The 71,779-nt window shown below is 41.5% G+C and overlaps 4 protein-coding genes and 2 pseudogenes across 6 annotated transcripts; 3 read left to right on the top strand and 3 right to left on the bottom strand.

Moving 5' to 3' along the window:
- The window catches only part of LOC135544382 (developmentally-regulated GTP-binding protein 1-like), an 18,274-nt pseudogene extending 9,654 nt beyond the window's left edge, over positions 1–8,620 (top strand).
- A 9,739-nt stretch (positions 8,621–18,359) lies between these two features.
- On the bottom strand, positions 18,360–33,330 carry LOC135544380 (stAR-related lipid transfer protein 7, mitochondrial-like). Its single transcript, XM_064971943.1, has 8 exons — positions 32,398–33,330; positions 27,108–27,277; positions 24,985–25,034; positions 23,762–23,872; positions 23,365–23,447; positions 21,745–21,844; positions 21,552–21,636; positions 18,360–21,025 (listed from the first exon to the last, which is right to left on the bottom strand). Exons 1-8 carry the CDS (start codon positions 32,850–32,852, stop codon positions 20,859–20,861), a joined length of 1,221 nt encoding a protein of 406 aa, XP_064828015.1. The 5' UTR covers positions 32,853–33,330; the 3' UTR covers positions 18,360–20,858.
- A 5,941-nt stretch (positions 33,331–39,271) lies between these two features.
- LOC135544378 (sodium-dependent phosphate transporter 1-B-like) lies at positions 39,272–55,317 on the top strand. Its single transcript, XM_064971939.1, is given in 12 exon segments — positions 39,272–39,541; positions 40,858–41,557; positions 41,701–41,841; positions 42,919–43,004; positions 43,294–43,390; positions 49,230–49,349; positions 51,383–51,493; positions 51,496–51,615; positions 51,776–52,319; positions 52,470–52,655; positions 52,818–52,902; positions 53,179–55,317. Coding segments are annotated over 11 exon segments (2,013 nt in total). The 5' UTR covers positions 39,272–39,541; positions 40,858–41,196; the 3' UTR covers positions 53,341–55,317.
- Positions 55,318–55,434: 117 nt separating this feature from the next.
- si:dkey-200l5.4 (uncharacterized protein LOC795026 homolog) lies at positions 55,435–59,076 on the bottom strand. Of its 3 annotated transcripts, none has more exons than XM_064971940.1 (11): positions 58,961–59,076; positions 58,490–58,543; positions 58,186–58,221; positions 57,971–58,003; positions 57,651–57,674; positions 57,513–57,545; positions 57,359–57,394; positions 57,160–57,186; positions 57,039–57,056; positions 56,878–56,925; positions 55,435–55,571 (listed from the first exon to the last, which is right to left on the bottom strand). In XM_064971940.1, the coding sequence occupies exons 1-11, from the start codon at positions 59,013–59,015 to the stop codon at positions 55,558–55,560; spliced, it is 378 nt and encodes a 125-aa protein (XP_064828012.1). In that variant the 5' UTR covers positions 59,016–59,076; the 3' UTR covers positions 55,435–55,557. The 3 variants fall into 3 exon arrangements, with proteins under 3 accessions (XP_064828012.1, XP_064828013.1, XP_064828014.1); XM_064971941.1 differs by having other exon boundaries at positions 57,359–57,391; XM_064971942.1 differs by having other exon boundaries at positions 58,499–58,543.
- A 2,121-nt stretch (positions 59,077–61,197) lies between these two features.
- LOC135543783 (prenylcysteine oxidase 1-like) lies at positions 61,198–69,049 on the bottom strand (annotated as a pseudogene).
- Positions 69,050–69,820: 771 nt separating this feature from the next.
- Positions 69,821–71,369, top strand: fam136a (family with sequence similarity 136 member A). The gene is made up of 3 exons (XM_064971937.1): positions 69,821–70,117; positions 70,319–70,459; positions 70,547–71,369. The coding sequence occupies exons 1-3, from the start codon at positions 70,031–70,033 to the stop codon at positions 70,733–70,735; spliced, it is 417 nt and encodes a 138-aa protein (XP_064828009.1). The 5' UTR covers positions 69,821–70,030; the 3' UTR covers positions 70,736–71,369.
- The last annotated feature ends 410 nt before the right edge of the window (positions 71,370–71,779 follow it).

Below are 71,779 nucleotides of genomic sequence, written 5' to 3'. Positions count from 1 at the left end.
TTTCTCCCTATTCATTACAATTTGCCTCATGCAGCGCAACACATCTCCTTCACATAGAGCTGATCAGGCTGATGTGGCCTGTGGAATGTTGTCCCACTCAACTTCAATGGCTGTGCGAAGTTTGTGGATATTGGCCGGAACTGGAACACGCTGTTGTGCAGAGCATCCCAAAACTTGCTCATTGCGTGACATGTCTGGTAATTATGCCGGCCATGGAAGAACTGGGACATTTTTAGCTTCCAGAAACTGTGTACAGATCCTTGCAAAATGGGGCCATGCATTTTTTAAACCTTTTATTTAACTAGGCAAGTCAGTTAAGAACAAATTCTTATTTTCAATGACAGCCTGGGCCTTGTTCAGGGGCAGAACGACAGATTTGTACCGTGTCAGCTCGGGGATTTGAACTTGCAACCTTTCGGTTACTTGCCCAACGCTCTAACCACTGGGCTCCCCTGCCGCCCAGCATTATCATGCTGAAACATGAGGTGATGGTGGTGGATGAATGGCACGACAATAGACCTCAGGATCTCGTCACACTATCTCTGTGTATTCAAATTGCCATCGATAAAATGCAATTGTGTTTGTTGTCCGTAGCCTATGCATGCCCATACCATAACCCCACTGCAACCATGTGGCACTCTGTTCACAGTGTTGACATTAGCAAACCGCTCGTCCACACACGACACCATCTGCCTGGTACAGTTGAAACTGGGATTAATCCGTGAAGAGCACACTTCTCCAGCGTGCCAGTGGCTATAGGAGGTGAGCATTTGCACACTGAAGTTGGTTACGATGCTGAACTGCAGTCAGGTCAAGAACATGGTGAGGACGATGAGCAAGCAGATGAGCTTCCCTGAGACGGTTTCTAACAGCTTGTGCAGAAATGATTTGGTTGTGCAAACCCATAGTTTCATAAGCTGTCCAGGTGGCTGGTCTCAGACAATCCTGCCGGTGAAACAGCCGGATGTTGACGTCCTGGGCTGGCGTAGTTCCACGTGGTCTACAGTTGTGAGTCCAGTTGGACTTACTAACGAGTTCTCTAAAATGAAGTTGGAGGTGGCTTATAGTAAAGAAATTAACATTAAATTCTCTGGCAAAAGCTCTCGTGGACATTCCTGCAGTCATTCTGCCAATTGCATGCTCCCTCAATTTAAGACATCTGTGGGTTGTGTGACACAACTTCACATTTTAGAGTGGTCTATTTAATCAGCTTCTTGATATGCCATACAGGTGGATGGATTATCGTGGCAAATGAGAAATGCTCACTAACAGGGATGTAAACAAATTTGTGCACAAAATTTGAGAGAAATAAGCTTTTTCTGCAAATGGAACATTTCTGGGATCTTTTATTTCAGCTCATTAAACATGGGACAAACACTTTAAATGTTGCCATTATATTTTTGTTCGGTATAATTTGGCAATAAATCTCATGAATGCAATTATTTATGTCAGATAAACAAAGAAAATGGTTAAACACTTCATTGTGAGGCTAAATATAGGGGCTGGAGAATGCATCTAAGTTAAAGTCAGATAAATGAAATACTGTAAAACTATTTGGTGGAATGTGCATTGTGGGTGCCCGAACGGGCAAGTGAAATGTTGTCTTGAAGACTACATACATTATTTGTACCTGTGCATTTGCGGGGCACAACAAAAAAGAAACCAAGCCAAACATCTCAGTTCTTCTCCCTAAATTCCCTTTCCCTTATAATTGGTTAGCCTTTAACTCCCCTAAACATAGCCAGGTTCCACACGGAAAATATGCAATAACATTTGTTTGATAAAGACAGAGCGTGTTTCCATCAGAATCATTAAGCCTAGGCCTACTCACCAAACAGATGTAGTGACCATAACTCATCACCTTGCAAGTGTTCAATGAAAATTCAAAAGAACAGGTAGAATAAACTACATTGAACGTATGTATGGCGAAAAGAAAACAGAATTTGTTTTGTAATCCTGAAAAAATTGTCTTTGTCAAATTGAGCCCCGTTTCAAATGAGAACTTTTTTTAAATAACTTCCTTTCGCCAGATGCGCATCACTTCGCAGTGGCAACTTTTTTAATTTGAAAAAATATTCTGTTATATTTTATTCTGTTATATTACATATGTGTTTACTATAAAATAGGTGTCTTGACTGTAAGGGCTCTGGAAATAAGAGTGTCTTGTCTGCTAAATTAAATAAGCAAGGCTACGCCATTACCAAAGCAGGGTAGTCTAGTGGTTAGAGCGTTGGACAAGGTACAAATCTGTCATTCTGCCCCTGAACAGGCAGTTATCCCACTGTTCCTAGGCCGTCATTGAAAATAAGAATGTGTTCTTAACTGACTTGCCTTAGTTAAATAAAGGTAAAATAAATATTTTTAAATCAGATCAAATTGTATTGGTCGCATACACATATTTGGCAGGTTATTGCGGTTGAAGCGAAATGCTTGTGTTCCATGCTCCAACAGTGCAGTAATATCTAACAATACACAGCAATACACATGACTCTAAAAAGTAAAAGAATGGAATTAAGAAAAATAAATATTAGGACGAAAGCGCCACTGCATAGGTTCCTGCCTTTTTGAAGATTGTGTTCCACGATTACAAAAAACCTAGTTGATATTATGGTTTCAATAAATTAATCTTAAATGGCACTTGTTTTTATATTGACTGAATATACACACTCCAGCCACGTGAGGACACACTCCAGCCACATGAGGTCTAGCATTGTCTTGCATTAGGAGGAACCCAGGGCCAACCACACCAGCATATGGTCTCACAAGGAGTCTGGGGATCTCATCTCGGTACCTAATGGCAGTCAGGCTACCTCTGGCGAGCACATGGAAGGCTGTGCGGCCACCCAAAGAAATGCCACCCCACACCATAACTGACCCACCGCCAAACCGGTCATGCTGGAGGATGTTGCAGGCAGCAGAACGTTCTCCACGGCATCTCCAGACTATCACGTCTGTCACATGTGCTCAGTGTGAACCTGCTTTCATCTGTGACGAGCACAGGGTGCCAGTGGTGAATTTGCCAATCTTGGTGTTCTCTGGAAAATGCCAAACGTCCTGCACGGTGTTGGGCTGTAAGCACAACCCCCACCTGTGGACGTCGGGCCCTCATACCACCCTCATGGAGTCTGTTTCTGATCGTTTGAACAGACACATGCACATGTGTGGCCTGCTGGAGGTCATTTTGCAGGGCTCTGGCAGTGCTCCTCCTGCTCCTCCTTGCACAAAGGTGGAGGTAGCGGTCCTGCTGCTGGGTTGTTGCCCTCCTACGGCCTCCTCCACGTCTCCTGATGGACTGGCCCGTCTCCTGGTAGCACCTCCATGCTCTGGACACTACGCTGACAGACACAGCAAACCACCTTGCCACAGCTCGCATTGATGTGCCATCCTGGATGAGCTGCACTACCTGAGCCACTTGTGTGGGTTGTAGACTCGGTCTCATGCTACCACTAGAGTGAAAGCACCGCCCGCATTCAAAAGTGACCAAAACATCAGCCAGGAAGCATAGGAACTGAGAAGTGGTCTGTGGTCACCACCTGCAGAACCACTCCTTTATTGGGGGTGTCTTGCTAATTGCCTATAATTTCCACCTGTTGTCTATTCCATTTGCACAACAGCATGTGACATATATTGTCAATCAGTGTTGCTTCCTAAGTGGACAGTTTGATTTCACAGAAGTGTGATTGACTTGGAATTACATTGTGTTGTTTAAGTGTTCCCTTTATTTTTTTGAGCAGTGTATTCTTTTTACATACACTTAGGTTAGAGTCATTATAACTCATTTTTCAACCGCTCCGCAACTTTCTTGTTAACAAACTATGGTTTTGGCAAGTCGGTTAGGACATCTACTTTGTGCATGACACAAGTAATTTTTCCAACAGTTGTTTACAGACAGATCATTTAATTTAGAATTCACTGTATCACAATTCCAGTGGGTCAGAAGTTTACATATACTAAGTTGGCTGTGCCTTTTAAACAGCATGGAAAATTGCAGAAAATGTCATGGCTTTAGAAGCTTCTGATTGGCTAATTGACATAATTTGAGTCAATTGGAGGTGTACCTGTGGATGTATTTCAAGGCCTACCTTCAAATTCAGTGCCTCTTTGCTTGACATCATGGGAAAATCAAAAGAAATCTGCCAAGACCTCAGAAAAAAAATTGTAGACATGTAGACAATTGTAGTCTGGTTCATCCTTGGGAGCAATTTCCATATGCCTGAAGGTACCAGGTTGATCTGTACAAACAATAGTACGCAAGTATAAACACTGTGGGACCACGCAGCCGTCATGCTGCTCAGGAAGGAGACACGTTCTGTCTCCTAGTGATGAACGTACTTTGGTGCGAAAAGTGCAAATAAATCCCAAAACAACAGCAAAGGACCTTGTGAAGATGCTGAAGGAAACCGGTACTAAAGTATCTATATCAACAGTAAAACAAGTCCTATATCAACATAACCTGAAAGGCCGCTCAGCAAGGAAGAAGCCACTGCTCCAAAACCACTATTTAAAAAAAGCAAGACTACGTTTTTTTTGTAGAAATGTCCTCTGGTCTGATGAAACAAAAATATAACTTTTTGGCCATAATGACCATTGTTATGTTTGGAGGAAAAAGGGGGAGGCTTGCAAGCCGAAGAACACTATCCCAACCATGAAGCACGGGGGTGGAAGCATCATGTTGTGGGGATGCTTTGCTGCAGGAGGGACTGGTGCACTTCACAAAATTGATGGCATCATGAAGAAGAAAAATTATGTGGATATATTGAAGCAACATCTCAAGACATCAGTCCGGAAGTTAAAACTTGGTCGCAAATGGGTCTTCCAAATGTACAATGACCCCAAGCATACTTCCAAAGTTGTGGCAAAATGGCTTAAGGAGAACACGGTCAAGCTATTGGAGTGGCCATCACAAAGCCCTGACCTCAATCATTTAGAAAATTTGTGGGCAGAACTGAAAAAGCATGTGCGAGCAAGGAGGCCTACAAACCTGACTCAGTTACACCGGCTCTGTCAGGAGAAATGGGCCAAAATTCACCCAACTTATTGTGGGAAGCTTGTGGAAGACTATCTGAAACGTTTGACCCAAGTTAAACAATTTAAAGGCAATACTACCAAATACTAATTGAGTGTGTAAACTTCTGACCACTGGGAATGTGATGAAAGAAATAAAAGCTGAAATAAAATCACTCTACTATTATTCTGACATTTCACATTCTTAAAATAAAGTGGTGATCCTAACTGATCTAAGACAGGGAATTTTAACTAGGATTAAATGTCAGGAATTGTGAAAAACTGAGTTTAAATGTATTTGGCTAAGGTGCATGCAAACTTCCGACTTCAACTGTATGCATCCCAGAGTCGTCTCTTCTCTTTTGACATTGAGACTGGTGTTTTGCGGGTACTCTTGAAGCTGCCAGTTGAGGACTTGTGAGGCGTATGTTTCTCAAACTAGACACTCGAATGTACTTGTCCTCTTGCTCAGTTGTGCACCGAGTAGTACACAGCGTGGTACGAGATCTTCAGCTTCTTGGCAATTTCTCGCATGGAAGTTCTTTGTTTCTGGCCATTTTGAGCCTGTAATCAAACCCACAAATGCTGATGCTCCAGATACTCAACTAGTCTAAAGAAGGCCAGTTTTATTGCTTCTTTAATCAGAACAAGAGTTTTCAGCTGTGCTAACATAATTGCAAAAGTGTTTTCTAATGATCAATTATCCTTTTAAAATTATAAACTTGGATTAGCTAACACAACGTGCCATTGGAACACAGGAGTGATGGTTGCTGATAATGGGCCCCTGTACGCCTATGTAGATATTCCATTTAAAAAATCCGCCGTTTCCAGCTAGAATAGTCATTTACAACATTAACAATGTCTACACTGTATTTCTGATACATTTTTTGTCCATTACAATAACATAAAATGCATTTACTTTTCTTTCAAAAACAAGGACATTTCAAAGTGACCCCAAACATTTGAACGGTTGTGTGTTTGTGTGTGTATCGCGCCGGCACCACGGTGTCTTTATGCAACCATGATTACGTTCCGACCTCAGTGCAGCTCAGTATAAACAAGTGTAATGGTAGTGTTGGTGTCATGATGACAATATGTTTTCTTTATTAGTGATCAGTCGAAATCCAGCCACCACACAACTTGGCTCTGAACAAGTAGGCCTAGCTAATATTCTAGTTCCGATTGTTGTATTGTGTAGAAAGTGAATGGATTAAAGCATCCTCTCTGTGTTGGGTAGATGGCTCGGACTCAGAAGAACAAAGCCACATCTAACCACTTGGGGCTGCTCAAAGCTCGCCTGGCCAAGATGAGGAGAGAACTTATCACACCAAAGGGAGGCAGTGGAGGAGGCACAGGGGAAGGTGAGTCCTGACTCCTGATCATCGTTCACTTTTAGAATGTGTCCCTTTGCTACACAACAGTGCAGTGGAGATGTAGCAAGTTGAGATTTACAAGCTCATGTCACATTGTAATGAATACTGATGTGTCACTCTGTTGTATAGGCTTTGATGTGGCAAAAACAGGTGACGCCCGTATCGGGTTTGTAGGCTTCCCCTCAGTGGGCAAGTCTACTTTAATAAGTAACCTGGCAGGGGTGTACTCAGAGGTGGCGGCCTATGAGTTTGCCACCCTCACCACAGTACCAGGAGTGATCCGCTACAAGGGTGCCAAAATACAGGTACTTTACATGCGTCTTGTACCTTTCACACGGCACCTTAAGGCCAACAGAGGCCAATCTGTAACAATTGTGTTTATTTTTCTATTTAAGATGTTTTAGTATTAGGATGTGTATTCTACTTTTGTGTCTCCAAGCTCCTGGATCTTCCAGGTATCATCGAGGGGGCCAAAGATGGCAAGGGCAGAGGACGACAGGTCATCGCAGGTGATAACCATCAGTGAAGCATCTGAACCATACACAAACTACATGTGATAGTTTAGAGCACGTATGTGCCACACTCACATACCTTGAAGGTAGTTTGTAACTGTGGTCTTTCTCTTCCCAGTGGCTCAGACCTGCAACCTGATCCTCATAGTGTTGGATGTTCTGAAAGCCTCTGGGCCACAAGAAGCTGATTGAACACCAGCTGGAGGGCTTCGGAATCCGTCTCAACAAGCAGCCGCCCAACATCGGCTTCAAGAAGGACAAAGGAGGCATCAACTTCACCGTCACAGTACGTTTGTTTAACACAAAGGTTTCACGTCCAGCTCAATCTGTCCCCATTTCTCTCTGTGTCTCTGTCTCTTTTTAGAGCTAGCTTACTCTGGTGTTATTCCTGTCTCTCCTTCTCTCCAGTGTCCACAGAGTGAGCTGGACGGTGACGCAGTGAAGAGCATCCTGGCTGAGTACAAGATCCACAACGCTGACATCACCCTGCGCAGCGACTCCACTGCCGATGACCTCATCGACGTGGTGGAGGGAAACCGGTAAGCAGCTGAGCACTTCTACAAACTCAGGGATGTAATCTTACTGATTAAGCAGGAATTAATGTTTTTCTGACATAATCCTCCATTCTTCTAGAATTGGGTCTGACCTATACCCCTTAGCCAAAAAGACTTCTATACCCCATTCCAAAGTATGGTCAACGTTCCCCTACAGACCTGCTGACATACATGCTCTGTTTAATCCCACCAGAGTGTACATCCCCTGTATTTATGTGCTCAACAAAATCGACCAGATCTCCATTGAAGAGCTGGACATCATCTACAAGGTACCCCACTGTGTGCCCATCTCTGCCCATTCCCGCTGGAACTTTGATGACCTACTGGAGAAGATGTAGGACTACCTGCACCTAGTGCGCATGTAAGGAGGCGCTCTCTCAACCTAACAGCCCCTAGAAGAGACATATAGGGTTATTGGAATCCATAGTACACTGCTTGGATAAATGTGTGGTTTGTGTCTAAATTAATAAATTATTTGAATGTGTTGTCCCCCAGATACACCAAACCCAAAGGCCAGCTTCCTGACTACACATCTCCAGTCGTTCTACCTACTGAACATACTGCAGTGGAGGACTTCTGTCTGAAGATTCATAAAAGCCTCCTCAAAGAATTAAAATAGTGAGTACTATACTATTAGCTAATGGCTTTTGTGCTTCTTGTTGATGTTTTGGAAAAGACTGAGGTATACCCACCCCAGTATTTAACCGATTAAAGCAACAATCCGTAAGAAATAATGTCCTTAAAACATTTAAAAATCACCAAATGCACTTAGCTGCCACTAGGTGTCCAATGATAACTGTAGAATTAACCTACAAGGGAGAGCACAGCACACAGACACATATGACACAATGTTGCACCTGCCTGGCATTTTTCTAACACTCTGTCTTCCTGTCCTTTCAGTGCTCTGCTATGGGGTTCTTCAGTGAAACACAACCCCCAGAAGGTGGGAAAAGACCATGTCATGGAAGATGAGGATGTAATCCAGCTGGTGAAAAAGTAAAAGTCTCCTGACTCTCTGCATTATGAACCCCCTCCCCCAAGCATATCCACGAGAACATCTGTCTTCGTTGTTCTCAATTTTATGTTGGAATTTTCAAACTGAAAATAAAAATGTATATGAATGTCAATGTTACATTTCCCTCCCTCATTTACACCCGTATGTGATTCATAACATCCATCGAAGAGGCCTTGAATCAAAAAATAATATCAAATAAACACCATAAAAATGACTGACCTTTTTAATATGGAGTCATCATCTTTTATTTTAGATCATTATAAAGGTCATTGGGTTTATGCCTGGAAAGATGCAGTGTTATTCATGTTGAACAAATCTGAATTAACATAACTTCATAACATTCACATTTTCCTTCATATGAAATACATCCAAATCCTGTCCAAGGGACATGGGTGTGTCCTGCTCCATCTGTCTATACTTTCACTGGAGAGACAGTTCATATGAAATACATCCAAATCCTGTCCAAGGGACATGGGTGTGTCCTGCTCCATCTGTCTATACTTTCACTGGAGAGACAGTTCATATGAAATACATCCAAATCCTGTCCAAGGGACATGGGTGTGTCCTGCTCCATCTGTCTATACTTTCACTGGAGAGACAGTTCATATGAAATACATCCAAATCCTGTCCAAGGGACATGGGTGTGTCCTGCTCCATCTGTCTATACTTTCACTGGAGAGACAGTTCATATGAAATACATCCTAAAACACAGTGGGTGTATTCTATCTCCATCTCCTCTGGAAGTCAAGCCATACCTCTTACCCAGACACCGTCTCACGGTGTCCAATACATCGGCTTTAAAGTCCTGTCGGCCACTGATTTATATAACATTGATGATACAGTCAGTCAGGCTGGCATCCAACCCCCTCTCCAGCACGGACAGTCTCTAAGGTTAATCAGTTCATTCACTCAGACGCAGTCTGGGGACATTTTACCCCAGCTGTTCAGAAACACCGATAACCCACAGTAGTGAATAGCGTTGCATCAGATCTTGAAGCACTTTGGTGTGTATGGATTATTTAATGCCGATGTGTAGCAACCCAGCTGTATGAGATTGATCAGCCATTTTGTGTCAGAAGTCGCCACGTTAGCATTTTGGGGGAGGGGAGGGGTTAGATGGATAGAATGATAGGGTCAGGTGGGAAATTTGCTCAGGACACTCAAAGTGCTGCCGTGTGTTAATGATCACAGAACGTTTCACAGGACAGGACACATCTGATCAAATTTGATTTCAAAATAGCTTTTTGTAACCTAATTTAGGCTACATGTCACGTTCTAGCATTTTATCTGAACCTATAAGCATACGATATCTGTCTATGAAGTAGGGTGGTATGGGCATGGTATAGCCTGCTCAGCAACCGGTAATTGTGAATTTTGAATTGATCACTGCCTTTTTTTAAATTTGGCCAGAGTAAAGTCATAACTGAACACCATTATTATCAAGGCATACATACATTATGACACACACCCTTATTGCTCACACAAAATATTTACTTTTTAAATTTGAAATGTTTCCACGTTTGATTATTGTTTAGTGTTTGTTTTTTTATAACAATGTGTTCACTCCACAGTAGCATTTCTAAAATGAAAGCAATCGATATATTGCTTTAACTGAATTTTTATAACAAGGGACTGAACACATCCAATGATAACAGATCTAACCAATAACACCTGCTTGATCAATGTTTTTGTGGAATTAGGGTGTATTTGCAAGAAAGTATTATTTTCAATTTGACTAATGTTCAGGTGAAGGACAAATCTGACACATAAAGGGAAACCTGGCATTTGCCCTCAACACTTCCTGCAACCACTCTAATGGCTTAAATATTACTTTATCTACAGTGTATTCGATGTTGGAGTCTCCAATCTTTTTTGAGACAGAATGGCCACTTTCTGCAAGAGGTTTAGACAGCAGTGGCTGGCTGGAGCGGCAGGAGCGCCGTTTCTCAGAACAACGCCCCTCCCCCACCCCATTCCTCCTTTAAATTATAGCAGCACTTTAGCTAATGAAAGAGTTGAAGACCGGGCACTAATAAAAGACATTAAGTGAATAAAGCACTTCCCCCTCAAACGAAATTAAAGAATCTGCCCCTTCGGAGAGGGGCGGACTCTGTATTAATATTTATGAAATGCGGAAACATGCCCCCCCCTCATACCACATCCAATCCCACCCTGCCCGGGTCCTCCTCGCCAGTCCACCTATCCCAGGAGAAAATCCCTAACCCCTCCTAACTTGAAGGAGGGGCCGGAGGTACGGGCTTGGGGGGTGTTGGAGGAGATGTAGTCAAGACAGTCTGTCTCCAGTTGAGCTTGGTGGTACTAGAGGCGAGACACCCAGCTCAGAGGAGCACCCGCTCTTCCTCAAGACCCTCAACTACCTCACCAAGCTGGGCGTCCCACCATCGGCTATGGGGCGAGAGGATTCATGGACAGACCAGTTTGGGGGGAGTGACTTTCCAGTGACAGCAGTCGGAATGCTTCAAAGACGGCTGAGCTATGATGGATGGGTGAAGTATAACGGGTGAGATTTATTGAAATTCAGAGTTTTATATTTGCCGAATTTTCTTGATATCCTCTAAGTTGACTTCCTGAATCGTGGTCCGCAGTACCCCTGGGTTGACAGCTATTTGAGATTTCTGTCATGCCTTCAATGGAAGAGGACAAAGATGATAGTTCATGCAGTCCTATGAACGGAGGGAGACAAATTAAACTTTCTCCTATCTCATATACAGTGTATTCTATAAATGGTGAGGTTTCAGCTTAGTTTGAAAGACCTTAGTTTAGGACACAGATACATTGACATTATTAAAACAACAAAAATCCACCAAATGAAGGTAAGATAGCATGTATAAATCAAATGTCCATGGATAATAACCATAACACCATCCCACCGACCATGATACCATCCCGCCACCTTTGTCCATCTGAAACATCATCAAATACCTGCAAGGACACCTCTGTTTTTGTAGGGACGTTTTCCCTGCACACGTCAACATTCCATAGACAATCTTTCCCTATATTTTCACGACTTGTCTGTTGACCAAACCCCATTGCTCATCGCTCTATACACTAGTTGTCAGTCACTCTCCCATGCACAAGTATCTTTTCTCATTTCATCACACAAAGTGGTTCAGTTGTCAGAGTCTAACTTCATTATCACTGAAACTCTTCCAATTTCAATAAGGGGAAATGGAAAGGATGGAAGTAACAAGATTTCCAAACCCACTGATGGGACTGTCCTCACATGTCTTTCATCATCATTCATTCATTATCCATCTGTGGAGGTCATTATTTCTTACTGACTGACCGTTGACTTTGAGTCCAGGTGACAAATAACCAGGTTTGGACCATCATTTCAAAAGCAGGTCTGATGAGTTAGCACATTTCTACTGATGGACACCGGTGATATGGCTGTATCTGCTGTTCCCGAGCTGTTCCATCTGCCCTTGGACGTTTAGACTATTCTTTGTCCATTAGCTGGAAGACCTAAGAGCTGGTCCTCTTTAGGAGATATTGATGTTCTTTAACAAGATGACCATCTTTCTTCCAAACTCTGTTTTCATTGATTCCCCGTAACACAGTAGTAATTTCATTAACAAACTCTTCTTGTTGGCCTGTTTTGATTCATGTTATGTAAATGTTCTAATCTTTCACCATTTGAACTGTGTAATTGTATGTGTTTTATGTTTTTTTTTGGTACGAAGGTATCTGATGGGGTGGGGTGCGAAGGATGGGAGGGCGGAGTTTTGTCGCAGTTTATGCGCAGGAAGGGCGGTGCCCGCTTTTCACCGCAGTGAGAGTGTGACCTATGACTAATTATTTTTTGTAATTTTGCAGATAGCCGCACTATATAACGAACACTGCCCTTATGTCTCAATAGTATGTAAGGCGGTGCCATTTGGGTCCATCCCTCCCCAGGTCTGCAACCCTCCCTGATGCCAGTGGACACCCACCACTTCTCCTCCTGGGCTATCAATGCCGTAGAGCTTTGGTGTTGTCCTTGAATCACAAATGGAGTTGGAAGACCAAAGGATCAAGAAATAGCATATTCTGGTGGCACAGTCTTCCTTTCATGATTTTAGAGCTGATTACCATATTCTCCATGATTTTTGGGGGGGATTTATTTTTATTTTTTACAGGATTCTAATTGTGTAGTTAAGATAATTGAGCTCTACCATCCCACCTAAATCGACCAGATTGATCCTGGTCCAACATAACCTCCAATGGCTGTATATCTCTGCCCAGGACCCCATTGTGCTTGATCTAACCATGCAGTACTTCTCCTGTCCATGGTGGTGCCAAGCACTTTGGAGGCTTGCGAGCACTCTCCACACTGCATCCTAAATTGGATGTAAAAGATCCCTACATGTAGTGACTTCGGAAAGTATTCAGACCCATTGACTTTTTCCACATTTTGTTACGTTACAGGTTTATTCTAAAATTGATTACATTAAATTTTTTCCCCTCATCAATCTGCACACAATAGCCCATAATGACAAAGCAAAAACGTGTTTTACGATTTTTTTCATAATTTATATAAAATAATAAAATGAAATATTACATTTACATAAGAATCCAGACCCTTTACTCAGTTCATCAAGTCTTCATGGATATGACGCTACAATCTTGACACACCTGTGGCGGCAGGGTAGCCTAGTGGTTAGAGAGTTGGACTAGTGACCGGAAGGTTGCAAGTTCAAACCCCCGAGCTGGCAAGGTACAAATCTGTCGTTCTGCCCCTGGACAGGCAGTTAATCCACTGTTCCCAGGCCGTCATTGAAAATAAGAATTTGTTCTTAACTGACTTGCCTGGTTAAATAAATGTAAAGAAAATAAATAAAAAAAATGGGGGAGTTTCTCCCATTCTTCTCTGAAAATCCTCTAAAGCGTTGTCAGGTTGGATGTGGAGTGTTGCTGCACAGCTATTTTCAGGTCTTTCCAGAGATGTTCGATTGGGTTCAAATCCAGGCTCTGGCTGGACTTGTCCCGAAGCCACTCCTACATTGTCTTGGCTGTGTGCTTAGGGTCGTTGTCCTGTTGGAAGGTGAACCTTCACCCCCGTCTGTGGTCCGGAGCGCTCTACAGCAGGTTTTCATCAATGATCTCTCTGGACTTTGCTCCGTTCATCTTTCCCTCGATCCTGACTAGTCTCCCAGTCCCTGCCGCTGAAAAACATCCCCACAGCATGATGCTGCCACCAGGCTTCACCGTAGGGATGGGGCCAGGTTTCCTCCAGAAGTGGTATTCAGGTCAAATAATTAAATCTTGGTTATCAGACCAGAGAATCTTGTTTCTCATGCTACGAAAGTCCTTTAGGTGCCTTTTCACAAACTCTACACGGGCTGTCATCTGCCTTTTCCTGAGGAATGGCTTCCGTCTGGCCACTCTACCATAAAGGCCTGATTGGTGGAGTGCTGCAGAGATGGTTGACCTTCTGGAAGGATTTCTCATCTCCACAGAGGAACTCTGGAGCTCTGTCAGAGTGATCATCAGGCCCTTCTCCTCCAATTGCTCTGACATGCACTGTCAACTGTGGGACCTTATATAGACAGGTGTGTGCCTTTTCAAATAGTATCCAATCAATTGAATTTACCACAGGTTTACTCCAATCAAGTTGTAGAAACATCTCAAGGAGGATCAATGGAAACAGGATGCACCTGAGCTCAAGTTCGAGTCTCATAGCAAAGGGTCTGAATAATTATGTAAATAAGGTATTTCTGTTTTTTTTTATTTTGAATAAATTTGCAAACATTTCAAAAATCTGTTTTCGCTTTGTCATTATGGGGTATTGTGTGTAGATTGCTGAGGATTTAAAAAAACATGTTTTATTCCATTTTAAACTAAGGCTGTAACGTTCCAAAATGTGGAAAGGTCCAGGGGTCTGAATAGTTTCTGAAGGCACTGCATTTATATCTTTAGTTATCACAGAGCTTTGCCCAATTCTGATTCTCACCACTTTTCCCTGAGGTGTGCACTCGTTCACCCCTCCTCATCGATTTAAAAGGATTGGACTGGTGTCGAGTCAGAGTTTCATGTTTCTCACACCCATTGGATGTTTTTGAGTCCTTGAGGGGAAACGAGTGCAAACTTTAAAGAGAAGGAGAATTGTAATTGGGCTCCGTTGATGCTCCAGTCTAGTGTTAGGTCAAAGGTCACAACTGCCCATTCTCCTTTTGGTAAGATCTCAGTACATTTTTGATGATTTGATGATTCCAAGGCCAATTTTTTCACTTCATCTTCTGACTAGTACAGTCATTCTGGGCATCCAATAAATGTTTCTAAAAGATTGTAAATCTTTTAAATGTATTTGACAACCTCATTGTTGTATAGGCCGGGATTCGATGAGAGTAAAGACAAAAGGAGCGGGAGAAAAATTATTGTGCATGAAGCAGTTTTGTGGTTTCCCACAAGCTGGCTGCAACGTGACAGATTTATGGCCACAATCAATTAGTGTAAGTGCTCCCCGCATTTGACTGAGGCACTTAATCGCCACCAGTAGATGTCAGATGTTACAGAATCTAAGTACTCAATTAAGACTGTGGACATATTGGCTCTAAAAATCATACTGCTGAGACATTAATTTACCACATGAAATCAGGCACAATGTTGCTTTCACCATCAAGTTTTCAATCCCACCCAGAGATAATGGGCATATAGTCTACCTTCAAATATGTATTTTACTCTTTCTTTTGATCCTGAATTCAGAATGGATGGCATTTATTACAGTCTCTGGGTGGTGCAATTACATTCTCTAGATCACATTCACTAAATCAAATACATTGACCCAGATATGCTTGAATAGTATTGTCAGCCTCTGATGTTAAATGTTCAAAGAAGTTCTAATCTAAAGGATACATGTGTGTACATATGTGGATAGATGGTAGCATTTGCGCAAAACGAACCACCGTATTTAACCACTGCAAGTTGACTGGGAATATGGTTGAATACAAACAGTGTAGTTATTCCCTCCGTAAGGCAATCAATCAGACAAAACGTCAGTACAGAGACAAAGTGGAGTAGCAATTCAATGGCTCAGAAATGAGACGGGGTCTACAGACAATCACGGATTACAAAGAGAAAATCAGCCACGTCACAGACACCGACGTCTTGCTCCTGGACAAACTAAACACCTTCTTTGTTGCTTTGAGGATGAGACAGTGCCAGTAGCAGTGTCCTCAGAGTATGCGCAGACCAGCTGTCTAGAGTGTTGACGGACAGATTCAATCTCTCCCTATTCCAGTCTGCTGTCCCCACTTGCTTCAAGATGTCCACCATTGTTCCTGTACCCAAGAAAGCGAAGGTAACTGAACTAAATTACTATCACCCCGTAGCACTCACTTCTGTCATCATGAAGTGCTTTGAAAGGCTAGTTAAGGATCATATCACCTCCACCTTAACTGACACCCTAGACCCACTTCAATTTGCATACCGACCTAATAGATCCACAGAATGTATTCTCAATCGCACTGCCCTGGACAAGAGGAATACCTATGTAAGAATGTTGTTCATTGACTATATGAAATGAAATGGTCCACCCACACAGACAGTGTAGTGAAGAAGGCGCATCTTCAACCTCAGGGGACTGAAGAAATTTGACTTGTCCCCTAAGAACCTCACAAATTTTACAGAGGCACAATTGAAAGCATCCTGTCGGGCTGTATCACCACCTGGTACGGCAACTGCATCGCCCGCAACCGCAGGGCTCTCCAGAGGGTGCTGCGGTATGCCCAACACATCAACGGGGGCACACTGCCTGCCCTCCAGGACACCTACAGCACCCGATATCACAGCAAGGCCAAAAAGATAATCAAGAAAATCAACCACCCGAGACACGACAAGGTGAGGTCAGTACAGGTGCATCAAAGCTGGGACCGACAGACTGAAAAACAGCTTATATCTTAAGGCCATCAGACTGTTAAATAGCCACCACTAGCTGGCGACCACCTGGTTACTCAACCCTGCACCTTAGAGGCTGCTGTCCTATGTACATAGACATGGAATCACTAGTCACTTTAATAATGTTCACATACTGCTTTACTCATTTCATATCTATATACTGTATTCTATTGTACTGGATTTTAGTCAATGCCATTCTGACATTGCTCATCCTAATATTTATAGATTTCTTAATTCCATTATTTTACTTTTAGATGTATATATTGTTGTGAATTGTTAGATACTACTGCGCTGTTGGAGCTAGGAACACAAGCATTATGCTACACCCGCAATAACATCTATTAAATATGTGTATGTGACCAATAAAATTTGATTTGATCATGTTCTTCAGACTTTTAGGATGTTGGTTTCCCCCTCCAAAAACAGTACTGAGCACAGTACTGTCAGACAGGGAATGTTTTACTCACCCACTCAACCATGCCATAAAAACCAAACCTTGTTTTCTTTGTCTGGGAAATATGACCTTGTGAGCAAACGTGATCTGAACATGTGTTTCTGTTTGAATAGCAAGCTGTGCTCTTTTCAGTAGATCACGGATGCCATACATCATCACACTGCAAATCTACTGTGGCTGGATGATGTGGCATTTGTACCGTTCAACATACTGTACCTGCTTCAGCCACCTGTTTCCATATGATATACTTTATATGTGATATACTGTGATTTCATAAGAGAGGACAATAGTGGGAGATTTCCATAACGATCATTCATTTTGCCAGATAAGTACATTTGTGTCCTGATAAGATTTAGATATTGGGTCATCTGTTATATGGGGCAAGGTTAGTGTTTGGACATAGACAGACACACTGACCAGGTTACACATTCACACTCCATTCCACCAGGGGGCAGCAGCAACCTTGTCCAAGTGCTTAGCCTGCTTGATAAGCACATCAGGTGCTGCCAGTTAGGGCGATCGTCTGTCAGTGTCCAAGCTTCCAGGCAGTGAGGCTGCTGGTTTGTTTGGTACCCTCCAAGATCATCATTAAGCTCAGGGCCCTTGGTCTGAACCCCACCCTGTGCAACTTGGTCCTTGACTTCCTGATTGGCCGCCACCAGGTGGTGAAGGTAGGAAACAGCATCTCCACAATGCTGAACCTCAACACAGGGGCCCCACATGGGTGCGTGCTCAGCCCCTCCTGTCCTCCCTGTTCACCCATGACTGCGTGGCCACGCAAACCTCCAATTCAATCAAGTTTGCAGACGACACAACAGTAGTAGGCCTCATTACCAACAATGATGACAGCCTATAGGGATGAGGAAATTAATTCGAATTTGACAAATTATGTCTGTGCACAACGCTTCTAAAAATGAATCTTTCATTCAGCTCTTCACGTGCGCATAGGCATAAAAATGTCAAATTTAAATGACACAAAATTATACTGACGTGAGACTTTGTCTTAGGGTTTCTTGGCTATTTACATTATTTTGTTCACAAGCTGGGTCAATTTCACAGGCACAAACATGACCCGAGTCACATTACCACAGTTACCTTAAAAAGTGGCAGGTGAACATTGTCTCTTTTGTTCTATTTTGGTAATGAAATTAACAATATACCACATTACTACTAGTAATGTTTTTGCCTTTAAAAAAAATCTGAGTGACTAGTGGATCAAACAGTACATTTTATGTCCTGGTTCATAACCCATCAGTTGTTTTTCAGGGGGCGTTGAAGCCATTGTACAAAAACAAAATAACACATCCACGAAGGAGCAGCTTGGTATTGAAAGAGTAAAAACCACACAACTTACAGGAATGACTCCTGGGTCAAATTCCTGTTATGCAGGCCCAAAACAGGATGCTCAGGTGGTATTTGATGAAGACATTGGCACTACACTTGCTAAAGCAGGTGAACTAGATAATGACCCGTTATAAACTATTTAAAAAAATAAAAATAAAACTTTTTCACTAGTTATAGTGTAACCAAAGATTAAGGCAACATACAGTATACTTCAAATTGGTTTATTGAATCATATTAGTTGCTCAATTTCAACATGGAATCATACAATGACAACTAAATTCTTGCCAGGTTCCATATATTTTCCCAATTCTTTTCAATCAATATATTTTACACAATTTCTAAAGGAATCAACTTCTGGAAATCATATCCAAGGTGGTAAACTGCATGTTGAAAAAAATATATAAACAGTATATTGAACACACAATTGTAGTCTAGAAAGGGATAGCACACCAAAGCGTTACAATCGCCAGATTTACATTCTCAAACATTGCATACAGTAGTTCAATATAGAAACCAAAGTTTTATGCTCTGCATACACACAGCTCTGGCCATCACTAAACAAACACTCAACTAGAGGGAATTAATTTCCTCTCACATGTACAATAGATCAAAACACACCATATGCTGACAATCATATACTGCGGACAGTAAAACAATTTCTTCACCTGTGTGTTTATCACAAAGATAAGAGTAGGTAAACGATCTTTTGTTATTTCAGACTTCATGGGAGTAAGTTATCTTAAAGGCCCAGTGGAGTCAAAAGTGTGTTTTATAGCATACAGTACAGCAGCTGATGAAACTAGCAAATTTAAAATTAAATTTAAAAACATGAGTTATTTCCTGATAGTTGCTGGTTGAAAATACAATCTACACGGGGGCCTTCTAATCAGGTTTGCATGAGCGGGAGTGTCGGCTTTCCTTAGTGAGATCACCATGCGGTAAATTGGTTAGGAACTCTTGTTATGCATGTGTCTGCCAATAGCAGCTAGACCACTCCCAGATAGTCCTAAACTAAATTCTGAGGTTTTTTTTGCCCATTTTAAAATAATCTATTATAGTAAGGTACAGTTGTTACCCAGAAATGATTTGATATGTGGGACCCAAGGAATTACAAAAGTGCCCCTTGGCATTTGAATGTATTGAACTATGGTATCTTTTCAATGCAACTTCAATTAATTTTTACATTTCTCTCAGTATTTGTGACCTACCAACAACCCGTTTTCATGGAACTGTAGTCATGCATGTATACTGGTACCATAAATGAATGAAACTTTTCCTGGGAAAATCTCTGTTTATACCAATATCAGTAACAGGGGAAAAAATGACATACAGAAAAAGGTGCTCCTTCAATTGTACCAGATTATCAGGCTGAGCAGAGAATTCTCACATGCCCCTTACCCCAGTGAGTCAAACAGTTAATAAGATTAGGTCTAAGTAGATTACGGAACCATTTACATATGAAGACTGGGAAAAAAAGTATAAAATGCAATAAAGATTACATATACACGCATGGTTTCACTAAACCCTTGCCTTCCAAAGCTCATCAGTAATAGAACAATTGATGCACTACTTTCACTGTTAAGGTACAGTAAGAGTTTAGCAAACAAACATATTCCTCTGTAGCGCAATCGAGCGAGCAGTCGGTTTTAATCATGTCTGTTCCATAACTTTGAACTTAGTTCTCAGTAAGAAACAGTATTTCAGTCATATCCATTCAATTGAAATACAGATAGTTTGGTGGCACAAGAAAACACACGCTTATTTTATTACATTTTTATATATTATATCGCTTTTTGATAAGGGCATTTTAACATGGACGGGAACTGCAATGCAAGTGAAATAAAAAAACATCAAGCATTTGTACCATAGTTACTGAGGACTTTTGCAGTTACCATAAGACACCTTGTGGACAGGAAGACACTGGTAATCTTCAGAAGGCTGTTAGAAGTGTTGTGACCTGGCAGTTTAAAACACAGACAAGGCGTGACAGACAAAATAAGGTTAGAACCTCAATTCTGCAGAGAGCAAAACGTCAATCCCAAAATGTGAAAGACCACAAGAGCCCTTAAATCCACTTGTCTGTGGAAGTCAATATGCCAGGGCATTCAGCTCCAAAGCGTGTTCCTGATATCACAGCGGGTTTAATTATTGATGTTCTTCTTTCTCTGTTGTATGAAATAACTATAGGTATGTATTTATGTAGCTAAGCCTTCACAGTGAGATATTTAATTGCTGATGTGACCAGATAAGGGATCCAAACGAAGTGGCTGGAAGAAACTAGTAGACATGGTGGATGGAGGGAGAAAATGCTTTGGCAACATCTCTATAGGGGTAGTATTTTTTTTAGCTGTCTCACTAGTTGGTGAAGCACCTAGTTAGCAAAATGAGGCATGAGGATGTTGGCTGTCTAGTACAAGTGTAGCAAAGGCAGGAAGTCCCAGTGAAAATCCTCATGGCAGCAAAAGCGAGTCCTTTCTCCGAAGGGCTCAACTGCTTGTTGGTACAGTCCATGCTGTTCATTACAATTCTGTTATCAATAACCAGTCTGTGGAACAAGTACTGAATATCTTCAACAAAAGTATATTCCAGTTTCATTATATCCCATCCACCCTTGTGTCCAAAAGCTTGTGAGTTTGGAGGGTTGTTGTATGTGAGCAGGTGCAGGTTAAATCAAACTCCCCACCACTGCTAAAAAGACATGGTCCCTTAAGCGTAGATTTGCCCAGGGCGAGTGTTGTCCCCAAGGCGGTCCTGGCTGGGCTGGTGCTTGGTGTCATTGGACTTTATGACACTGGCATAGTCGTAGATCCCTACCTCCAGGTTCTTAGCCCTAAGGGCTGCAGTATGTAGTTTCTCCAGAAAGTCAGGCATACCTATGAGGGAGGAGGGCGACAGTTGATAACCAGGACTGAGGATAACATACAACCACATGGAAAACCACCATCATCTGATAAGAGACTGTAGACCATAATGACCTATTTATATATATTTTTTTTTTAAGAAAAAAGGGTTTGATTGAATAGGCCCCAAGGTGACTTTCCATCCAGATAAAAGTAAATCAGACCAAGAAACAAAGCACTGAGCTACAATACCAGGAGATTCAGCTTGTTGGGCATGTTGAATCCGCCAATTACTGTACCCCAGCTACCTCAAGCTAAAAATAAAATTATCCCTGGCCCATTGAGTTAGGTCTCAATAATTGTGCATAGTCAGTGGCTGCATTTGATGGAAAGATCAGGTTTTGACTTACTGTTGTGCCCTACTGCCCTTCAGTGAAGCAATTATGTCCATTCAGATAAATATTTTTTATTTTTTTATTGTTGATATTCCAACAATGACTACATCCAGTTTACACCTGGGGATAATCATTAAGCTCCATGAAAAGAAAAGAGAGCTCACCACTAGACACCATCCAGCTCACACAGTAGCGGGGAAAGGCGGTCTGAGGGTCGTCGCTGTAGGTCAGAAGGTAGTCAAAGCCATTCTGTGGGACAGGACGACATAAGGTCAGATACTGTAATTCAACATGCACACATAACTAAATATTGCCCAATTATGACATTATCTATGTTTTATGATAAACTCTTTTCACCTCATCAAAGGTTTTGTGAGGTCGGATGACCATCTTGGACTGGTATAGGTGGACTCTGACATAGTCCTGAGTTTCCGGGACTCCAGGATGTTGAACCGCTCTAAAATGGCACAAAAAAAAAAAGGACGGGAGATAAATAAAAAGCATTAAAAAAAATCAAATTTATACAAAAAGTAGCGCTGGGCAATATGGCCAAAATATATCATGGTATTTTTCAAATTTGACAGTATTTTGTTTTTGAAAAATTAAAAGTTCTACATTTGCTTTAGGAGTAGTTTGTGACCCTATGGTGACAACATACCATCAAAGTGAGTTCAATGGGTCTTTCTCCATTCTGATTATTTTATACTGTTCAGTTCAACCCAAAATAACAACAGGTACCGGCCTTAATGTGAAATGCTTACTTACAAGCCCTTTACCTGTTGAGTGTAGGGGGCAGTATTTATGTTTAAATGAAAAAACGTACCCAAATGAAACTGCCTATTTCTCAGGCCCAGAATCTAGAATATGCATATAATTGTCAGATTAGGATAGAAAACACTAAAGTTTCCAAAACGGTCAAAATATTGTCTGTGAATATAACAGAACTGATATTGCAGGTGAAAACCTGAGGAAAATCCAACCTGGAAGTGATGTTTTTTCTGAAAGCTCTCTGTTCCATAGCCTGCCTTCGCTCAATTTAAAGGGATAGCAATCAGATTCCTTTTCCTATGGCTTCTCCATGGTGTGAACAGTCTTTATATGGTATAAAGGGATAATTCAGGATTTTATCAATGAAGCCCTTTATATTATTCCCCAGACTCCGATGAACTCGTGGATACCATTTTTTATGTCTCTGCATGCAGTTCAAATGAAGTTAATGTTTGTGCAATTGCTAACTAGCATTAGCACAATGAGTGGAAGTCTATAGTAACTGCTAGTAGATGCCACAGACTGTCACTGCGCTAACGCTAGTTAGCATTGGCTCACAAACTACCTCACTACCTTCATACTGGATGCAAAGATAAAAATGAGTTAATCGGACTCTGTGGAAAATGGCTTCATTGCCAAAATCCTGAACTATCCCTTTAACTAGCTCGCTACTTCTGTGCAAATGTTTGGGGATGTGTTTGTGGTTGAAATTTCTGTACGTTTTCCAAGCTAACCAAATGAGAAAATGTAGAATGCCATCGCTGAATGCCTCTAGATTCTACTCAATTTCACACCGATTTTAAAATCAGAACAGAACTTTCATTCCATTTAGCGACTGTTTTTGTTATAGTTCTCAGGTCAAAAGATTTAAGCAAATTATCCCCATTCGCTATTAGGTAGAAGCTTGACTCATTCATTTTGAAGAACAGATGAGAAGAAGCCTAGGCTAAATTTAATAGCTAGCTGAATGCTATTTTACATTAACCTGTCTGATGTTACTGGAGTTTTCCTCCCTTATAATCAAAGTATATTATACCTACAACCCAATATGGTTTAAAATGGAAACATCTTTAATTAGGGTCATATTTGAACAATCACAAATGTGACTAATCTTAGTTACCAACAGAAAACCATACAATTACCTTAAATAATTGTACCACTTTTGACAGCCTTCATTTCAATATAACTACTTGACATGAAGTCACTCACCTGGAGATCAGGACCATCAGATTATTCTCCACATCAACATCATAGCGACGGACATAAACATAGTCTCGTGAGTACATGGGATACTGTGGGAAGATAATACAACAAATCAAAAATCCAAAATGTAGGATAACTTATTGTTGTCATCTGTGGACTATGACACAGACCTTATTTCAGGGAAACATTGTTTTCTTCCATAAAATACAACACTGTATGCTTGCATATCTGTAATAATCAAATCGAGAACACACGAACAAGGCAAAAACATGCAGAACTCAGTCTAGAAATGTTACAATGTAACAGAGAAACCACTGAGGAAATGAAAGCATATCGCAAGTGCATGACTTTGATAAGCATGAGTTCTGCATTTCTAGTGTGTGAGTTGGCAGGGGGAACTTACAGGGAAATGCGTGGCCCAGTGTACAACCTCTGAGCCTGTGTTGACGTCCCTGTCCACCACCTCCAGCTTAAGAACTAGAGCGTCCCACTTTTTCCTGTACTCAGTGTCCAACTGTGGCAAAGGGCAGTGCGTGAGACGAGAGGAACAGAGGCTTAAATTTAGTACACACATACAACACGTAGAGCTACATATCTCCACAAACCTTACACTCCAACAAGGGCATTTGGGTAGACAGACACGTATGGCAATAAGCACACAGACACAAAGGGAGTGTTAGAACATACAGGACTTCAGGTGCTGAATGTACACACAAGCCACTTGCACATTTTCTACTGAATCATTTCTTAACAGGTTCATTAGCTATGTTTCCATCCAATTGGCGACAGACCTTTCATGTGAATATTCTAAAATCCGCATAACAATATAAACTTTTTCCCCAGAGATGCTTTTCCGTTAAATTGACTTGTTGGGGATAAAACGCTATGTGTGACATAGCGCACATAAATACATTTTTCACTTACATTTCCATGAATAATACAAATTAAATTAGTTTCCATTGCCTTTAACACTGATTGTTTGCTCACACATTTTTTTTTGCGTTATATAGAGAGTTCTGTTATTGGCACATGCACTCTAGCCAACAGCTCGCAGATACAGTGAGATTATTATGGACAAAAGAGCGATATTATTTCTATTTGTCAAATGGCAGCCAAGCATCAATGATCCTGTCACCAGAATAAGACCATTCATATTTATTGGAAAGAAGCATCAAGTCATATCCTTGAACTTTCACCACCCTGTGAAGTTCATAACTTATTTAATCTGTACCCTACTAAACCACATTCTTTCCTGACAAGTTGTAGTGAGAGGACCACAATACATGTCACCATGTTCACTTCGATATGATGGTTATTATATCAATATTGGCGCATAAAAGCATTTCTCGCATAATATGCATTTTACCAACATCAAAAGTATCCCACCTTGTCTAGCGTACTTTGTATTGTCGACATTTGGAAAGTTTACCGACAAAATGTTCTGTTTTCATCAGGCGCGTCATTACATTTCTTAAATACGACGTATACTACACTCGCATAAAAAGTTGCGATGGAAACTTGGTTAGTGAAGGTACAAGTTCTCTTGCACACATTTTTTTTAAACATTAAAAATTCAACTATTATACCAAGTCAAGACAGTTTGCATAAAATAAACCTGCTTAGTACCTGAACATTGAAGAACTGTCTGGGGGTGACATCGTTGTAAGAACCCAAAACTGAAAAGATTAGAGGGAAAAGGGTGTTGAGTGTTAATGACACTCAGACATGTAGATGATGATCATGGCAATAAGAAGAGGGAAAAGATTGCAAATGTACATCAGAAAGGTTGATGAAATTATGACATGCCAGATAGAAAAGGTACCGGCATTCGGAAAGTATTCAGACCCCTTGACTTCACATTTTGTTAAGCTAAAGCCTTATTCTAAAATGTATTATATTGTTTCTCAATCTACACACAATAGCCCATAATGACAAAGCAAAAATAATTGAATTTTTTGCAAACATACACATGTACACACACACACACACACACACACATTTATATTTAAAAAATCTAATTTACCCAAGTATTCAGACCCTTTACTCAGTACTTTGTTGAAACACCTATGGCAGCGATTACAGCCTCGAGTCTTCTTTGGTATGACGCTAAAAGCTTGGCTCACCTGTATTTGGGTTTCTCCCATTCTCTCTGCAGATCCTTTCAAGCTTGGTCAGGTTGGATGGAGAGTGTCGCTGCACAGGTATTTTCAGGTCTCTCTAGAGATGTTCGGTTCAAGTCCGGCTCTGGCTGGGCCACTCAAGGACATTGAGACTTGTACCGAAGCCCCTCCTGTGTTGTCTAGGCTGTTTGCTTAGGGTCGTTGTCCTGTTGGAAGGTGAACCTTCATCTTGAGTGCTCTGGAGCAGGTTATTATCAAGGATCTCTGTACTTTGCCTCGATCCTGACTAGTCTCCCAGTCCTTGCCGCTGAAAGACATCCCCACAACATGATGCTGCCACCACCATGCTTCACTGTAGGGATGGTGTCAGGTTCCCGCCAGACGTGACGCTTCGCATTAAAGCCAAAGAGTTCATTCTTGGTTTCATCGGACCAGAGAACCTTGATTCTCATGGTCTAAAAGTTTCTAGTTGCCTTTTGACAAACTCAAAGCGGCTGTTGTGTCTTTTACTGAGGAGTGGCTTCCTTCTGCCCACTCTACCATAAAGGCCTGATTGGTGGAGTGCTGCAGAGATGTTGTCCTTCTGGAAGGTCTCCCATCTCCACAGAGGAACTCTGGCGCTTTGACAGAGTGACCTTTGGGTTCTTGGTCACCTCCCTGACCAAGGCCCTTCTCCCCTGTGTAAGGACTGACGCCAGAGATCAGAAGCAGGTACGGGGAGTCAACATTTAATAAGGAACAGACATGAAACAAGACAGGTACAATGTCAGCACACAGGCAAAACGTAAAAAACAACAACATTCTTCAATCACTGCAGCAGCAGGGAACAGAGATGGGGAACTGACAAATATAGGGGAAGTAATAATCAGATGATTGAGTCCAGGTGAGTCCAATAACACACTGATGCGCAAGATGGGGAAAGGCAGGAGTACTGATGGTGGCAGGAGTGTGTAATGCCGGGGAGCCTGGCGCCTTTGAGCACCAGAGAGGGGGAGCAGGCATGACACCCTGATTGCTCAGTTTGGCTGGGTGGCCAGCTTTATGAAGTCTTGGCGGGAACAAACTTCTTCCATTTAAGAATGGGGGCTACCAGACCTTCAATGTTGCAGATACTTTCTGGTACCCTTCTCCAAATTTGTGCCTCGACACAATCCTGTCTCGGAGCTTTACGGACAATTCCTTCAACCTCATGGCTTGGTTTTTGCTCTGACATGCACTGTCAACTGTCGGACCTTATTGACAGGTGTGTGTCTTTCCAAATCATGTCCAAATCAATGGAAAGAGGATGCACTTGAGCTCAATTTGGAGACTCACAGCAAAGGGTCTGAATACTTTTGTAAAGTTTTTTTATTTATTAGAAAACATTTCTAAAAACCTGTCATTATGTTGTATTGTGTGTAGATTGGATTAAATAAACATTTCCTCATTTTAGATTAAGGCTGTAACAAAATGTGTAAAAAGTGAAGGGGTCTGAATACTCATTCTAAGTGTCAACAATCAATTACATTTATTTATAAAGCCCTTCTTATATCAGCTGATGTCACTACAGAAACCCAGCTTAAAACCCCAAACAGCAAGCAATGCAGGTGTAGAAACACAACAAAGCTATAAGTGACAATGCAGGCTGACCTCTGTATTCCCACAAGTGGCTTCCCTCGATGGGCCGCCTCCACACTTTGAAGTTATTCTTCTCCATGACAACCTCCCAGCCGGTCTCCACCTGCCCTGCAGCCTTCTCCTTTTCTGAAGATGCACTCAGATTCTTCACCTTCTCCAAAGCTTGGAGCTCTAGTCCACATCTGGGAAAGTGTGCAGTGATAGAGATCTTAACACGGTAATATCGCAGTACCAAAATGTCATGATACCAACATTTTGGAATAAAGTAGCACCATTTCATATGATACTGACTTTTTCCAGCCCTAGCGATCTAAAAAACCCACTACCAAATGTTTATAAATTCAGTTGAATTGAAGCAACAGCCACTAGTCTCTGGTATGCACAGGTCCAATCATATTCACTTCCATGCTCACATCACGTGTAGCAGCTGTAATCAGCCAGCATAACCCTCTACCAGCCCTCCCTCACATGCTTCTCTCCTTCTGCTCTTCATGCGCATCCTCAGTCAGTTAAAACAAAATATATACATTTAGCAGTGATGGAGAGCATGGATGCAGACACTGATGAGTCTGTTAGATTTGTACATTTGTTACATTGGAGCAGCGCACAAAGCGAGCAATGTTGATACAATGTATGATTTCAAATAGCCTGTTATAACCAAGAGCACAGACCAGTCTGAGTTTGAAGTTCACTGTCATGCAGCCTCAGTGTCAGAAGGGTAAAATGGAGCACTGCTTGGCGACAGGCCTGCTTGCAGATTCACAGCAAAGAAAACGGCTTGTCTCGAGTCTATATGGTTTTTAAAAATGTGACCCATATTACTGGAGATACCTATCTTAAAATGGGATTCGTGCACATTGATATCATTTTACAAACATGTCACAGGCTGTGTTGTTCTAATCCCGGGTTTGCTAATTATTGGTTTGATAAGACTGTTCGGTCATGTTACCTAGCTAGCTAACAACCTGGTAACTTGACAGTAGGTTCAGGCAAATGTAATTGGCACAGGGTATGCTACTCAAAAAGGTAGGAATCATACGCCTAATGTAAGCCTAAACTACAGTTGAAGTCGGAAGTTTACATGCTTAGGTTGCAGTCATTAAAACACATTTTTCAACCACTCCGCAAATTTCTTGTTAAGGTCCATGTGCTTATTGATTGTGACCCACAGATGCCTTGTTCATCTTCCCTGGACAGAGACTGAAGTGTGAGCTTGTTTTTCCCAGTTATTTTTACATTTTGTTCACGCCTACATGAATAATCATTCTATTTTTATTTATTTTTTTAAAACATGGTCAACTTTATTTTTGGTCCAGTGGATGGTCGGTCTGTGGCCATGACTGTCTGTGAGTGGTTGCATTTCTCCACCCTTAGCCCTTGACTGTTTACAGGAACAATGGTGAGGTGTTTGCTCTGTCCCTGTACTATAGATTGCCCTTTAACCTTTGTAGCCTTCTGCCTGGTGTGTTTAACTTGTCTAAAGTATGATATCTTTAAAGCAATTTTTTTCTTCTTTTTTCTAGTTGAGTATATTTTTTATATTGCTTTGTGTTGTCTTGTCTGTGTGTGTGTGTAACTGCCATTTCACTGCCATTTCTGAGGCTGGTAACTCTAATGAACTTATCATCTGCAGCAGAGGTAACTCTGGGTCTTCCTTTCCTGTGGCGGTCCTCATTTGAGCCAGTTTCATCATAGTTTTTCTTTTTCAAATGCAGTCGCAAAAACTAACTTTCTGGATTGACTGACCTTCATGTCTTAAAGTAACGATGGACTGTCATTTCTCTTTGCTTATTTGAGTTGTTCTTGCTATAATATGGACTTGGTCTTTTACCAAATAGGGCCATCTTCTATATACCTACCCTACCTTGTCTCAACATCGGAATTTCTTTCCTTTTCAGAAATTAACAAGGCATACCTGTTAATTGAAGTGTGTTTCAGGTGACTACAAAATGAAGCTGGTTGAGAGAATACCAAGAGTGTACAAAGCTGTCATCAAGGCAAAGGGTGGCTACTTTCAAGAAGATCAAATATATTTTGATTTGTTTAACACTTTTTTGGTGACTTCATAGTTTTGATGTCTTCACTATTGTACTACAATGTAGAAAATAGTCAAAATAAAGAATAACCTGGAATGAGTAGGTGTGTACAAACTTTTGACTACTGTATGCATGCATGCTTCTATATCTCAATCTAGAACAAGATTATCTATTTTGGATGCAATTTCAATGGAGTTGATGGAGCAATAGGAAGATTGCGAGAGAGTGCTTGCGCGTGCACTTATTTAAAGCAACGATATTCTTCTAATAGGCTGTTTATAAAAAAATACTTTACAATTTTTAAAAAACAAGGTGACCTCCGAAAGCCAGATGGAGATGTGTAAATTAGAAGCGCATTCAGTCTTTATATTACTGTAGTATAGGCTATGCTGCAGCAAATGTAGGCCGACCAGTCACAATAAAAAAAAGTTAACATGAGATAGGTCTACATGCAATGTGAACTGAGCTCCATACTGGGATGGGCGGTCTGTGCCCACCCTTCATCATGCAGAGGCCGTAGAGAAGCCAGAATTATATTATTGCATAAAATGTAACAGTTCCATTTCACACCATAATGTTCATATAAATAATGAATTAAAATTGACCGGTTTCTCAGTTATTTATCCAGGGAACAGGGAGTGGTTTGGGGCAGTAAATCTCAGTAACCAGGATCCCACCCTTCAACCTTAGAAAATACATTTATTGAAAACGTTTTATTTTTTATTAAAAAGTTTAACGGTACTGAAAAACCATCCTGTGGCTATTTTCAAATAACTCGATATACAGCATATAAGGCATACTGCCCAAGCCTAGCTGGTAGGCTTGATCGCCAATAATGAGAAATCCTATAGGGAGGTCAGAGGCCTGGCAGTGTGGTGCAAAGACAAAAGCCTCTCCCTCAACGTCAAAAAAGACAAAAGATTGTGGCGAATAGGAGGGCCGAGCATGCCCCCCATTCACATCGACGGGACTGTAGTGGAGAGGGTCAAGAGCTTAAGGTTTCTCGGTGTCCGCATCAATAAGGACCTATCACGTTCCAAAACACACCAACACAGTCGTGAAGAGGGCACGACAACACCTCTACTCCCTCAGCAGGCTAAAAAGATTTGACATGGACCCTCAGATCCTCAAAAAGTCCAACAACTGCACCACTGTGAGCAGCTTGACTGGCTGCATCCCAGATTGGTATTGCAATTGCTTAGCATTCGACCGCCAGGCGCGACAGAGGGTAATGCGTACGGACCAGTAAATCACAGGGTCAAGCTCCCTGACATCCAGGATGTCTATACCAGGCGGTGACAGAGGAAGGCCCTAAAATGTGTCAAACACTCCAGCCACCCAAGTCATAAGCTGTGTTCGAATACTCATACTAAACCGCACTAACCTTACTATTTCTGACGTGAATTTAGTATGTAGTATGCTTATTGGTCATAGTTAGTATGTCAAATGTTCCCAGATGTTGTACTAAATTAGCCAAAATACAAAGTATACAAGCAGTGGACAATATTTCCTTGCTTTTAGGGAAAGTAATGCAATTCAGAAAATGGGCGTGGCTTCACAACGTTTTCAGATTTTAAGAAAATAGTGGAAAATATGCAGTTGAAGTCCGACGAGAGCGTATACAAACTCATTGCTTTATGACAAATGTTAAGGAAATGTTGAGCAATGTATAGTCGTTGTGCATCCACAATGGACATTGTTAATGCAAATTATTACTTTAAAAAAATCATACAATGTGATTTTCTGGATTTTTGTTTTAGATTCCATCTCTCACAGTTGAAGTGTACCTATGATAAAAATTACAGACCTCTACATGCTTTGTAAGTAGGAAAACTTGCAAAATCGACAGTGTATCAAATACTTGTTCTCCCCACTGTGTGGATATGGATATAGATATAGATATATATATATAAAAAAAGTTTAACGTTGGTAACCAACGAAGGAAACTGCTCAGAGATTTCACCAGGAGGCCAATAGTAACTTTAAAACAGTTAAGCGTTTAATGGCTGTGATAGGAGAAAACTGAAGATGGATCAACATTGTAGTTACTCCACAATACTAATCAAATTGACAAAGTGAAAAGAAGATAGCCGGTACTCAATAAAAAAGACTCCAAAACATGCATTATGTTTGCAATAAAGGCATTAAAGTAATACTGAAAAAAAATGTGGCAAAGCAATTTACTTGTTGTGTTCGGGGCAAAACCAATACAACACATTACTGAGTACCACTCTCCATATTTTCAAGCATTGTCGTAGCTGCATCATGTTATGGGCATGCTTGTAATTGTTAAAGGAGTGGGCAGTTTTTCAGGATAAAAAAAATATTACAGAATGAAGCTAACTGGCATAATCCTAGAGGAAAACCTTGTTCAGTCTGCTTCCCACCAGACACTGGGAGATGAATTCACCTTTCAGCAGGGTAATAACCTAAAACAGGCCAAATCCACTGCAGTTGCTTACCAAGAAGCGAGTGAATGTTCCTGAGCATCTCATTTACAGATTTGACTTAAATCTACTTGAAAATCTATAGCAACACTTGAAAATGATTGTCTAGCAATTATCAACAACCAATTTGACAGCGCTTTTAGAAATTTGAAAATAAAAAAAACAGCCAAATGTTGCACAATCCAGGTGTGGAAAGCACTTAGAGCCTTACTCAGAAAGACACAGCTGTAATCGGTGCCAAAGGTGCTTATACAAAGTATTGACTCAGGGGTGTGAATACTTATGTAAATTAGATCTGTATTTAATTTTCAACATGTTTTCACTTTGTCATTATGGAGTATTGTGTGTAGATGGGTGAGAAAACAATTGTATTTAATCCATTTTGAATTCCGGTTGTAACAAAATGTGGAATGAATCAAAAGGGTATGAATACTTTCAAGGTACTGTAAACTACATATGCTCACACATACACGCATATTGACGACACTCACACGCTGCCCCTAAGCTGTTTATTATATGGTGACAGTACAATATGGACACAATGTTCACATGACAAACTGGGTGGTTCGAGCCCTGAATGTTAGTTGCCAGACTGCCGCAGGGGTATGACAAAACATGTATTTTTACGTTGGTAACAAGTTTATAAGAGCAATAAGGCACATCGGGGGTTTGTGGTATATCGCCAATATACAACGGCGAAGGTCTGTATCCAGGCACACCGCGTTGCGTCGCCTTTAAGAGCTGCCCTTGCAGTGATATATTGTCCATATATCACACCCCCTTTGGCCTTATTGCTTAATTTTAAGTAACAGCATGTACCTGTGTAGTTCGTCATCTCGAACCTTCTCGTCCTCCCACATAAATACACCAGCCAGTGCAGCCATAAGCTTCCCCGTGGAGGCGTGCTTGCTCTGGAGTCGACGCCATATGCTTCCTACCAGAGTCCACCTGGTACGCTCCGAGTACAGGTTTGAGTAGAGCTCTCCAATCTGATGAGCGCGTCGAAGCCTCTGGCCGGTCACAAAGCTACAATGGTTGGCAAAAATTGACAGCAGGCCTTGCTTCTTCTTGTTAGATCTCGCCTTTTCACTCGTGCCCATCCCCGATCTCTGGAGCCATGACAACAACAGGCCAATGCGTCGTCCCATCCATGAGGTGGTTACGGATTTGCCCTTGCCAATTCCATGTCCCAGTGCATTACTGCTTTGAAACCTAACAGCACATACAGTGAATTCACATAACGCTATAGGCCGCCGTTGTATAGACTGAAACATCCTGTCGGTTGTGCAAGTTAAACAACTAGAAGTGGCCGCTAATTAAAGCAAGTGGTTGAAATGGAACACTCGTTACCAACAATGTCACGTTTTGACACTGTCAATATTGACGGCAAACTACGAATAATTTACATAACTATAAGAAGCAAACCACACTGCCAAATATGCAGCTTGTGCCAACGTTAGCTGGTTATACAGCTAGGTTGTCCCTTTACAGGCCTAACAAAGTATCAAGGTCCCATGCTCTTAGTAAACTTATGACGTTTGTCTAGCTAACGTAAACTGCACGAGCCAAGCACTATCTATCTACCATGGAACCGATTACCTTTGCACAGCGGGCAGATTACGTACAGTTTTTTGAATAGTTGTATAAACCACTATTACTTTTAATTGTGCGCAATTCGGTTAAATTACGAGCTCACCAATTTCACGTTTTACTTGCACATCGCAGTCAGTCGACCTGATCCCTACCTTCCACGCCCCTCGAGAGGACCCTCCTTATTTGGATAACACAATTATTATTGGTCATTCGTCGTTGGGGTGCAATTTTCATTGGCAGTAGTAGGTGTCAATATTTTGATTAGCAACTAGCACGTTAAGTTGTGATCCTGACGTCATTCTGCCTTGAAGGACCACGATAAAGGTGAAAAGGAGTCTATGCAAATGCACAGTTGCATTAGCAAGGTAATCAGAAATAATGCTAAACGAAAAAAATAATACAGTTGAATCATTAAACAAATACGGTCAATGAAAGCGAAATGTAATATGGACAGCAATTATATTTGCAGTCAACGATAGATCAAATTGAAACGACAGCCATTATCCGGCAGGTGGAGCAGTAGATTTCACGCTACTGCTCTTATGCAATGATGTACAGGGCTTTGTCCATACTGAAGATTCGCCTCTCCTCTCCTGACATTCAAAAGAGAATACATATAGGTTTCCGTTAATTATATACCTCAGTGCTAGGTTCTTATATCATACTTTCATACTTAGTGAAAAGGGATGAACAGCTATCCTTGAGATGAAAGTAGCTAAACCACACTACAAAGGAAAGTAGCTGACTACTTTGAAACTACTTAGGTGGCTAAGCATAATAATTGTTCAGTTTTTAATAAAAGCACCAAATGTGGCACAGATAGATTTGTGTATAATGAAAAGATTTAGGACATATTGGTTTCCTTACCCTGTAAGCAGTCTATGGACAAAGTATTGTAATGAAACAGGCAGTGAGCAGGCCTCGAACCCTCAACCTTCTAGCCCAAAGCCTAGCGCACTATAGACTGTGCCCCAAACGCATGCTCGAGCAGCAGAGTCTATATCTGTGCTTATAAACCCAGGGTCGTTACATTACTCCCTCCTTTCAAAGAGCTTGTCCTCCTACTCGCTTGAGACTCAACGTCTTATCGGAACACGCTCACTGGACAAGCACACACACTGTAATAGACGCAAGCTCCGATCCCACTTCTGACACCAATATAATGAAACGGGCAGGGAGTGTAGTAGGATGTCCCTTGGGGGTATCCGTACCTATGTAGGACATGCAAGGGTTAAGTTAATAAACAGTCTGGAGCTAGAACCTCGTTGTCGCGCGTCCTTATTTTAGATTATACTTCAGGGAGCAGGTCTCGAACCCTTGACCATCTGGCCATAAGTCCAGCGCGCTATCGACTGTGCCCCAAAAGCATGCTTGAGATATCTGTGCTTATAAACCCAGGGTTGTTACACTATGTTTACAAAACCCTGCCATTGTTCTGCTGAGCGAGAGAGAGCTGATGGGTAAATGATGTGTTAGTTGTTGCTCAGAGTTTTTTTGTTAAGTATTGGGTAGCCGCTACTTCTGAGGTATGCGTGTGCCAATTGGATGCAGTGTTTTTGATTCTTGAAATTGATTACTTACATTTGTATTATTCTGTTTCATTTGTTCCCAGGGGGGAAGGGGAAGGCACCTAGGGAGTGCATAGGCAAGAGGCCGGCAGGCATACATAACTCGTAGTAGTTTGCTGTCTATGCACACTAGGTAAGACCTGGGCGGACCACCCCTGTATTTTGGTTAGTGCACCAGGTGGTGCTAGTTAGGTAAGTAGTGTGTAGGCAGGTAAGGTAGGAGAGGGGGCTTTGACATTTACTTTCTTTGCTTTGGTTCCGTCCAGGACCTTTTCCCCAAATTTACCGTGTGAAGGAATACATTCTCTGCCTTTGTCATCCTTACTCGCACCTACAGTCCCATACCTCTTTCACTCCACAGGGAGTTGAGTTGTAGCAGGGTGTTCCGTTCCCTCTTCCTAGTGGTGTACGTAACAGTGTCTGTATAGAGCAAATGTATATAATGTTATTTGTTATAACTGCGGACACTCAAGGTCTTTTTCATAACCTTTATGGTGTTATTTTCTGTCCATGTGCTTATGAACATTCTTCCTCTAGTTCTGTGTAACTTGTATGCTAATATAGCTTTGGAGAATTGGCAATCGACTGTTGGTCCATTTTGAGACACTGTTTTTGCAGAGGCGATATTAGTCGCTCAATTTTACAGCTATGATGTTTGGTGCTGTATTTCTCAATTAAAAAAATGTGTATGAAAACGAGTCGTCTCTCATTGAATGACGACAGACTTTATTGAAGAATCCCTATTGTTGACCAATCACCAACAAAGGGGCATAGATTTCGGCTCCTAAACTTTGGCTGGCCTTGAGAAAAAAAAATGTTTGACAAAACCCTTAACGAAGTCCAAAACTAACAAAAACATCACAAAATGTCATAATATATGCACAAACTCTTCCGAACTGTTTCGGCTGGGAAGCATATGCACAATAGGTCAACCGATTCATTGGAATGGCAGATTAATTAGGGCCGATTTCAAGTTTTCATAGCAATCGGTAATGGGCATTTTTGGACACCGATTATGGCCGATGACATTGCACTCCACGAGGAAACTGCGTGGTAGGCTGACTACCTGTTACGCGAGTGCAGCAAGGAGCCAAGGTAAGTTATTAGCTATCATTAAACTGATCTTATAAAAAACAATCAATCTTAACATAATCACTAGTTAACTACACATAGTTGACATTACTAGCTTATCCAGCTTGTCCTGCGTTGCATTTAATTGATACAGTGCCTGTTAATTTATCATCGAATCACAGCCTTTTCGCCAAATGGGTGATGATTTAACAAGCGCATTTGCGAAAAAAGCACTGTCGTTGCACCAATGTGTACCATAAACATCAATGCCTTTTTTAAAATCAATACACAAGTATATATTTTTAAACCTGCATGTTTATTTAATATTGCCTGCTAACATTAATTTCTTTTAACTAGGGAAATTGTGTCACAGAGTCAGTATATGCAGCAGTTTGGGCTGCCTGGCACGTGGCGAACTTTGTGAATTCCATTTCTTCCTAACAAAGACAATAATTAATTTGCCAGAATTTTACATAATTATGACATAACATTGAAGGTTGTGAAATGTAACAGCAATATTTAGACTTATGGATGCCACCAGTTAGATAAAATACGGAACGATTCCGTATTTCAATGAAAGAATAAACATTTTGTTTTCGAAATGATAATTTCCGGATTTGACCATATTAATGACCTAAGGCTCGTATTCCTGTGTGTTATTATATTATAATTAAGTCTATGATTTGATATGTGATAGAGCAGTCTGACTGAGCGGTGGTAGGCAGCAGCAGGCTCGTAAGCATTCATTCAAACAGCACTTTCCTGCATTCAAGCATTGTGCTGTTTATGACTTCAAGCCTATCAACTCCTGAGATTAGGCTGGCAATACTATAGTGCCTATAAGAACATCCAATAGTCAAAGGTATATGAAATACAAATGGTATAGAGAGAAATAGACCTATAATTACTATAATAACTACAACCTAAAAGTTCTTACCTGGGAATATTGAAGACTCATGTTAAAAGGAACCACCAGCTTTCATATGTTCTCATGTTCTGAGCAAGGAACTTAAACGTTACCTTTTTTACATGGAAAATATTGCACTTTTACTTTCTTCTCCAACACTTAGTTTTTGCATTGTTTAAACCAAATTGAACATGTTTCATTGTTTATTTGAGACTAAATTGATTTTATTGATGTATTATATTAAGTTAAGGTAAACGTGGTCATTCAGTGTTGTTGTAATTGTAATTATTACAAATATATAAAAATCGTCCGATTAATCGGTAGTGGCTTTTTTTTGGGGTCCTCCAATAATCGGCATCGGCATTGAAAAATCATAATCGGTCGGCCTCTAACATGGACGCCTTTTTGGCCTCTTGCTTAAAGCCTAAGGCCTGTACATTCTATAGCTATACTCTACTATTCTTATGGCAGTTATTATTTTGCATTATTGTAATGTTGTTTTATTGTTATATCAAGATATTTTGTTGTAATTACTAATCATTCCTCTTTATTCTGTACTTTCAGAAACCATACACTTATGGTGTTCAACATAATTTGCCATTAAACATCATAAGTTTTGTACGACAAGCAACATACAGTGAATGCACACTCCTTTACAGTATGACAGCAATCCAAGCATGGATTGCCGTCATACCTTGTCCATAGACTGCTTACAGGGTAAGGAAACCAATGTAATTTTGTAATTTGGGTGAACTATCCCTTTATTAATAATTATAAAGAATTATGCAAACTCCCACAACAGTTGTTTAGATTTTCTAAATGTCAGACTGTTCTGATAAAATGTCACTAGAGTCAGACTGGGAAGGCAGGAGAACCATGTTTACACTGGAAAGCAGTAGAGGTGGCACAGATTTTTCTGGACATCCCTCTCTGGGAACGCAGAGGGGAACAGTCGTGAAAAAAGCATTAATTTGTCATACTTGAGTAAAAGTAAAGATACCTTAATAGAAAATTACTTAAATAAAGTCACCCAGGAAAATTCTACTTGAGTAGAAGTCTAAAAGTATTTGGTTTTATATCAAAAGTAAATGTAATTGCTCAAATATACCTAAGTATCAAAAGTATGTAAGTATGAATCATTTCAAATTCCTTATATTAAGCAAACCAGTGGCACCAACTATTTGAATAAAAAAAAAATGTACGGATAGCCAGGGACACACTCCAACACTGAGACATAATTTACAAAGGCAGTAGGGATGACCAGCGATGTTCTCTTGATAAGTGTGTGAATTGGACCATTTTCCTGTCCTGGTAAGCATTCAAATGTAACTAGTACATGTCAGGGAAATGTATGTAGTAAAAAGTACATTATTTTCTTCATGAATGTATCCAGGCTGTATCACAACCGGCCGTGATTGGGAGTCCCATAGGGCGGCGCAAAATTAACTCAGCGTCGTCCGGGTTCGGCCGGTGTGGGCCGTCATTGTAAATAAGAATTTGTTCTTAATTTACATGCCTAGTTAAATAAAGTTTCAATCAAAAAAATAGTAAAAGTAGTCAAATATAAATAGTAACGTACAGATACCCTAAAAACGACTTAAGTACTACTTTAAAGTATTTTCACTGAAGTACTTTACACCACTGTAGGAGAAAATTTGGCAATGCACAATATTTGCAGCAAGTGCTGTTGAACTGCATTTATGCCCACATGCTTTAGCTAGTGCAGTGCCAATGTCTGGCGTTCACTATGAATTAAGTAACGCTTCCTATATTTTCAATTCATTTTCCACAATTGGTGAGTAAACGTTTGCACAAAATAAAAAAAGTTGTATAAACAGTGTTTACATTTGTTTATCCAGTATACCACGGATCAGAACATCCCCTCCCTTGTTTTGGGCCCACATAATAAAGGTTGAATAAAAATAAATACATAATGGAAGGGGCATATTAACCTTGATGCAACATTTGGTGCTTTTATCATCAAATGAACGGTCATTATGGAAATTTCTGTTTAGCCACCCCACTATACTGTACACGTAATGACAAATACTGTAAGATTTGAATAAATATTAGTCAGAGCTTAAATATAAGACGACAAAGAAGGTATGTGACTCCACTACAGATCAACCCGGAGAAAAAATGTTTATTTAATTTTAAAAAACACAACACAATTTATTGAGAATTCATAACAACATCAGCCTTTCAATCCGCAGTCACGGGAAATAATGCATTGTTTACTCAGAATATACAAATTAAAAAAATACATTCTTGGGATGCAGCTTTGAAAAAGATACTCCACTCACTGCAAAATGAAATTAGTTCAACTTGGCCTACCACATGCTACTGGAAAATGTGCTGCTTGCCTGTTTTTGAGTTTTTACAATCTATGACATTACATTTTGTGTTGGAATGTGCTATGAAGAGCCACACACAACCAAGTAGTGAAAATTGTCATCAATGAATAATAAGGATACGTTGTAGCACGATGATTGACAGGTATATCCAGTATGGGCATAAAGGGTGTAACCAAAGCACCACCCTCCGATTCTCCATAAAGACAAGCACCGGCTCGTGACTCAATCAAAACTAGCTTTTACCGGAACTATCAAGAGCTGATGCGCCTGGTTTTTACGCTGAATTTATAGGAATATAACTAAACGGAAAGAGTAGCTACGTTCATATGGTTATTTAGCTTTCCAAAGCTAGCTAAATTTGTTAAAGTTCAAACTAATCGTTTCCAGTGACTGTATATTTCATGATCCCGCGCGCTGATTATATATTTGTTAGTCTTCCTTTTCATCATTGACTACTTTTGCGACGTGTGGTAAGTTAAACTTGTCATTATTTTCAAATTCACAAATTGTTATTTGTTACGTTTGTAAAACAGTGCGGTTTCAATTTGTAACTAACGTTTGCTCGTATTAAGTACTTTGACTGACTTATTACTAGGTAACTTACTAGTTAGTACATGATAAACATCCCTATAACTAACGTTAACAAAATGTCTAAGTTGCTATGGGAATATTTCCATCACATTGACAGTACGTTGGCTAACGTTACATCGTGATGATTATGAAATCAGATAGCAAGCGCTGACTAGCTGTTCGCCGTAACGTTACTAGCTTGGCTAGCAAAGCTAATATCATTCATTAGAATAATTAACGCAGCGACGCTAACAATATATAGCGATTACGAAACATGGCTTGTTAATATGGCTAGCTAGCATGACTTATATGGCACGTATTGACTATTACATGTGTGAACTAGCGCATAGACACATCAATGTGGATGGCTAGCTAACGTTAGACATGGGTCGTGTTGCTAGTGCAAGTCAAGATTGAATGAATGACACGTGATATGCGTCGTTTAACGTTAGATATTTCGGTAGCTGGCAAACTTTGGATGACTGTTAACCATGTTAAATGTATATCTAGCGAACTTGCGTGTGTGTGTGTGTATTGCATCGTATATCAATGTTATGCTACGTTACGTTGGCAATTTCTGTTACGTGATCTCGCTAAAGTTAGCTTTGGTGATTCGCTTCCTACGAGTGCATCCCCAAAATGGCTTCCTTTATTGGCTTATCTTGTCAGGCAAGCCAGTCTGTACGGTAACCATTGTCATTGCACAGCGAGACATGATTATGGGAAGGAAGTTGGCTCAGTGTCGTAAAGTAGCTAATACAAAAGGTGAAACACCGGCAGCTCATAGTTTGCTAACTAGGTAGTTGTATTTATGCTTGACAGAGCAAGGGTTGACGTTTAAAAAAATAATAATTTTGTTTTCATACTGAAATTCTTATTGATTGCCCATAATTAAATGGCCTGGCCACACTTTTTTAATTTCTATAAAAGGGAGGACATGGTCAGACTGCTATTTTGAGTAGTTTTGCTAAAGTGTTAACCAAGCGTGGAGTGGTGAAAAAAAAGCATAACTTTTCTACACGAGAGTTGAACCCTAGTTGCCGTTGTAGGATTTGACTATCATAAATTGACCAGCAGCGGGTCTCTGACTCTTATTGTATAGTCATGAATGGATGTGTTCTGATGCACACTGATGTGTGAAAGTTGGAAGAACTAATTTTGTTTTCGATTGGAAGTGTTTACATAACTAAGACTTTCTCCAACTGTTGTCTTTCAGGATGTTCTGCCATTCACCTACATTGACTGTTGAACAATGGGTGACCGTTTAGTCTGCATGATAGCCCAGAGCCAAAGAAACCCTAACAAAGATAGTAAAATTACAGGATAGCAATACGCCCACACTTTACTTCACCATAATTTATTTCTGTTCAGTCAGGGACGACTCATAGGCTACACCCAGTGAGTTTAGTTAACCCTCAAACCCCTACGGGTTAGGGTCTTGAAGAGAAGTTACTGTATACACACATTGATACCTCATTTAATTTTGCTGTTTGTGAACATCACATCTCTTTTCATATACATTCCCTTATATTGTGAAGCAAATCAATCACGCACAATGGTTTCGACAACTCTCGCCACCCTCACCCTGACGGGCACCACACTAGGGATAATGGCCCAGGTCACTGGTGGACCACTGACAGACTACATGTGGCTCCTCATAGTTGGCTTTATCATCGCCTTCATCCTAGCCTTTTCTGTGGGGGCCAATGACGTGGCGAACTCGTTTGGCACGGCCGTGGGCTCTGGTGTGGTCACCTTGCGGCAGGCCTGCATCCTGGCCACTATCTTTGAGACCGTTGGCTCTGTGCTTCTGGGAGCCAAGGTCAGCGAGACCATCCGCAAGGGCATCATCGATGTTGGCATGTACAACGGCTCTGAGCACGTGCTGATGGCTGGCTCTGTCAGTGCCATGTTTGGTGAGTGTTACAAATGTATTACAAGAACATGGGTTTTATGCCATCTGGATTTCTTGTATGATTTTACTTGTATGTAATGTTGAAACAATGCTTTGTCGCTCCCTGTTCAAGTTGTCAATTTGTCCTTTTATGCTGATTCTCAGGTTCTGCGGTATGGCAGTTGGTGGCCTCTTTTCTCAAGCTGCCGATCTCAGGTACCCACTGCATTGTGGGTGCTACCATTGGCTTCTCTCTGGTGGCCAGAGGTCAACAGGGGGTCAGGTGGCTGGAACTCCTCCGGATTGGTGAGTCCGCAGTTTCCGTTATCCACAGCTTACTTTGACGTTATCGTCATTGTCTAAGTAAAATAGACTGCTGCGTTATGTTGCATGTTTTCCATTCAGACATGTTGTTTGTACAAGTAATGCCAGTGTCTGGTTGTGCTGAGCGATTAACCAAAATGTAGTTTTGTTTCAGTTAAATAATTGACCAAGTCCATTTATTATTTAGTTTTTTGTGAGCCCAAGGTGCCGTTTCTCAATAAAGAAATCAAATCCTTCACGAAAGAAGTCAAGAACTATGTTGGACAGTGGGCTGAGGGAGTTGTAGTTTTCACTAAGAAAATATTGCACCTATTTCAGCACAGAAACGTGGTAATTTACGACAATGACCATTGTGCACCTGTTCTTTTTGGCTCAGAGGCGCCTGCTACGTTAGGTTGGATACACACAGACCGCATGAGAGAGGAATGTACACAATGATGAGCGGTGGATAGACAGTTTGCAAAGTATGCCTTATACATTTTGAAGAACTAGTCAAATGAATGTCAGACTGCTCTGCAGCATACTTAGGCAGGCTAGCCTTGCTAAATAGGATGACTAAAGTCCGTATCGTATGTGGAGCAGAGATGACGTTGTCTTGCTGGTTGCTCCAGCCTAAGCTGAGATGATGACTTTAAGGAATGAACATATGTATTAGTGTGCCATTTTACAGTGAAATGCCTGCTTATGAACCTTCTCAACAATGCAGTTAAAAAAATGTAATAGTAACAAGCACGAGGAATAAAATAAAGTACACAAGAATGGAGCTATATAAACGGTACCAGTTAAAAATGAAATAATTACAAGCAATATTGTTATTTCATAGTAATAGTTTTATTGCTGTCTACCCAATGTGGACCTGACAGAGATAATGGAATATTTTCTATATTTCCAATTAGGAAAATTTCTAATATTTTCTGAATGTTCACTCTTTTGGCTCTGGAATTCCTTTAAAATCTCTTTTTAGTTTCATAATGCATTTAACGTTTAAAACACTAATCGCTCGGTTCTAGTGTTCTTCCTGAGAGCACGGTGCAATGCTAATTGTTCTAATCTCCGCAGTTGTCTCCTGGTTCCTCTCCCCCCTTCTGTCTGGCATCATGTCAGGTGTCCTTTTCTACTTTGTACGTATGTTCATCTTGCACAAGGTAAGCTGAGTAAAATTCACTTATCTAAATCTAGATGTCCTTACAAATTGTATGAAGCTTCCTGTTGGAAATTGTTGTTGGCTATGTGCCAGACCTTAAATGATGTCCCAAGCAAGGTCATTAGAATAAAGCCATTCCTTGTTCTTTGGAAAGAAGTGTCACTCCATGTAATCTCACGGGCCATCAATTCATATCAAATTTACCTACAACCCTTTTCTGCCATCAAATGTAACCTGACAGTACAATAGAGAGCATAGTGTTTCTGACTGTTCTGTTTGTCTCCTTGCAGAAAGACCCCGTGCCCAACGGTCTGAAGGCCCTGCCTGTCTTCTATGCTATCACCATGATGATCAACCTGTTCTCCATCATCTTCACTGGAGCTCCAAGTGAGTATCGTTGGCACACTCTGCCTTCACCTTGCATGCCTGCCTGCAGCCACGGTTCTAAAATAAACTGCTCCCTCGGCCAGCCAGCCGGATCCCCACACTTTTTCCAAACTGTTTACTGTTCTCAGAGAAGGCCTGTTTATTTTAACCTGTTGTGTTTTGGCACTTTTCTTGAGTGTGGTGTGGGTCATAACAGAATGAAATTGCAGAGAGGAGCACTGCACAACAGAGCTGGAAATAGGTTTCTCTTACTTCAATGTCTGTCCCTTTCCCACATGGAGGAGGAAAAATGGAAGTTAACTCGGCCATTGGCAGTCTTTTGATTCTCAGTAGTGTCATTGAGAGCACTGCAAATGTTTAGGTCTGCTATATTGTTCACTTTTTAGGTTTTGCAACTCTTATTAAATGAGCAACATTTGCTCCTTTTTGTTTTCTTCTACCTACAGGACTGAACAGTTCAAGAAGTCAACTGGCCTGGGCCATTAAATGAAGGCTATAGGCCAGAGTATGCACTGTGTATAAATGCACACTCAGAGGAGACCACATGCAATCAGTCACATACTGTACTGTTATGTCAGTCACACCTACGTGTGAGTGTCCTGTACGTGGGGACATTTTAGTCTTTGGTACCTCACATGAAGTTCCATACAGCGATTGCATTCCAGGAATCCTGCTGTTCAATGAATTCCCACACAACTGAGAAGAGATCAGAGAGTGATTTAATTGCAGATCCAGATATTACATACTGACTGACGTGTTGGCCTACTGTAATCGCACACACTGAGGAGGACGTGTATCCTTACACGTACTGGCACACTTTTAGACTCTGGCAACTGCCTGTAACTGGAGCCAGCTTATTACGAGGCTAATCCTGATCTTTAGCCACACCTGGTCAGTCACTTCCTCATGTTATACAATGCTTTTGGAAAGTATTCAGATCCGTTCAATTTTCCACATTTTGTTACTTTACAGCCTTATTCTAAAAGGGTTTAAATAGTTTTCCCCCCCTCACCAATCTACACACAATCCCTCATAATGACAAAGTGAAAAAGTTTTTTTAGTTTTTTTTTTAGGAATGTTAGCTGATTTATTGAAACATTTTTTTAAAGATACCTTATTTACATAAGTATTCAGACCCTTTGCTATGACTTGAAATTGAGCTCTGGTGCATCCTGTTTCCATTGATCATCCTTGATGTGTTTCTGCAACTTGATTGGAGTCCACCTGTGGTAAATTAAGTTGATTGGACATGATTTTGAAAGGCAGACAGCTGTCTATATAAGGTCCCACAGTTGATAGAGCATGTCAGAGCAAAAACCAAGCCATGATGTTGAAGGTATTGTCTGTAGAGCTCCGAGACAGGATTGTGTCAGCACAGATCTGGGGAAGGATACAAAAACATTTCTGCAGCATTGAAGGTCTCCAAGAACACAATCGCTGCCATGCCATCATTTTTAAATGGAATAAGTTTGGAACCACCAAGACCCTTCCTAGAGCTGGCCGCCCGTCCAAACTGAGCGATCGGATGGGGGGGTGGGTTTGGTTAGGGAGGTGACCAAAAACACTATGGTCACTCTGACAGAGCTCCAGGGTTGCTCTGGAGATGGTTGTTCTACTGGAAGGTTCTCCCCATCTCTGCAGCACTCCACCAATTAGGCCTTTATGATAAAGTGGCCAGATTGAAACCACTCCTCAGTAAAAGGCACATGACAGCCCGCTTGGAGTTTGCCAAACGGCGCCTAAAGGACTGACCATGTGAAACAATATTCTCTGGTCTGTTGAAACCAATATTTAACTCTTTGGCTTGAATGCCAAGGGTCACATCTGAAGGAAGCCTGGCACCATCCCTATGGTGAAGTCTGGTGGCAGCATCATGCTGTGGGGATGTTTTTCAGCAGCAGAGAATGGGAGACTAGTCTGGGTCAAGGGAAAGGTGAACGGAGCAAAGTACAGAGAGAGCCTTGATGACAACCTGCTCAGGACCTCCGACTGGGGGCGAAGGTTCACCTTCTAACAGGACAACGAGCCTAAGCACACAGCCAAGACAATGCAGGAATGGCTTCGGGACAGGTCTCAATGTCCATGAGTGGCCCGGCCAGACTCGAACCCCATCGAACATCTGGCGAGACCTGAAAATAGCTGTGCAGCGACGCTCCTCTTTCATCCTGACAGAGCTTGAGAGGATCTCCAGAGAGGAATGGGAGAAATACAGGGGTGCCACGCTTGTAGCGTCATACCCAAAAAGACTCAAGTCTGTAATCGCTGTCAAAGGTGCTTCAACAAGGCACTGAGTAAAGGTTCTGAATACTTATGTAAATGTGATATTTCAGATTTTATTTTTTTATGCAACAATTTCTAAACCTGTTATTGCTTTGTCATTATGGGGTGTTGTGTCGATTTGATGGGAAGTGAAACAAAACAATTTAATCCATTTTAGATTAAGGCTGTAATGTAACATTGTGGAAAAAGTCGAGGGGTCTGAATACTTTAAAAATGCCAGTGGCTGAATTTAAGAATTCAAAATGAGACCGGAGTCCATGATTTAGTCTCTTTCCCCCATTTTTATTTTTTGCACAGAGATTGCACCGGAATGATATCTAAGTGGGTTATACTATTTCAGAACACATTTCAGCTGTGTGCTCTCATTAAATATTTTGTCCTTGGAGGAACCACTGTAATCGTAGGATAAGTAATGGTTAACACCAAAAATATATATTTTTGCTGCATTTCTACCCCAAGTTGTAAAACTGTGTAGTGGTGACTGATCTGCTAGTCTAATACAGCCGGTGTTAAATTCAATGGGTGATTGAGGGGGGCGGAGTCAAAACAGAACTGTACATTTGGTCTCTTGTTTTGGAACCACATGTTCCTCTGGTTTTACTTTATCATGGAGGTGTAAAAGCACAAACAATGTAACATGACTCTCCTATACACAATATAGCCAATCCTAGTGCCAGAGACCCCAGTTGGAATTAGTGAAAAGTGGGTAACTCTGGCAATAGGTCAAGAGAGGATCATTTTGAGGAGAGACCTTAATCACCCTGACTCCTCATTTTAGCGAAGTTCTAGCCAGTCATTCAGAAGCTGTGCTGTAACGCAAGGTTTCCCAACTTGCGATCCGTCCCGTGGATAACTTATTTGAGCCCCATGTTTTCTGTGCAAAATTTGTGTATTTGGCACGTGTGTATTGTTGTACATGCGACTTTAAAAAACTCACCACATCAGCTACAAGTGACTTGGATTTTGGAAATCTGTTCCGAAGTATAGCCATGCATAATACCGACGTGTGATCGTATACAAATCTGAGGAAGGTTTTAGTAAAATTATCTGTTTGGGCTTCTTGCGGACAATTTGTAGTCTGCTAATTAGAGTGCGGCTGAATCTAGTTGATGATCCCTGTAGAAGGGGCCATAGATTGAAAAGCTTCGCCAACAGAGGAAAAGTCGAAGTCATTAATGTATATGACCATGTCAACATTGACTACATTTGATTTTTGGAACCAAGCAAATACTGGTCTTGTTACAGAAATCTAATTTATTTCTTCACTTACATAACCTGTCTGTCTTTCACTACCAACTGTGTACTTTCAAACAACATACATTCAAAAAAAAGAGGGATCCATTGGACACCCCCATGTCCCTGCATTTCAGTATGCATTAGCTGGAATGTACATTTTCTGCTTCGATTCCCCTTTGAAAAACAAACGGCTGGTGGCTTGGTTGCTTGGGGGACACACAAAAATCAGTAAAATAGAAATGCGGATAACAGAGTAGAAGCAGAGAAGGGCATTTATTTAACTGAGCTGTGATTCAGAATACACGTGATGTGTATGGTACTTCAAATTACTAATTATAAACTGGGTGGTTCGAGCCATGAATGCTGATTGGCTGAAAGTTGTGCTGTATCAGACCGTATATCAGGGGTATGACATTTTTTATTTTTTACTCTTCTAATTATGTTTTTAACCAGTTTATAATAGCAATAAGGCACCTTGGGGATTTGTGGTATATGCCCAGTATACCACACCCTCTCAGGCCTTGTAGCTTAATTAGACCTTAATAGGCAAGCAACAGTAAGTTGGTGCCGCTGAAATAGTTTGAGTAGCCAACTTTATCTTCGTACAGTTAGGAAAAGCTGAGTGCAAAACTTTCAACAAAAGTATCTTCATTGTTACTTTTTTCAGTCTCTGTCAACATTTGGTTTATTCAACTAGTTTGTAGGAGTGACACAGACGGGGACAATGAAGAGGATAATTGGCCAAAGCCACCAGCCTAAATATACAATGAGTCATAAATGGTTATTTAACTGTTGCTCCCATGAGGGATGGGGCTGAACCGCTGCTGGAAAATGACAACAAACCATGTTATTGTGTAAAGTAGGCCACGGGATGCAGAGGTTGCAAGGGAGGGGTTTGGAACGCAGACGTGGTTAAATTCCACTTCCTGAGCCCTAATTCATCCCACTGTGTAAGCTGTGGTGTAGACGCCCCTTTGTGTGGCTCAGTTTTAAAATGACTGGGTTGGTGCTTTTAAAAATGAATAAATACATTCTCTGGAGATGTGATTCACAAAAGGCCATCAACATGGAAATGTTCTTCTGCACATACTGAATAATACAGACCCCATTCTCTCCTCTTTGGGGGCCACTTTTTAATTTGGCACCAGCCCCCCCCCCCCCCAACAAATGTCTACCGGCCGCACCTGTTTTGGACTGTCCCACAGCCAGCCATTCGAGACTAGTCTAATGAAAGAAGCCTCAGCCGTTCGTGAAAGAGAAATTATATCACCCCCTTCTCATTCCCTCTTCCTGGAGGGGGGTGAGTTTGTTGCGTAACTAAATACACATTGCTAATGTGCCACGGCCTGTAGTCTTCTCTCGCCAAATGTGAGGGTGGGTCAGTAGACTACACAGGAGAGCGCATGGCACACTCTGCCCTGTAACCAACACAGACTCACTGTTGTCTCTGGGCATTGGCCTTCACTTCCTTTTGTTTGTTGTTCAAATCCCAGTCTAGAGTTATTTATTTATATTACGCGTGGTCAAGGTCAACTTGAATTTTCACGCAGCACTTTTTTACTCTGACCATGTTGCTAACTCTCCAACATGTCGCTGGCGGCTGTTCCCCAAAGGGGATCTGTAATGGTCCTTCTCCCTGCCAACAGCATGCACAAGACTACGTTGACAACCTCACACACACTACTGCAGGCTTGGCACCCGATGCCCTTTATGCTCCAGCGGACACTGTTAAAGTAAATTTGAAGGCCTCTTTTTTTTTTTTTACTTTTTTTTTTTTTTTTATCTCCTCCCCAAGTCCTCTCATCTAGCCTTCTAAGGCAATCACTCACTGTCCATGTGCAGTTGGAGGCAGGGGTCCTTTTGGGTTGCTGCGACATCCCTTGTCATTCACATGCTCTCCTCCATGCGGCATTGCGTAACTGTTCTATGGGCACACACCCACCATATTTGACTGGGATATTTGCTACTTCCTGTGACTCATCCTTGTAGCTAGTGGTGGTGTATGTTTGAGGTAGTACCTAATTTTTCCCTGGAAATATGACCATGTGCAATTAATCAAAATTTGCTTCCAATTGATCATTCTAGCATTTTACAGTCTACATTTAAATGTTTTTTTTCTTTCTGTATTCAACATATAATTTAGAAACATTTTGTAATGTAAATATAAGAACAGGCTTTTGTAGTTCTACCACTTATAGATGTGGATCCAGATAGACTATTTAGTCACAATGCCAACTGTTTTCTTATTCTTTAGGAAAGTAGTGCCTGCTGACTTGTTTTTCAAAACTCTTTCCTCTGTCTGTTTCCCCTTCTGTTACTCCAGTGCTTGGATTTGACAAGGTCCCATGGTGGGGCACACTGCTCATCTCTTTGACCTGTGGTGTGCTTACCGCCCTGTTGGTCTGGTTAATTGTTTGCCCACGTCTCAAGAAGAAGATTGAACGTAAGTCTCAATTTTGTTTTTCTTTTGTTTTGGCACCCTTGTTATAAATTGTTTTATTTTGTTAAATAAGTTTGAGTGTAGTTAGATTGATGCATTGCATTAGGCACTGAACAAGTGTCAGGGGTTCAAGGGAAATGTCACAATTCTTCAACTACATTTTCATCTCCAGGGTGACTCCAACATTAACATATACTGTGTGTGGAAATGGCTTGTTTTTTAGTTTATAAAAATGGTGGAATAAAAGTTAGATATTTAACCAATTATGGGTAGGCATTGCCTACTAATTATCTAATTGCTTGATGTCATTGGAAACGCTTACCTTTCTGTCTTTTTTATACAAAATGTGCTATTTACACATGTTGGGGTGGTGCTGGAGATTAAGTAAACAAACTGAAATGTTCCTTTTAATACCACACGTATCTGGCCTCTCATTCATGCCTATAGTTTAATCCAGCAAATTCATTCAGGGCAGCAGATATTTTTATCTTTTACATTAATTCTGTCTTGGGTCTTGGAACCCAAAAAATGACAACTTCTAAGGTCAGACTGTTTTATACTAATCTGCTTTAAATTGATAATGAGCTTAAAATGCAGGCGCATAGTTGTGCTGGTCAAAAGTAGACCCTTCTATTAATAGTGCAAGTCAATCGCGTCACATGATGTTCTGAAAGCCAGGATTTTAAGTTAAAAACCCTTTCTTAAATAGCCTCCCTCTATCTTAACTTCACTATAAATGGCCAATGGTGCATCTTGTGAAAGGGGAAATGCATGGGATGCTGAGGTCAATCTGGCTGACCATGAATGAACTGTCTGGGATGGTTCTAGTCCATCAGACAGAGGCAGCCTAATTGGATCATAGCGATCCACTAATGGGCCTTTACCTCCTTAGCTAGAATAGCCATGGGTTGACTTAAGGCATTGAGGCGCTGTTAGCACTGCATCACAGGGTTAAGACTGTGCGGGTGACTAGACTGACGTGGCTCTAGTCAAATAAACTACTAGCGTCTCTGGGAAAGTTTTTCTGGTTTAATCAGGTCAACTGGCTAGGTAGCAGACAAATGATCAGATGACCACGCAGTGGCCATATGTTTGCATTGAGTATCTGATTTGGTCTGAAGCCATAAAGTAATGCATGATACATTACATCTCAGACCTTATCTACATAGGCCTACATGTGAAGGTTTTAGTCGGTAGCACAATGTAAATATAAACACGTCATTGTCACATTTTATTGGTCATATACACCTATTTAGCAGATGTTATTGCAGGTGTAGTGAAATTAGCCCTGGTTATGCAATTCATGCTGAGGGAAACGTGAATTTTTTTATAATCAATGTCTGCTCACTCACTTGAATTCCATTTAGTTTGTTTTTGTGAGTCCAACGTGCCGTTTCTCCAGAGAAATCAAATAGTTCTTCACTCCTCATGAATTATGTCGTACGCTGGGCTGAAGAGTTGTAGTTTTCATTAAACAAATATTCAACCTAGTTCAGCATGTAAATGTGGTAATTAACTACAATGACCATAATCACTGCGCCTGTTTTTTCCAGCTCGGACACTGTTTATATGCATAGTCACTTTAACCATACCTACATGTACATTATACCTCAATTTGCCTGACTAACCAGTGCTGGTACATGGCCTCGCTACTGTTATTTTTCACTGTGTTTTTACTGTTTTTATTTCTTTACTTATCAAATGTTCATCTAATACTTATTTTTTTTATTTTTTTTTAACTTAAAATCGCACTGTTGGTTAGGGCCTGTAAGTAAGCATTTCACTGTAAGGTGAAATGTATTTAGTGTATGTGACGAACTTTGATTTGGTCTGAGTGGATGTTGCGAGAGGTTTCGCTCTTGACAAAATCAGTCCAAAATTATTGTTTAAAATGTACCGTTCCTGTATCGGAGCCCATGTATCAAATCGTCTTGAAAGGGGAAGATGCACATCCCTAGTGCCATCTCATGTTCCCTTACTGTACCGTATTTGTGTTTGGACTTGGCCCAGTCTAACTCCATCTTGTTCCCCTCCAGGAAAAATCAAATCTTCCAGCCCCTCTGAGAGCCCACTGATGGATAAGAGGGAGCTGAGGGAGGAACCTGTACCCTGTACCATCCTTAAACCTGTCCCTGAGGAGCCCCCTTCACCCCCTCCCCCGTTGACCCAGACTCCCCCTCCCAGCTTCCCCAAGAGGAGCGCAGGGTAACCTTTGACATTGGAGATTCTGATGATGGCGACAATAAGGAAGGCAAGGAGTCTGAGAATGGTAAGTGTGAGTCATGGGGAGGTTATGGCTGCCTTGGTAAAGTGAGAAAATTGGATAAAAAATCAAATCAATCTTTAAATATTAAGTAATTCATTTTCCATGACTCACTGACTACAGAGTTTGCTTGCACTGTTCCTGACTTTTACATATTTTTATTCAGTCCAAAAAGTGCAGTTCAGTAATGATGTGCAGTTCAGCAACGGCCCAGCCCACATCCCCAGCAACGGTTACAGCCAGTACCACACTGTGCACAAGGACTCTGGCCTCTACAAGGACCTGCTGCACAAGCTCCACCTTGCCAAGGTAGGCGACTGCATGGGCGAGACTGGCGACAGACCCATCCGCCGCAACAACAGCTACACCTCTTACACCATGGCCATCATCGGCATGCACGGGGACTTCCGGCCCAAAGAGGGCGAGTTCCACGCCAGCGAGGACAAGGGTACAGAGGAGAAGAAGAAGCGTGTCCGCATGGACAGCTACACCAGCTACTGCAATGCTGTGGCTGAGCACGGGGCTCCTGAGGGCATGGGGGAAGCAGAGGTGACTCTGGAGATGGGAGAGGAGGATGCTGGCAGCAGCCACAGCTCTCTGGAGGAGGATAGGCAGGACCGGGACCGCCCTGAGGTCTCTGAACTTTTCAGGTTTCTCCAGATCCTCACTGCCTGCTTCGGGTCCTTTGCCCATGGAGGCAACGACGTCAGGTAGGGAGATGGTCCATCTTGGATGAATAGTAATCTATATATATATTATATTTCTGGACTAGCAATAGGGTTAGTGCCTCTGTGTTCATGTAGAGGGACTTTTTGTACCTGATTTAATATTTTAGTAACCCAGTCTCTTTTCTCCTGCAGCAATGCCATTGGTCCTTTGGTAGCTCTGTGGCTGGTTTACAATAGTGGTTCAGTTAACTCCAGCGCCCCGACACCCATCTGGCTGCTGTTGTACGGAGGAGTTGGCATCTGCCTCGGTCTCTGGGTGTGGGGTCGCAGGGTTATCCAGACCATGGGCAAGGACCTCACCCCCATCACTCCCTCCAGGTATGTGCCAGACATCACAGAACTGACTAAATCAGACATTCAAATGGCACCCTTATAGCATAACATTCCCCACAGACATGAGACTTCACACTATCTGTGAAATTAGACACATACATGGGCAGGACCATCTGGTGACTCAAGCCTGGTTTTCTTTCCCTTCAGTGGTTTCAGCATTGAACTTGCCTCAGCACTGACCGTTGTGGTTGCCTCCAATATTGGTTTGCCTGTCTCCACCACCCACTGTAAGGTAAGCTGTTCAGACTCAGACACTGTGGTCTGATGCAGAGACATGAAGGGGAGTATGCCTTAGTAATGTGGGAGGCAGGGAGCAGTAAACAGGATGTCTGAATTTGGTGGTTCAAACTGGTTCTAATTTCCACTTCTTTTTTCTTATTTTTTTAACACTCAAACCAAGATTAAAAACTGAATCCAGTCTGCTACTGTCAGGGGAGTGTTGACCATTTCTTCTTAATGGGTCATGGATTCTAATTGGTTAGCCTGACCTTTGTCTGTGTGTTGCCAGGTGGGCTCTGTGGTAGCGGTTGGCTGGCTGCGCTCCAGGAAGGGTGTGGACTGGCGTCTGTTCCGGAACATCTTTGTGGCCTGGTTTGTTACTGTGCCCATTTCAGGCCTGATCAGCGCTGCCATCATGGCCCTCTTCACCTACGTCATCCTGGGAACCTAGGGCTGCCTGCACCCCATAACAGGGGAGGAGAGAACAAGTGCCCACTCGTGATTGGGGGGGGAGAGAAGGGGTTGGAAGGTGGATGTAGCCTGCTAACCCCATGCCAACACACCGAAGGAGGGGAATACATAAAGGATGTGGTAAAAGGAAAAAAACGGACGTTGTGATATGGGCCTGTGGTTCTTGGCTGCATAATTTCCAACCTTAAGTTATGATTGTGTTCGTTTATGCGCCAGATCACTTCCAATGGGAACATTTTTGTTTCTCTGTCATTGTTTTTTTTCCTGACTTGGCATACTTTCTTTTTCAATGCTCATGATCTTGTAAAAAAATAGCTAATCAAATCAACAGTTTTCATTTTTTTCCTATACTCCACTACTTATTTTTTTTTACCGTGTAATTATGTACATATACCATGTTCCTGTTTTTATAATCTTATTTTACAAGTTTGGATGACAAAACAACAATTACAACGCAGTATTAGCCTTTAGTGACGCTTCTATTTCGCCTGTCATACATAACACGTGCTCAGAGTAACTTAGAATAAACAGTATATTTTTAGGTTGAAAGTGAGGTTATTGGTGTTCTTTCTCTACCTTTTAAATGCCATTGTCAAGAGAATGTGTTTGTCTTGTCACTAAACCATTTTAAGAATTGTGTGTACTTGGAACTGGTTGCCTTGCTTTTCCTTATGTGCAGGGGAGTTTCAGTTTTCCCCTTGCCATTTGCTGAATGAACTGAATTTGACTGTTACTCAGCCATTGGTCTGTAGATAAGTAGAGGAAATGATGTGCACGCCCCTCAGAGCTAATTCTCTCAGCTTCTCCTCCGCTTTCTCAACTTGTTACAATGATCCCTCAGGTTTTCTGTACTTTCACTATATGGTTCTTGTGAAAGTTCTTCTAAAGAAATTACACATTTTATGCAGTGTCAGGCAACCTCATTTAACTGAAACCTGCTCAACAGGAAACCAGACTGAGTAGAGGCTGCATTTGACAGGCAAATCTATCCCTTCCTCATTGTTGGTCAACAACACCCGGTTGTGGATTAGACCCCTTTGTCTATCCAGTTACCATAATGCTTTTGTTTTGAGCATAGATGGTGATACTAGGCGACCTGACCTCTCACCTTACGAAGTTGAGCTCCCACCCCCCTGGCTTTTGGGACATCATTATTTAATTGGGAAAATGGCTAAAATGTCTTCACGACATGTTTATAAATTGTCTGAAACAGTACAGTCTATTTTTAATCTGGCAGGTTGATAAAGACAATTGTTGTTTTTTTTATGGGATCATTGTAAAAAGTTTAATTTCTCAACCTTTTCCCAATTGTTTTGATTTGCTGCAAAAAAAATATCTAGTACCATAAGTATCTATTCTGGGTCTGCTTTGGTGTTATTGATGGTGATGACAGACCTTTTACCTGAAAACAAGGTACATCTGAATAAATGGAATGTTGGTAAATGTGGAGAGACACTTAAATGAGGTCCTTAGATTTCCTGTTTAAACTTGATTGCATCAAACTAGATGGTGTAATGCGTTAGTTCTGCTCAAGCCTTCTGTAGTCTGTTTCGCAATTTAGCTGCAGAATTGTAATTTGCCTGTACTGTTGGTCTGAGGAATGTGTACTTGCCAACACATCAGGTTGCTCTTGCCACCATCTCACAGCTATGTTTTATGTGTGGTTGATGAGGTTAGTGTGAGAGACATCAGGTTACTACCCTGAACCTAGTGGATGTTTTTGACTGTGTGTGTGTGGACCTTGCCCAGATGCTCTGTTGGAAAGAGGGGGGCATGCATTGCTGCTGTGATGCCACCAAGAGTTGCGGTACTGAGCTGCTGCACTACGAAACTCATTTAGAGTTACAGATGCCTTAATAGTTTTTTTTTTTTTTTTTAAGGCACCAAAGAAAATACTGGTTTGTTATGCACAGACAGAATACATTTGGAGGAAAAAATAAATAAAAATGGAAAGCTATCATGTTTTTGTATTTTATGTATTCAAGATGTTTGAAAGACTCACTTTTCAAACCATTACATTCTAAATAAACCTCAATGGCCTATTGCATAAGGACGGAGTCACACAGCAGTGAAATAGAATGGGAAGAGATATTTCTCTTTATTAACTGTTTCGCTGCACAATGTTCTTCGGGTTCTGTAATAGAAGATGGGGGTAGGTCTGCAAGTGCTGCCTCCTCACATGATGCCTCGGGCAGGCTCACTCTACCTCAGCTGTGACGCAGAAAAAGTGAGAATTGATTCCTTTGTTTTTATGAGCATTACAGACACACACACACACACACACGTATCCTACTCCCCGCAGGAGTCTCAACCATTCTAGCACAGAGTTGCTTCGGTTGTGAAAACCATTGATTCAATAACACAAGGGCCCCTTTTTATGCCCAGTGAAGTGCATTTTTCAGGTTAACCCGGTGATCTAGAAACTTGTTGTAAATTATTACACAACATAATATTAATTTGTTTTCAGGGTTCAAGATCCAGAGCCTTAAGAAGATGAAGTGCTGAACATGCAGATAAGGACCTTGATTATTGACCTTGGTCCTACAGTTTGTCAAAAATGTGCCTGCCTTGACTCACACTGTTCCTTTCCTAGCCTGTATCTCGGGTCCAAAAATAACCCAGGACACAGCAGATGATACAGAATAAATCAAGCACAGATAAGCATTTGGGGACAGGTGTCTTGGAGTGCCCTAGATGTCTGTCCTAAATACACTAAAAGCAAGGGTGCCAGCATTCAAACAATCAATCCTGTTCAACTAGTTTGACATCAGTGACTCCATGGTCTGGGTCAAAGTCTCTCCATGGAGTGCTTTGGTTATGAGGTCAAGTCAATAATGTCTAGCTCTATGATGTCATTTTCCTCATCAACTCAAAAATAACTATTGACCTTGAACATGTGTATTACATTCATATTTTTATGCGTACTCTGACTGGCATAGTTCATAAAATGTGTTTTTGCTGTCTGTCCATAAAATTAGCTTGTTAATAACTATAAAACAATTAATAAACAACATGTTATGTTGATATGCTCACTACAAAGCATAGTTTTTGGAACAACAAAGATGTCATTACTTGTTCGCATGAGTGTAATAAAAACATGGTTTTACTGCCAGGATGTGCCTGGCTGCTGTTATACAGCTGTGGTAAAGGAAGGTATGTGTTTATTGTGTATTGTAAGATTCCCGTTTTATCAGATGGAAATGTTGAGGGGAAAGCCCTGATGAAGTCCTTTACGTTTGATTTCATCCCACTTGGGACACTGTCTGAACCTGAACCTTTACATTTTATGAGCAATGGAAAATGTTCAACAATTTCAACAACAGCTAGAGCAAACACATTTTTATGGAAGATGGATACTAGCCAGGTAAAATTAAGAAATTCTCACTGTCCTCAAGCTCATTTGTGAAGAGAAAAAAAGGGGGATATTATATAACGTAGTGTATCTACTACCAGAGTCAACAAGACCATTGTCAGTTGTTCAAAAATATTTACTAACAAGTAGATATTCATATCCTACCTAGATTTGTAGTCTCATCTGCTTCTTCAACGTTGGCTTCAAGGTGTTCTAGGAAGGGACAGAAGATAACATATTATTGTATTATTTTGTGTTACTCAGAGAAGAAGATTCTATCAAATGTAACTTGCGATAACATGAGACTCTGAAGGTTCTATGCGTACCTCGCGTTTGCCTCATACCTGTAAGGAAACAGAGAACCCAAGGTTGTGAGGTTGGATTAGGAAAAGTCCTGCATGTGTTATTACATGAGACATTTTGAAAAAGACAGAGGTAATTACTCACCATCTACATCCTCATCAGACTCAGACTCTGTTGGAGAACAGGAAACTTAGGCTTATACATGTACCTGAATGAATCTAAAATATATAACTAAAGAACCAAACATCAAGTGAATGTCTTGCTAAGAAACACTCATGTCGGTCTTCTAACACTTTATTGCCATCTACAGGTGTCTTTAAACACTGTCCGTTCCTTTCCTTACCATGTTGGACTGCCTCAACGTTTCCGTCTCTGTCTGCTGGAAAACGACACGAGTAAAGTTATAAGTAATCTAAACAAACTATGGGAAAAAACGCGTGCCTGTCAGTAACCAATCTTTTCCTGTGAGTGTTGTCATATGTGCCATCTGTTCTTACTCATGTCCTCTTCCTGAGTGTCATTCTCCTCCTCTGTAAAAAATAAATACATGCAATAAATTATGAATAGGCCTACATTTACAAAAATGTATGGTTGATTAATACGTATGCTTGTCAACAGCAGACTTCAGTGATTACCAGTATTTTCATCTTGAACAGCCTCTACCATAGACAGAAAAATTACATTTGTTAAAGGAAAACAAGAGGTGAAATTGTATTATTTCACTATCAATGGGCCAAATGCAAAAAAAATACAATGTCCCCAAATTAGTGTTTAGAAGGCTAGGATTCCCTTACCCAAGTACTGTACATCCTCACTGTGTGCATCATCTTTAGATGGCAATATGGAAAGTATTGTTCTTTCATTGTGTTAATTAAAATGATTACAAATGATTTGCTGGGACAATTCTAGACAGGTCATTAACCAGAATCGTTGCCTGTGTCACTGTGTGTCTTACCACTCATTTGAGCTGCTTCGAACTCCTCCTGATCTGAGGACAGAGAAAGGCAGATAAATGATGTTGATTAATGCAAGCTTTAGCACTATGAGCCATCAGTGCACCAGAGTAGATTAAAAAAACTCCAGTTGAACTAGATTTCAGTCAAAGTCATTGCAGTTGTGCGTGGAGCAAAAGCTCTTCTATGAGTGTCTCTGAGACATTGATCATTGTACCTCTCTTTTGCAGGTCGCTTAGCTGCTCCAGCCCCACTGGAAAAAGTGAAAAAGTGACATGAGTTTTCTTTTAACACAAACACTTTTTTATGTCTATTGATACTGTGCTGCTTTTAATGTCTGTGTGTTGTGTTTTTATGGTGTATTTACTGGTCTTGTACTGTACGTATTGGCTGGCGCAATAAAATGTAAGGAAGTATGTAATGAATGTATCTTATCTTTTTTTTATCTCATGCGTTGTCAGAGAGGCATTGCGCTCAAAAACATCAACATCATCATCTCCATCCATCATGGACTTTCTCACCTTCCTCACCAAATGTGTCTTCTTTTTCTGCCGATTCCAAGGATGCGGTCAGAGCTGGGGATGTCAGAAGCAATTTAATGTCAAATTTGATTATAATATTAGACAACACAACATAGATGTGATTATATCCAACCCCCCCCCCACCACCACCACCAAAGAAAGCGCTGAATTGGGAGCGTAAAGAGTGTGCGGGCCTTATTGTTCTTTACTATTATATCCAGCCAACTCACATTTCCCTCTGGCATGTTATCAATTAAACATAAGGATTCAATTGAATGCCAATCACATAAAAAAGGCTGAGGGCCTTCTTTACATTACCATCGCACAATACATCATGAAACAGCATTGCAACTAATATCAGCAGTACAGGGCTTCATCAAATGCCACAGCTGACTGATATTTAAACAGAAATATATTGGAGAAGTTTAAAACATTATGACATTGAGAAAATAGACCACACAATTCTCATACCAGTGTGGAATCCTGCTGCAGCCAAAAAGAGGAATATGGGCACTCCGACTCTCATCTTGGCTCCGTGGTTGGTTATAGAAGGTGCTATAGTGTCAGTCCAAACTGGGTATTGTGTTTTTGTCGGTCATTGGCCCATTTATACTTTCTTTTTCATCACATGCTTTGCATGGACAGGCGGCTATGGTACCATTGTCCCTCCCTACCTAGGGGCAGCTGGGTGGCACATCCCGGCCACAACACAGACGTGTCATTATTCAGGGTGTGAATGCCACCCATTGTCGGCTCTTCTGTCAGGTGCCCCTTTATTTGGGGTGCTGGTGCGTGTTTGGAAAGGGGGGGGGGGGTTTAGGACGGTCTTTCCATGTTGTCAAAAGAAAATCTAATTTCCTTTCTGGAATAACATTTTTGTATTTTTATTGTGTATCATTGAGGCTGTGTTCTGATGCGGGATACAGACCACCTCAGTGAGACAATTCATCCATTGTGCATACAGACCTGATGATGTCAATTTTGGTACAGAGCATTCGGTTTTTATTCTAATTTGTTTGGGAAAAGTGAATGATATCTGTATGACATTTGAATCCCCCAGTCTTATCTCGCAGTATCATTGCTACTTTTTTTCACAGTGACACATCTGTGTTATCAAGTAATATGACCCAGCTTTTAGTGACCAATGTCCAGTATTGGGAAAGCTACTTTGAAAATATAGTTTACCAAGCTACCAATTACTTCACACTGAAGAAGTTGAGCTACAGCAAAGCTACTCTTAATAAAAATATACTAGTTTGTTTAACTAAAGTTACTTTGAAAAAGTAGCTCACTACATCAAAACTACCTCATGACAAATGATCATGTCTAATCTGTAATGTAATATACTACAAAGTTAAGAAACATGACTGCATGAACACGTAACTCTGCAGTCAGATGTTAACAGTTTAGTGCGACCTGTGTGACAGCCAGAGATTTAGTGGGTAGTTGTAGTAGCAAGCTACACGGCTTTGTTAACTAATACAAACACTACGAAGCTTTGAATTTAGTTGAACTACCACCAAGCTATGGCAAAATGTAGTTAAATTAGTAGTTGAATTACATGTAGTGGAACTACTCCCTAGCACTGCAAATGTCACAGAGCAAATTGCCTCATCTGCAAATAGAAAAATGTGGTTTGGGATCTCAATGTCCAGTTTGTTGAAGAACATGAGGCGATTTGCATCTTCGGGCAGGGCAGGGCATGTATTGTGAATAATTAAAGATGACATTCATCTCTTCAGTGTGTTGGCTCTTTATTATGATTGGAAACAGTGATTTCAAGTAATTTTATTTTAGCTGAGAAGCCATTGAAAACTATGTCAAATAGAGCATAAAACATATCAGAATTACAAATTCTAATTTCAAAGTGGTCTACAAACGCTTGCATTTGATCTGTGCCAACTTCTGGGATTCAAATTAGCTGGTCTCAAAATACTCTCCCTCTTCCATCAAATATCGTTTTTACATGTCTAAACATTAGGGACTTTGCTGTAAAAGTATTCTAACAAAGTGCACTATCTACTATGGTTGTACAGTATCACACATTATCACAAAGAAACCCGAAAAACATCTAAAAGTTCATTAGAAAGGCTGAACCTACTATGGTTATTCTCAAACTAATTCTAGACAAATGACAGAGAAATGTGTAATTTACTTCCCAGAACAGAAGACAATTATTTTCTGAAGGATACTTGTCACTCACAGTAAAATAAATGTACTTTGTGTTCTTATACTTCACTTTGGTCCCCATGGAAGACTCGTTTTATGGTACAATTTGCTCATCTCATACATGACAAAAACATTCCAAAAACAGAGACTAAATATTTTCTGAAAGCAAGTAGAAAGGCTGATTCTCAGATGTAAAGAGCATTGCTTAGTAATTTCAAAGGCACAATTTTGAAATATCTAAATACACTACAGTACATTTTCAAACGACATCAAATGATCAATGTGAATATGCAGTCTAATTGCTTTAATTACATTTCTAACATGAAAACATTTTAAACTAGAAAAAGTACAGGTGTTTGTTCTTCATGGTTGTTTTCATCATTGTACACCACCAAAACTTTTCCAATTATCTGTTGGCCAATTAAATTGCAAAACCACAAATTTCACCAACCAATTTGCTTTACAATCTTTTCAACACTATACCAGAGGTAGAGCACTTCAGACACAGCAGGAAGACATACAGACATTTGTTTAGATGGTTCACTCAGAGGGTCACAGGGTACATTTTCCAGATGTATTTGACACTCATTTCTAAAAGTTAACAGTATCTAAAGCAGCTACTGTATATATTTGAAAACCCAAGTGCCTTGTCTTTTCAATCATTTTACTTTTACCCTGAAGTATAGCATAGTTCCCTATGCTGTTGTCACAGTGATCATTCTATTCAGTACAGTACAAGAATATCATCTGCTGAAAATTGTGCACTAATGTTGCAGTTGATATTATTTAAGTTGACTTTTCAATTAAAAAAATACATTAAAAACAGTGGGTCAATGGATTTCTTCAGTGTTAGATTCATAATGAGGCAGAACACCCCAGACTAGTATTCACCTGACAGGAGTGTTTTACTGTGGAATATATCAGAATTATATTATTGCCATCTCTCATGATTCACTCTTCTCCGCCTCTGCTATCCCTCCTTCCTTCCCTCCCTCTTCATAGCTCTCCCCTCAGACGTGTGTAGGTCCTCCTGGTCGAACCTGCCCATGCTGGTGTGCCAACAGTGCCAAGTTCCTGGCTGAGATGGTGCTTATTTCCATGATGCTGGCTGCCCACACCACAGTGTTCAGGTAGTACAGGCGTTCATGAAGGATGAACGGAGAGGTCCCGCCGTGGTGTGGACTGTGAGCGGGATACTTTGTCTCCGATGATAGGAACATGTCCTGGAGCTGCTCCTGGGACAGAGGCTGAGGAGAAAACACCTTCCACACCTTGCTCTCATTGACTGGCGGGCATGAGTAGCCTGGTGGTATGTGCACGGGGTCAATGGAGCTCAGACTGTTGATGATGGAGTCTGTGGTGAGAATGCCTTTACACACTGAAGGTAGAGGTATCTCAGGTCCTCAGGTAGGACATGTTAAGGAGGCCAGTCTGGTGGAGGTGCCCAGGGTACTGGGAGGGGATAGGAGGGGAGAAGCCTGCAAAGGTGGAGAGGTGAAGCCTGCAGGCTTTCCCTTGTGGAGAGATGTGGCCACAATCACTATGTCATTCAGGGAATGTGTGAAGCCAGATTCCCAAACATAGTTCACCTCCTAAAGAGTGGCTGTGGTAAAAGTGGTAAAAACTTGTCATGTTTGGAGGACAAAGAATGCTGAGTTGCATCCAAAGAACACCATACCTACTGTGAAGCATGGGGGTGGAAACATCATGCTTTGGGGCTGTTTTTCTGCAAAGGGAAGAATGAAAAGGAAAGAATGAATGGGGCCATGTATCGTGAGATTTTGAGTGAAAACCTCCTTCCATCAGCAAGGGCATTGAAGATGAAACGTGGCTGGGTCTTTCAGCATGACAATGATCCCAAACACACCGCCCGGGCAAAGAAGGAGTGGCTTCGTAAGAAGCATTTCAAGTTCCTGGATTAGCCTAGCCAGTCTCCAGATCTCAACCCCATAGAAAATCTTTGGAGGGAGTTGAAAGTCCGTGTTGCTCAGCAACAGCCCCAAAACATCACTGCTCTGGAGGAGATCTGCATGGAGGAATGGGCCAAAATACCAGCAACAGTGTGTGAAAACCTTGTGAAGACTTACAGAAAATGTTTGACCTCTGACATTGCCAACAAAGGGTATATAACAAAGTATTGAGATAAACGTTTGTTATTGACCAAATACTTATTTTCCACCATAATTTGCAAATAAATTCATTAACAATCCTATGTGATTTTCTTGATTTTTTTTTCTTCTCATTTTGTCTGTCATAGTTGAAGTGTACCTATGATGAAAATTACAGGCCTCTCTCATCTTTTTAAGTGGGAGAACTTGCACAATTGGTGGCTGACTAAATACTTTTTTGCCCCACTGTAGGTCTGTAGCAGTTTGGGTCTAGAGTGTCACCCCCTTTGAAGAGGGGGATGACTGTGGCAGATTTCCAATCTTTGGGAATCTCAGACGAGATGAAAGAGAGGTTGAACCGGTTAGTAATAGTGGTTGCAACAATTTCGGCAGATAATTTTAGAAAGAGAAGGTCCAGATTGTCTAGCCTGGCTGATTTGTAGGGGTCCACATTTTGCAGCTCTTTCAGAACATCAGCTAACTGGATTTGGGTGAAGGAGAAATGGTGGGTGCTTTGAAGGGTGCCGGGCAGTTGACCGGGGTAGGGGTAGCCAGGTCGAAAGCATGGCCAGCCGTAGAGAAATGCTTAATGAAATTATCAATTATAGTGACAGTGTTTCCTAGCCTCAGTGCAGTGGGCAGCTGGGAGGAGGTGCTCTTATTCTCAATGGACTTTACAGTGTCCCAGAACTTTTTGGAGTTAGTACTACAGGATGCAAATTTTTGTTTGAAAAAGCTAGCCTTAGCTTTCCTAACTGCCTGTGTATATTTGTTCTTCACTTCCCTGAAAATTTGCATATCACGGGGGCTATTCGATGCTAATGCAGAACACGTTTTTGTGCTGGTCAAGGGCAGACATGTCTGGAGTGAACCAAGGACTATATCTATTCCTAGTTCTACATTTTTTTAATAGGGCATGCTTATTTAAGATTGTAAGGAAGGCACTTTTAAAGAATAGCCAGGCATCATCTACTGACAGGATGAGGTCAATGTAATTCCAGGATATCCCAGCCAGGTCGATTAGAAAGGCCTGCTTGCAGAAGTGTTATTCGGGAGCATTTGACAGTGATGAGGGGTGGTCGTTTGGTCGCACACCCATTACGGATGCAGGCAATGAGGCAGTGATCGCTGAGATCTTGATTGAAAACAGCAGAGGTGTATTAGGAGGGCGAGTTAGTTAGGATGACATCTATGAGGGTGCCCGTGTTTACGGATTTGGAGTTGTACCTGGTAGGTTCATTGATAATTTGTGTGAGATTGAGGGCATCAAGCTTGGATTGTAGGATGGCTGGGGTGTTAAGCATGTCCCAGTTTAGGTCACCTAGTAGCACGAGCTCAGAAGATAGATGGGGGGCAATCAATTCACATATGGTATCGAGGGCACAGCTGGGGGCAGAGGGAGGTCTATAGCAAGCGGCATTAGTGAGAGACTTGTTTCTGGAAAGGTGCATTTTTAGAAGTAGAAGCTAAAATTGTTTGGGTACAGACTTCGATAGTAATACAGAACTCTGCATGCTATCTTTGCAGTAGATTGCAACACCGCCCCCTTTGGCAGTTCTATCTTGGTGGAAAATGTTATAGTTAGCGATGGAGATTTCAGGGTTTTTGGTGGTTTTTAAGCCAGGATTCAGACACGGCTAAGATATCCGGGTTGGCAGAGTGTACTAAAGCAGTGAGTAAAACAAACTTAGGGAGTAGGCTTCTAATGTTAACATGCATGAAACCAAGGCTTTTTCGGTTACAGAAGTCAACAAATGAGAGTGTAACGGATACGGATGTGAAACAGCTAGCTTAGTTAGCGGTGCGCGGTAAATAGCGTTTCAATCGGTGACGTCACTTGCTCTGAGACCTTGAAGTAGTAGTTCCCCTTGCTCTGCAAGGGCCGCGGCTTTTGTGGAGCGATGGGTAATGATGCTTCGTGGGTGACTGTTGTTGATGTGTGCAGAGGGTCCCTGGTTCGCGCCCGGGTATGGGCGAGGGGACGGTCTAAAGTTATACTTTTACAAGAGCACCTGGGGAGTGGAGCGAGGCACTGCAGGACCTGGATGAACCTCTACATCACCAGAGGAACAGAGGAGAAGTAGGATAAGGGTACAGCTAAAGGCTATACGAACTGGCCATCTAGCACGTTCGGAACAGAGGGTTAAAGGAGCAGGTTTCTGGGCACGATAGCATACATTCAAGGCATAGTGTACAGACAAAGGTAGGATAGGATGTGAGTACATTGGAGGTAAACCTAGACATTGAGTAATGATGAGAGAGATATAGTCTCTATAGAGACGTTTAAACCAGGTGATGTCATCGCATATGTAGGAGGTGGAACAACATGGTTGGTTAAGGCATATTGAGCAGGGCTAGAGGCTCTACATTGAAATAAGACAGTAATCACTAACCAGGACAGCAGTGGATGAGGTATATTGATATTAGAGAGAGGCATGCGTAGCCAAGTGAACATATGGGTCCAGTGAGTGGTTGGGCTGACTGGGGACACGGCAATTCAGACCAATGTTTACATGCTAACAGTTAGTAGGTCGGGGCTAAACAAGCTAGTAGTTAGCAGACCGGGGCATGGGTCTGCCCCTGCTAAGTGACACCACCTCTGGAGACATCACACCACACATTTCGCAAGATTAGTTCAGTTCCCTTATGTTTTCAATAGTGATGTGAGTTTGTAAACAATTAGTTATTTCTGAACTACTCTTTTTACTGACTCATCGTTCATTTGAGTTGTTTGTTTGTCCTGCTGGCTGCAATGAATACAGCAGGATTAATAAGTGCTTCCCCGACTCAGCGTCTCCAGAGACGTGCTACGACCACCAACTGTCTATCAGTGTGCACAGGAAAATGTATAATGCAGCAGGCAGCAAAGAGAAGATAAAAGACACTGATAATTGATTGCATGGTGCAAGAATGACTGGAATTAATTTATTATTGAATGTTATGATGGACACAACTTTGTAGAACCAAAACATAGAGCCTGCCTCTCTGCTCAACAAGCTTGAACGCGAGAACAAATCATTGTTTGGGGGGCTGCATCGAACGATATTGTACTAATCCCTCACGGCAGTCAAGCAATTGCATTCCGCCAAGAGTCATCCACAATCTAGTCCGGTTGCTGACACATCTATAGACTTCATTTCAAAGGTATCAAGAAATATTGTATGTGTATGCCTAGCAATCACAAACGTAGGCCTACATTGTTAGAAGCACACTTTTATAAGTCTTAGACCAAAATGACAGCTCCAATAAACCCGTGCTATGGTGAACAAGGCTTGTAGTGTGGTGTGTTTACGGACATATTCAATCAATCCCTATACCAGTCTGCTGTTCCCACATGCTTCAAGAGGGCCACCATCGTTCCTGTTCCCAAGAAAGCTAAGGTAACTGAGCTAAACGACTACCGCCCGTAGCACTCACTTCCGTCATCATGAAGTGCTTTGAGAGACTAGTCAAGGACCATATCACCTCCACCCTACCTGACTCCCTAGACCCACTCCAATTTGCTTACCACTCAAATAGGTCCACAGACGATGCAATCTCAACCACACTGCACACTGCCCTAACCCATCTGGACAAGAGGAATACCTATGTGAGAATGCTGTTCATCGACTACAGCTCGGCATTCAACACCATAGTACCCTCCAAGCTCGTCATCAAGCTCGAGACCCTGGGTCTCGACCCCGCCCTGTGCAACTGGGTACTGGACTTCCTGACGGGCCGCCCCCAGGTGGTGAGGGTAGGTAACAACATCTCCTCCCCGCTGATGCTCAACACTGGGGCCCCACAAGGGTGCGTTCTGAGCCCTCTCCTGTACTCCCTGTTCACCCACAACTGCGTGGCCACGCACGCCTCCAACTCAATCATCAAGTTTGCGGACGACACAACAGTGGTAGGCTTGATTACCAACAACGACGAGACGGCCTACAGGGAGGAGGTGAGGGCCCTCGGAGTGTGGTGTCAGGAAAATAACCTCACACTCAACAAAACTAAGGAGATGATTGTGGACTTCAGGAAACAGCAGAGGGAACACCCCCTATCCACATCGATGGAACAGTAGTGGAGAGAGTAGCAAGTTTTAAGTTCCTCGGCATACACATCACAGACAAACTGAATTGGTCCACTCACACAGACAGCATCGTGAAGAAGGCGCAACAGCGCCTCTTCAACCTCAGGAGGCTGAAGAAATTCGGCTTGTCACCAAAAGCACTCACAAACTTCTACAGAGGCACAATCGAGAGCATCCTGGCGGGCTGTATCACCGCCTGGTACGGCAACTGCTCCGCCCTCAACCGTAAGGCTCTCCAGAGGGTAGTGAGGTCTGCACAACGCATCATCGGGGGCAAACTACCTGCCCTCCAGGACACCTACACCACCCGATGTTACAGGAAGGCCATAAAGATCATCAAGGACATCTACCACCCGAGCCACTGCCTGTTCACCCCGCTATCATCCAGAAGGCGAGGTCAGTACAGGTGCATCAAAGCTGGGACCGAGAGACTGAAAAACAGCTTCTATCTCAAGGCCATCAGACTGTTAAACAGCCACCACTAACATTGAGTGGCTGCTGCCTACACACTGACATTGACTCAACTCCAGCCACTTTAATAATGGGAATTGATGGGAAATGTTGTAAATATATCACTAGCCACTTTAAACAATGCTACCTTATATAATGTTACTTACCCTACATTATTCATCTCATATGCATACCTATATACTGTACTCTATATCATCGACTGCATCCTTATGTAATACATGTATCACTAGCCACTTTAACTATGCCACTTTGTTTACATACTCATCTCACATGTATATACTGTACTCGATACCATCTACTGTATCTTGCCTTTGCTGCTCTGTACCATCACTCACTCATATATCCTTATGTACATATTCTTTATCCCCTTACACTGTGTATAAGACAGTAGATTAGGAATTGTTAGTTAGATTACTTGTTGGTTATTACTGCATTGTCGGAACTAGAAGCACAAGCATTTCGCTACACTCGCATTAACATCTGCTAACCATGTGTATGTGACAAATAAATTTGATTTGATTTGATTTGTAGAATCATTATTGTTTCAGGAGGGTCCTGCGTGTTCTGGGCAATACTGAATCAAATGAACTAAATGAGTCGTTCTTTTGACTCAACAATTTGAAAGAACCTGAGTCAGTAAAAAGGGCCGAACTTCCTGTCACTAGTTTTCATTGGATGGCCACATAAGAGCACTCGAAACCACTTATCGAACTTAAGTCTTTTGTTAAAAACGCACCCTGAAAAAACACTGGTGCGGACACTTTGGCCATAATTCACAGGTGCCACGACGTCGTTGAGGAAGCTCTGAGAAATGTCCTCCCCCAACATGGCCGCCTCCAGGATCTGATTGGCTAGTGTGAGGAAACCGTCACCACCCATTGCATGCAGGAGCTTCTCCACACTGGTGAAGGAGTAGCTGAACTGCTGGTAGATTCTGTAAAAACAAGAATCAAAACATCACCTACCTACAATTAGCATTCTCTCATTAATAACATGTTTATTTCATACTAAAGGTTTTGACTGCTGTACTGTAAATAGACAGGTAGCAGAAACTAAAGTCTCACCTCATGAACTTGTCCGGAACACTGTCCACCCACATTTGCATCAGCAGTAAGTTGAACCTGTACTGCTGAAGCAGGTGCAGAAAGTTCACAATAAACCAGTCACTCTCTTCAAAGGTAAGCTCCTTTCCATGGGACATCGCATCTCTGGGAAAGACCTGAGATAAACAGGGGAGAAATATAGATGGGTGTCATATTAGTTCATCTGTGCACATGTACAGCACTCTTTCAGGAACAAACAAGTGTATTTCTGATAGGCTAACATGTCTCACTTAGTTTTTCAAGGAAGTGCTTCATGTGCAGGTTTAGGGTTGGAGAACTGGCCCCCCGTCTCGTACTCATAGCCCCCGATATTCTGGGTGGCCAGTCCCCACCCCCCCCCCTCTCCACCACAGTGCCTGGCTCAAACACATCGAACTTCACCACTGTCTCACGAAGTAAGCTGTTGCAGTGCCACCGATGCCCGCTCCAACCACAGCTCTACAATGTCATTCAAAATCCAAGGGGAGTGAAATGATACATTCACAAGTGAAAAAATGTGTCATAAATATGGGTCCTCTGAAATATAAATACTCTCTGGACCAATGGAACTAAATTAATGGTTGTTTTTGAACCTCCCTCACTGGATGCCATTGAAAAAGAAAATGGAATGTGTAGTCTGGACTGGGATTGGTTTACCTATCATCTTGGGTGGCTTTCTGAGTTTTGAAGCTGACTCTAGAGTCCCAAGAACAGGAGTGCCCTGATTACAGGGTTTTCGAAATCATCATGTCCTTTCAATTATTTCCAAGCAATGGCATCTGAGTAGAGAGTAAAGAAATCATCATTAAATTACAAAAATAACATAGGCGACATTCACAACTGATCAGTATTCAGAAACATGTCACTTTAATATGATTGTGTGAATTGCTGAGTCAATTTAGGACAGATAGCATAGCCTGCTGCTGGTGGTGACATGAGTAGTAAGACCTATCAAGTTTTTAAATATCTCTGTCTGGAGTCAAAGGGCAGCACACAATTGATATTTTGAGGAGCAGTCTTTCATGGTTATATTGGTAAAAAATTAAAATGTGTGATATTTTATTAACATCTATATCACCCCACTTAGTTGGCTAAAATCAAACAATTAGAAAGGACTGATAAGTGTGCACTGCTCACCATTTCAAAAGTCAGTAGAGGAAAATATTCTCAAGGAGTTCACGATTAAGTTTTACTACGAGTTTACAGAGGATCTTTAAAACGCAGCATGCTATTTACTCATCTTACTAGTCATTTAGTCAAAGTCGTTGAGAAAAATATATAGAATAAGCATAGTGTTGTAAAAGTTTAAAGTTAGGACTTCAAACTAAGTGGGGACTTCGGTCAAAGACATCTATAACTAACTCTGCTTCGGTCACATCGCGACCTTATTTGGAACCGGAAATTACCAAGATAATGCCGGAAGCTGGAGCGGATGTGATGTAATTGCCACCAGAACGAAGAGGCATGGTTTCACGGAGGTGACCTACAGTTTGAAACAGTAATGTAACAAGGCTTGCAAATCTTGCAATAGCATACTGTATGTCATTGGTGTGGCTGTTATTTAGCTTTGCAACTTAGCCAAACCTAATCTTCTAACAGTTAGAATTCCGTTTGAATACCCACGCTACTGAGAGCAACGTTTGAAATGGCAGAGGCGCATCAAGCTCGTGTACAGAAAACCATAGAGGACATGGTTCAAAGTTTAGAACGGGACCACATCCGCAAGATGCAAGTAAGTGGTTATGGAAATGCAATTTCAGCTATGTCCAATACATACAATGCAATCCTGTATATTGTGCAGTGAATTATCTACAAACTTTGGTTTTTACAAATCACCCCCTTCTCCAGGCATAGATAATTTGCCACATTTTATTGTCAACACTTAGGCTTATATCAGAAGCACAGTTCAAATATTTCTTGTGAATGTATCCAGGGACTCATGTTCAAGTGCAGTGCAGAGTGCTGTGAGCGCTCCACAGACTCCATGTCACAGGTGCACAATTGTATCGAACGCTGCCACGCTCCTCTGGCGCAGGCCCAAGGACTAGTGACCAATGAACTCGAGAAATTTCAGGTGAGTTTCATGTGGTGTACATAGAATTTGATACATAGAATTTGCAGTGATTGATTGTGATTAACATTCTGTCTCCCTCATGCCCAGGACCGGCTGACCAGGTGCACCATGCATTGCAATGACAAGGCCAGGGACCTGTTTGACTCTGGTGCCAAGGAGCCTGCCGTGCGGGCCATGATGGAGAACTGCGTGGGAAGCTGTGTGGACGACCACATCAACCTGATCCCCAGCATGACGCACAGACTCAAAGAGAACCTGGACTCTATTCCACAGTGAGGAGGAGGGAACAGCTTACTTCATATGCATGAGACAGGTTGGACTCTATACTACAGTGACTGTCATCTGACTCAAATAACACAGAGGAAGTATAAACAGCAGACTCAAAGATGGCTCGTTATTATCACAGTGAAAAAGAGGGAGTTATAAATGGCAGATCCAATACCTCAGTGAGGGAAAGGGACAGCTTGCAGGAATGAGATTTGGGTCCTGGTAAAAGGTTAATCAGGTCCATGCTGTCGGAGAGGGTGGGGGATATAGCTCAGCTCAGAGTCTGAAGAAACTACACATCCCCTGCAAACTGACTCTGTGTCTTTGTAGCATTTACTGTTTATTGGTTGAACCTAAGACCAGACAGGCCAGCTGAACTTACTCAGCATAACTGTGTAACATCAAAAATACCTGTCTGTGAACTGTTTGTAAAGGTATTTATTACATGTCCTGATAGCCTAGCTGTTGTATGATTGGAGTCTGTATTCTGCCTCGGTGCTCAAAATATTTGCAACCTGTTCCTCTCTCCTCTAGCATGATCTCTGTGCTGTTTGTTTTGTGGGAACCATACATGTTCTGTGATTCTTTCCCTCATCACTATATCAGTTTTTATATAAAAATGAAAGCAAATGGTGAAAATGGATGGAATTGCATTTTTATTGCCTTTTTAGCCTGAATTTTTCTTTATCTAGCTGTCTTCTGGCAGTTCATCAGAACTTTTTCACTAGAGTTGAACTTGATAGTAATGCACCAAACACACCTTATTAACATCCAGCTTTTGAAAATGCAGGTTTTAATAACGATAAGCATGGTGGAATAATCTCTGTATAATGTACAAATGGATGCACAGACACCAATGGTAAAAAAAATAATGAATTGACAGTAAATCTGTGAGGCTATTACAGCATATCATGAATAACTGCAAAGACGAGTAGCCTAGCAGTTAGAGCATTGGGCCAGTAACTGAAAGGTTGGAGGATCGAATCCCCGAGCTGACAAGGTAAAAATCTGTTCTACCCCTGGATAAGGCAGTTAACTCACTGTTCCTAGGCC

The sequence above is a fragment of the Oncorhynchus masou genome, chromosome 8 (assembly GCF_036934945.1).
Source record: "Oncorhynchus masou masou isolate Uvic2021 chromosome 8, UVic_Omas_1.1, whole genome shotgun sequence".
Lineage (NCBI taxonomy): Eukaryota > Metazoa > Chordata > Actinopteri > Salmoniformes > Salmonidae > Oncorhynchus > Oncorhynchus masou.
This window is presented reverse-complemented; position numbering and strand designations above follow the sequence as displayed.

Excerpts from the sequence above, each read along its gene's own strand:
- si:dkey-200l5.4 (XM_064971940.1), bottom strand. The coding sequence starts at position 59,015 with ATGAGAGTCGGAGTGCCCATATTCCTCTTTTTGGCTGCAGCAGGATTC. Across the intron at positions 57,546-57,650 it reads TGTTCAAGATGAAAATACTG|AGGAGGAGAATGACACTCAG; the intron begins GTAATCACTGAA and ends TATTTTTTACAG. Across the intron at positions 57,187-57,358 it reads CGTTGAGGCAGTCCAACATG|AGTCTGAGTCTGATGAGGAT; the intron begins GTAAGGAAAGGA and ends GTTCTCCAACAG.
- fam136a (XM_064971937.1), top strand. The coding sequence starts at position 70,031 with ATGGCAGAGGCGCATCAAGCTCGTGTACAGAAAACCATAGAGGACATG. Across the intron at positions 70,118-70,318 it reads ACCACATCCGCAAGATGCAA|GGACTCATGTTCAAGTGCAG; the intron begins GTAAGTGGTTAT and ends GAATGTATCCAG. Across the intron at positions 70,460-70,546 it reads ATGAACTCGAGAAATTTCAG|GACCGGCTGACCAGGTGCAC; the intron begins GTGAGTTTCATG and ends CCTCATGCCCAG.
- LOC135544380 (XM_064971943.1), bottom strand. The coding sequence starts at position 32,852 with ATGTTTCAGTCTATACAACGGCGGCCTATAGCGTTATGTGAATTCACT. Across the intron at positions 27,278-32,397 it reads CGAGATGACGAACTACACAG|ATGTGGACTAGAGCTCCAAG; the intron begins GTACATGCTGTT and ends ACACTTTCCCAG. Across the intron at positions 21,637-21,744 it reads CTCACAAAACCTTTGATGAG|AATGGCTTTGACTACCTTCT; the intron begins GTGAAAAGAGTT and ends CCTGTCCCACAG.